Raw genomic sequence first — 72,089 nt, forward strand, 5'->3', positions numbered from 1 at the left:
TGATACAATTACATAGGTAAGAATGCAACCAGGTGAGATCAGTCCCAGCCAGCTGGATGACAGTGGAGAGGCATTGGAATAGAATGCTGTGATAAATCATGTCAAAGGCTGCAGGTAACTCAAGAAGAATGAGGAGGGAAAGTTTATCTTTGTTGCAGTAACATAGGACGCAATTTGTGACTTTGATAAAGGTGGTTTGGTAGCGTGGCAGGGGCAGAAACCTGATTAAAGGGACTCAGGCATGCAGTTCCAGGGAAGATGAGCATGGATTTGAGAGGAATTCAAGGACATTGGAGAGGAAATTGGGAGGTTTTTTAAAAATTATTTTATGTGATGTGAGCCTTGCTGGTAGTCTCTTGCCAACGCAGGATGGCCTCCATCAGCAGTCTGTGCATGAGAATTGTTCCATATGTCACTGAACTGTACCCAGTCTATTGCGCATGTGATAAACATGTACAAGCGTTCTGATATCACTTAATTCTAGCGCAGTGAAAGCCAGTGCATGTGCGATTAAGGTCCACCACGTAGTGATGTCAGTCGGATCGCGAATGCACGAATTTCAAAACTCATGGTCCTTCAGCTGTAGAGAAAGAGAGACTGAAAACAGAGACTTTTTTTACTGTGTGAAGATTTTTTGTCTGCTGTTCCAGGAGAAAGTTACCTTTTTTTTGCACTGCTATTTCTCGGAAGGCTAGTAGAATTATGTAATTTGTTGCTCAACAATTTCATTATTTGTTTCAAGAGAGAGAAACTTTTGTTAGTCTGTGTATTGAGAAGGTTGCTTTTGCTCATCCCCCAATTGTGTGCTGCTCCATTACCAGCTTTACTTGCCTACAATTTACTCAAGGGCAAGAACGTTATCCTGAGCTATAATCCATTTTATCTCCTTCCAATTTTAAGAAAAACCTTTTGTGTGCCCGTCACTTCATGTTTGCTGTATGTGTGATCCATTTGCAGCTTTCGTGAGTTGCTAGCATCTGATGGCTACTTCAATGGACACAACCGAGGGTTGCTGTCAACGCTGCAGCCAACGTTGGGCATACACAGTTGATTCTGTGGCTCCTTTACGTTTATAGAGAGCAATGGAGTCGGCTGTGGCCTGGACCAAAAATGGCGCCACTCAAATAATCACAGCTGTGTTTTCTCCCATTGATCCGATAGCTTTGAATTATTGGGCACATCCGTTACTTTCACCCCTACATCTGCACTTGGTATTTAAAAACAACATTCCCATTCATTATTCTTTGTCCATGTCAACTTAATTTGTTACAGTTACATAAGTAAACAGTAATGCACAAACAACTCGCACATTTTACTATAATGAGTTTGTTTTAGCATTTGCAAATTAATGATAAACATCTATTAGTCAAACATATTTGCTCTTGAATAAGTTTCACACTTAATTTAGAAGTTTAAGCCGAGTCCACCTTTTCCACTTCTCAGGCAGTATACTTTGCAAAATAGGAAAGATCCAAGACATTAAGTGTCACTGATCAACATTTTTTAAACAATGAAAATGTAATACAAATGAGTTTTAAGGTTTTAAGTTTGGGACTTGTTCCTGTCAGTCTTTGCAGAATTATCAGATACTTCCTTGTAATCAATTCAAAGACAATGAGAGAAAATACCATAACAAAAAGGGTACAGAGTCCAGATAATTGTTGTATAAACCTGCATCCTATGGAATATTAAAATATTGTTGTTTATTAAAATATTTGTAATTTATGGAAAATCATCTTGCATTTCTCTGAAGAACCTGTTCAAAGCTTCAGCCAAATATTGTTTTTGCAATCAAGGCTTGAAATAATAGTTGGATTCATCACATTTGCTAGAGAAGTACGCAGAGGCATTCCTGAAATTCAAACTCAACATGACCTGTTTACTGGGCAGGTACTTCAGTCCACGAAGCCATGGTGCCTAGCTGAGGCACAGTTTAGTAATACAAAGTTTTGAATTGTATCTCATTATTTTGCTGCAAGCATCATTGAGAATTATTCATCTATTATGGAGCTGCATAATAATGTGAATTGGGAACTTTAATTTAAAACATTGTCTGAGCACTGACATGAATCCTGAAAAAATAAGCACAGGGATAAGGTAGATAGAAGTCACATTTGCTGATCTTATAGATTATTGCAGTAGGAACGGGAAATTAAATAACTGCAAATGTCATGCCATCTCCAAAGATTGCAAGAAAGCCGCTGTTTCTTAACAACTGATGTCTCATCTTTTGCGTCTGACAGGATTTCACTGTATGTTATCTAGATGTTATTTCCCCTCTTTATTTGTGAGTAGGGAACAGCAATAGCCTTTAGAGCTTTTAATGAATAATTCTATTTTTAAAAGTATTCTAAGCTCTTGGGTTGACCCATGCATGTTTCTAGTATACTTTTTGTTGTAAAGAACTGCATTAAGTAATGCATTTCTGGAGTTTATTTATTAACAGTCTCTTACAAGAACTTTGGAACTATTCACACAAGCGCAGAGGTGTACTGGCAGGCGGGGGCAATGGAATGATGGTCATTGGTGTTCCACGCATGCAGCCTTAATGCGCATGGCCACTGCGTTGGCAGTTCCTCGCTACCTTTGCAACCCTGGAGTTTGAGAGCTATGATGATTTCAGCAATAAATTGGAGATATTCCAGTATGTAACATGGTTTCCAGGTAAATGCTGTAATGTGCCTTTCCTTGTCTCACTGTTAATTATGCTATTCAAATGTGAGTTACTATTGTGGTTACAGGTAACGGGCAGCCTATTCCATAAATTAAGCATCCACCCACTTGAAAGGGAGAACAAGAGACCATAAATTCGTCCAAATTCCCAGCTACTGTAAGCATTCCTCAGCGAGGTTACACTGTGACCAATATGGGCAGCCATATATCTGTTCCACAGGTAGTTCTACTGTTGCTGTACATTGAATTAAGGTAAGCTTTGCAGCACTGATGCAGCTCTACATTGAGATGCAGTATCCGCATGTAGCATACAATCTGTGTTGCCTCAAGGATGCTGCAGTGGATGGTGCCCTATGTCCACTGGTGGTAGCTGGCAGTTGCATGGACACTTTACCACCTCATGACAGGTTCAGATAGCATCTGAAGTACTGGAACAACTGAAATCAGAGTCTTTAGTGTGTTGAGCCAGGCATACAGGAATTCATTGCTTTAGGTTGCCCCATTAGTGTTGTTTCATTGTAAATTCAGTTTCTCTTTAGGGCCTGTCTCTGCAATTTATGCTGTGGTTTCCATTTTTAGATCTTCATTGTGTGCTGTGCTGCGTGCCGTCACTTCCATTGGCAGAACAATGGAACAGTGCTGTCAAGTGGATTGTCTGAAATCTTAGGAGTTGGCTTCAGCAATGCTCTGATCATTCCTGCTTCCATGATGCTCAACAGCCTTGCTCCAGCCCTGCTTGCTGCCTTGCTGCTGTTCCACTTGTTGCCTCACCTTGGCCTTGTTTCATGTCTCACTCTTGCCCTGCTCACTGCACCGCTTGCTGGCTTGCTCACAGCCTGCGCTTCCCTATCTCTGTCCTTATCTATCCAGTCGTAGCTGAAGCATCACCTGCACAGGTGCAGTCCTGCACCACTAGTTCTGCTCTCCTGCTCCCACCACATATCTGATAGAAATTTGGCCCTGCATTGATGGAAGCATAGCATCCGTTTTGATGTGTGAGCTGATAACTCTTTCTGTACTTCATTATCAAATCTTGCTTAGCAGTTAGCTCAGAGATATCCCTTGGCACATCTTCCTAAGTTAAGGGTGCCATGCAACCACAAGTGTTATAAAAGTATAATAATTTTCAGAATATTTTTCTGGTTTGTTGTAAAGTAGGTTTATGGGTGAGTGTAGATGATTCTGTCTGTGTGGTTTAATTACATTTGCAGTCAGGTAGACTGCAAACTTGAAATTATCAAGAGAAGCTAGGTGTAGAAATGTACTTGAAATGCTAATGAGTAAACATGGATGCTCACTTAGCATGTAAGGTGTGAAGGGAATTTGCATTTTCAGATAAGTGAAAGGATTGTTTGGATTTCAAAGGGATGTTAGTATGGTTACAACTAGCCAGGTGAGCAAGGCTAAGAAGTTTGTTTATTTTTCCCAAAGGTTACTAACAATATTGGCAACATGAAAGTTTTTATATTATGGGAAATATACAGTTTCAAAGATATATGGAACAATGGAATTTACATATTAAAAAGAAAGAAACATATATAAAGGAGAATGAAAGGCTATGTTGGAACCATGTGTGAAACAGCCTTGAAGAAGCCTCCAGCCATTTGTGCATAAGTCTGTTGTGTCCAGTAACTAAAGTTGGAGAAAGCTATTTGGAACTTCACTGTCAAGTGGTTACTGTGTTAACTTGCTGGGTTTTAAAAAAATCTAATATCTATTTTTGGACTGTTGCCTTAAAGGGGATATGTAACTGGGAGTCAGGTTAATTAGGAATTTTAGGAGTTGTTAAGGTATTAAGTAATTGTAGTCTTATGTAAGTGCTTGAAATCTTTTAGTTTAATTTAATTTTTAAAATCTCTAAAGGCCTTAGTGAACTCATTACTTCTGAATTCAGTGCATGCATCTTCTCGAAATAAATACAAATTGCAAACCCATTGTGATCACGTGACCAAGTTTCCCTTGTGGATTTGGTCTGCCTGGCACACATCATCTGCTACATCATAACACAAGCATATGGCTGTTGTTTGCCTGACCCGTTGTTCCACCTGATCCTACATCACATAGAGGAGCCCCTCATTCCCCAACATATTTCTTAGCACACTGAGGATTATTTAGCAAATGCTGTCCAATCACAGAATCATATCTAATGTTGGCCACTGTGTCTTGAGTTTTGCAAGCATGGGCTGGTTGAGTATGATCTGTACTCTGCCCATCGCGGAAAGCAGCTGGGACATGCTGTCAGATACGATCCCACCAGTCTTTAGGACGTACGGTCTACATACCTAGCATCACATTGGCACTAAATTCATATACCACATTATTCATTTGTGTGATAGGCAGAACGTCTTGCTGACAGCATCCTGTTAGTGGCAAATACCACGTATGATGCTACTGCACTGTAGCAGCGTGAAACAGCAAACTTCACCTGTTGCTCAAGTTTTTGAGAGACCTTGCCCTTCCAGGGTAATCTGAGGTAGACTTGGCACTTTTCAGGGCCAACGGTGATGGCCTTAGGCCTGTTCATGAGTTTGCGTGGTATACAGCATGAAATCATCTGATCAGGGTATTTATTGTCAAGCCAAAAAAGATGTTCTGCCGTACATCCCAAAGACCGGTGGATCATATCAAGCAGCATGCCCCAGCCACTGTTCACAATGGACAAGGTGGAGGCTGTATCCAACCAGCCCATACTCGCAAAACACAAAACACACTGTTCAACATTAAATGTGATTCCATGATTAGACAACATTTGTTAAATAATCCTCAGTGTACTAAGAATTATGCTGACAACCAAATTAAGATTGCCAGTCAGGCTTACAGTGTGGTGCATTTGTGTGTACTGGAAGCTACATATATTAATACACAGGGCCCTGTTCTTTATAGACAGAAAGAACAGATATACACATTGCATCTCTTTCAGCTAAACAAAATAAGTGAAAGCCATTTGCTGACACATTCCTCAGGGCAAAGCCCTGTGCAATCAGGGTCAAGCTGCCTGATTTAGATTTCCAACAATGCTCGGCTGCTAACTGTCAGTCACCATCACTGGTACATTCTCCGTGGCAACTCCTCTATCAATCAGAGTCCTCTTGCCAACCAATCAGCACTATCTTCTCATACAGTATAAATTGTTGTTTGCTCCTACATTGGTATTCTTGCAAAGTGTCCTGATGAGTACAAGTCTCTTTTTTCAGCAAAACTTCTGTAATTAGTTTTGCTGAGATCCTGGAGTGGGGTGGGGGTAAGGGAGGATGTTGGGGTTTTGGCTCTGGAGCAATGTTATCCGAAATTTCCCTTTGCTGAGTGTTCAGCTCCCAATAAAATTAGTAAAACTTGGTAGCCCTGTGTGGTGTGATTTAGTCTGAGAGGATCTGCGAACAGTCTGATGATTGTGGATCATCCTGAGATCTTGCACCATCTTAGGACCAGGGGCACACTGGGACAGCTTCAGTGTAACCAGATGGGAACATAGCAACAGGAGGGGAGATAATAACACCCCGAAAGCCTTTCACAATATTCAATGAGTGGAGGGTTAATCTGTGACCTGACTCCATATGCCAGCCTGTTCCATGTGGCAGTCTGTTCCCAATATTCCACAAAGTCTTATTTCAATTAACAATGGGCCAAGCGCCACTTTCCATTTGTAGGTGAAAATTGCAAACCTCTGACACACTGCAGGTGTAGCGTTGTATCTTGTGGTTCACAAGAATCAAGCATTCCTATGTCAGAAGACACCCTGAGACTCTGCTGGAAGATCCCCTCCTGCCCCAGCTGTTGACAGCTTAATTGTCCAATCGGCAGGAGATCAAATGTGCTGGTGACACACACGGGGTGGTGAGGCTGTTGAAATCATCACAAATCACAACCTGCCAGTTCTGTTAGATGGCAAGATGGGACATGGAGAGGGTGAGATGATTGAATAGAAGAGTGGGAGTATCAAACGTGAGGCAGAAAGGGGAATTAGACTGGGTGGGTCATTAGATCATATGGGGGGAAGAGAGGGATTATACTGGACGGATGTTAAAAACTATGGGAAGTGAGCAGGTGCCAGGAAATTGGGCTGGATTGGCGACTTTAGGTCAGGGAAAGTAGCGTGTACAGCAGGCATTCAAAGGCATTGTTGATTCCCAATTCCCTCAGCAATAGCTATGGGCATGCACAAGGGATTAGCCACATCTGTGGTTGATACCAAAGGTCTACCCCACCTGTGTACCTCTCTCTTTCCCCTTTGCCTATGGTCTCCCCCACTCCACCCCACCCTTCACCACACACACCCTGCCAAAGACACCGGCACTCCAGTGCACCCAGAAGTACGCAGTACCAGGCAGACATATCATGTCACCATAAGGGCATTTGCAGAGTCAGCAAGGGCATTCTTCAATGGCAGAACAAAGAAATAGGAGCTGGAGTGGACCATGCGGTCCATTGAGTCAGCTCCACCATGACCGCCTGCTCCCCATATCCCTTAATTCTCTGAGACCAAAAAACCTGTCTATCCCAGTCTTAGGTATATTCAATGGTAGAGCAGCCACAACTCTCTTGGGTAGAGAATTCCAAAGATTCACAATCCTTTGAATGAAGTTATTTCTCCTCATCTCAGTCCTAAATGATCAGCCCTGATCCTGAGACTGTGCTCCCGTGTTTTAGAGACCCTAGCCTCTAGCGAAACAATCTCTCAGCATCTACCCTATCAAACCCCCTCAGAATTTTACAGGTTTTAATGAGATTGCTTCCCGACAGAGGCAGGGGCTTCTACTTGCTCAATGTCTAGGTTGCTATGGATGACTGGAAGCAAAAATTGCAGCTACATGAGCGATATCAGTTAGCAGCCACAATGCTTTGGTTATGCCACTTGCAGGAGTCAAAACTGGTTGTCCCAGGGCCACAGGTTTATAGATGGATCAAGTGGTGACAGGGGCTTCCTTCTGTAGACCGGACTGATGAAACTGCTCAGTGAGGCAGAAGAGAGGTTTACTAATAGCCATGGCGCAGGGAGGCCCATTATAGAAACGTGGCAGGCTGCACTGTGGCGGTGGGGGGCAGGGGGGGTGTCGGTGTTGGGGGGCAGCACACAGAGAGGTGATGGGAGGAGGGTGAGACAGGAAAGGGAGAGAGGGCTGAGAAAGAAGGGGACCTCGGGAGGGCAAACAATGGTACGAATGACAAAACAAATAGTGGAAAACTGAGAAGTTTAGGAGAGTAGAGGGAAAGTAGAGTGCCTGTGAGGCAGGTAGGTAAAATGGTTTAGAAGGTAGATGGGATACTTGCCTTACTTAGTCAATGCACAAAATATGAGCAGGGAGGTGATACTATAGTTGTATAAAATATTAGATGGGCAATGTATGTAGTCTGGGCACAGCATTACAGGAAGGATATGGTTGAACTAGTGAGGGTGCAATTCTTCCCACATGGGTGTGTGAGGAATGTGTCAATTATCCACGGGGGCTTCCTGTGGTGTGTGTCAGTATTTATGGGATGTCCATGGGGAGCATGCCAATATTTATGGGCATCCACGGGGATGGTGTCAGTATTTATAGGATGCCCATGGGGAGTGTATCAGTATTTAGGAGGCTGTCCCCATCCAGTCCTCCTCACCCCTATCCCGGTCCTCCTCCTCACCCCATACCCTCCTCCTCATCCCCATCAAGATAGTATGTACGAATGTGAAGTCTACGCTTTGCATCTCAGATCCAACCAGCGAGTGGAAATGTGAGCAGGTTGTGAGATCAACACTCCAACACACACACAATTTGAGGCAGCACGTTGGGAGCTAGATCATAAAAGGGAAAGAAAAGGGAAAGACTGCCACAGACTCCTGCATCTGGATTCAGCAATAATGAAACAATCAGATCTGAAATTCTTCATTTAACTTGAACCAAAGTATCCTGAAATATCCAGTTATATTTAAAATGCTTTGATACTGCTTCAGTGGTTTATAGTGCCGAGCATATTTAGTAATATGTTCATGTGCTTAGCGCTCATTGAATATAGTAAATGTGTCAACTGTGAATATGAAGAATGATTGTGATCACAGATTTTTATACTTCCGATATATATTTGTGTTTGGTGTGGTTGTGGTACCTGAGCAAAACTTTACTGCTTACTTATGTGACTATAACAAATTAAACTGACTTGGACAAAGAATTGTGAATGGGAATGTTGTCTTTAAATGCAAAGTGCAGTAGATGAAAGTAACGGATGTGCTCAATAAATCAAATTGGATCAAGTGATGATTTGAGTAGCACCATCTCTGGTCCTGGCCACTGCTCCGTCACTTGCAATGATAGAGTAACACACTTGAACTGTGCATGAACAGCAAGCACAGCTGACGGTGGTGAGCTGCCTCCTTGAACCCATACAATCCATCTGGTGTAAGTACACCTATAGTGTTATTTAGAAGGGAGTTCCAGGATTTTGACCCAGTGACAGTGAAGGGGCGGTGATATAGCTCCAAGTCAGGATGGTGTGTGACTTGGAGGGAACTTGCAGATGGCGATGTTTCCAGGTATCTGCTGCCTTTGTCCTTTGAGGTGATAGAGGTTGTGGATTTGTAGAAGGAGCCTTGGTAAGTAGCTGCAGTGCATCTTGTACATGGTACACACTGCTGTCACTGTGCGTCGGTGGCGGAGGGAGTGAATGTTTAATGTGGTAGATGGGTTGCTGATCAAGTGGGCTGCTTTGTCCTGGATGGAGATGGTTTGATAGTTTGCAAAGATGGTGGGACCCAGGGTTGGGTTATTGAGAAGGGTGATGACAGCAGGTTTGCAAGCCACTCTTGATCTCTTCAATTCTGCATACAAGAAACTTTGCCTGTCTTTGAATGTTGCCAAAACAAACTCATATCAATCCACACCTAGTCAGCCAAATATTCCACCTCTCATATATGTTGAAGGCAAGACTCTGTGATATGTTGAGCACTTACCATACCTAGGAAGGCACCTCTCTCAAAGGCCACCATTGGAAAGGAGATTCAACATCAAATCAACTGTGCCAACTCAGCCTTCTACAAAGGCTGTTGTTAGGGAATAGAGTCAGTTTAAGTAACTTATATTGGTGTTAGTGGGTGTTAGGAATGAGTTTTAGCTTTAATGTTTAAGTCTGATTTGTATTTCTGTATCTGTGCGTTAAGAGGTCGTTGAGTTTTAGTTTCACTTTAAAAGGGGCCTGCATATCAAATGAGTTTTGCCACTGCAGCTAAGTTAAACAAACAAGAGTAGAGAAACTGGGCTGTTGCCTAGCAACAGGGGTCCAGAAAGGCAGGTCCCTCCCACAGACACACAGAAGAAACTAGAAAAAGCAGTTTGATTTGGAAGCTGATTGAGTTCAGTTAGTTTTGAAGATAGCTGCCAGGAGAGACTGAAGCAAAGGGGACAGATAGCCAGTCCCAAGAAAAATAAAAAACAGAATATTTTTGGAATGGCAAGAGACTTGGAGAAGTGTGCATTCAGAGGTACCCAAGTGTCCTTGTACATGAATCACAGGAAGTTAACATATACTACAGTGAGCAAATGATGTGTTAGCTTTCGTTACAAAGGGATTAGAGTACAAGAGTAAAGAAGTCTTACTACAATTACAGTGCATTGGTGAGGCCACATCTAGACTATTGTGCGCAGTTTGTTCTCAATTACCTAAAGAAGGATTCTTGTGCTCTGGAGCGAGTGCAACAAAGGTTCACTGGACTGGATCCTGGGATGAGGGAATTGTCCTATGAGGAGAGACTGGGGAGACTGGACCTTTCTTCCTTAGAGTTTAGAAGAATGACGGGTGATCTCATTGAAACATATAAAATACTCAAAAGGGCTTGTCAGGGTAGTAGCTGAGAAAATATTTCCCCTGGATGGGAAATCTAGAACACAGGCTCGCAGTCTCAGTGGTTGGCCATTTAGGGCTAAGATAAGGAGAAATTTCTTCACTCAAAGGGTTGCAAATCTTTGGAATTCTCTATCATTAAAGCACCATGAATGCTCAGCTATTGAGTAGAGTCAGGACAGTGGGTGATAGATTTTTGGGTATTAAGGGATATCGGGAAAGTGTGACGAGGTTGAGGTGAGGTAGAAAATCGGCCATGATCTTACTAAATAGCAGGGCAGGCTTAATGGCCTACTCCAGCTCCTTTTTCTTATGTATCTCAACTCCTACTGTTCACTTTTTGCTGCAGGTTTGAAGAGGGTTTTTGAAACACATCAGGGGACTCTCTAGAATATTCTTACAAGATTCCATCAAGATTCTACCTATGATTATGCTGGAAATTCCCTTAGGGCTTCGCCTAAAGTGAGTAAGTGCTGTGCCACTCTATCTTATTGGGCACCTTATAGGAACCACTGGAAGAAAAGAAGTGCCTGATCATCAGCATCTTGCTAGGAGACCCTTTTGGCTGGAGAAGAAATAGGAGGAGGAGATGAGGCTGGGCAGAGCAGCGCCAGCTGCTGCAGGAGAGAGGGACTCGAGGGGAAGGCACTCTTGTGGGTACAAAACAACTCCCCTCCACCAGGCTCTTTCTCAGTCCCTGAGTCATTCTGAAATGTTCACTTGCCTGCCAGCCAGTACATTCCACATCTTCAGAAAAAATGCGTGAGTGGTGCCCATTCCACAATAATTGAGTCTAATCAGTGCTTAAGTGGTAGACCTTCAGGTCTATTTAGCTCCTTCAGACAATTTTAAATTTTGGCAATCACCAATTAGGGCCAAAATTTTATGCTAAAACCAGATTTCCAAACAGGCTAGTTTTATTTGCACGATACCCATTTAGCACTAGTTTTCACTCTGTCACCAAAATGACTGCCTAAAGCAAGAGCCAAGAGATATAAAAAACTTATGATCAGACTGATTTGCATCTTTTCTTCTTTACTAGTACAGTATTAAGTGTTACAGAAATATTCTACTTAAATTAAATATGTTTCATTTCAGGACTTTTATTCAGAACCACCTCCAAACTGAAATAATGACCGTGCTACAATTTTTGCTGCTTATCTATTAATTATTTTGTTTTTAGTTTTAGAGTTCTGACATAAACATAAATAACAAGAATGTAGCTGATGTAATCAATTGGCATATATTACAAATTACAGAGATTAAACAATGTTAAATTTAAAATGAAATGTTTCATTTATCACACATGTAACATACTATAAATAATTGTTTTCAGAAAATTACCTCAGAACGAGTTGAAGGACTCTCTTTACTTTGTTCTAACATATTTTATGAGGAAAAAACAAGTTCTGCTTATTTGCATTGTGTTCCCAAAAATATTTTTCTCTTTTCTTAGATCTGTCAATGCTTCTCCATCACTGGACCAGAGATCAGAGGAAAGTGGCAAGTCTTCAAAGGAGTAAGTCTTGTACGCAGGGTGAATTGGTCAGTCTTGCTGTCAGTCAAATATGTTCTGGGAGCTGGAGACACAGAGAGCTGCTCGAAAATAAAGTACCATTTTCTTGAGTCTCTTTAGCTCAAGAAATGTTGTTCTCGGAAACCAACAGATTAATTCAAAACTAGACTTCCCAGATAGATAAACTTCTGATGGAGAACATTAAAACATTTTGCACACAATACAGGTAAGCCTAATAATTTTCTTGTGAATTTTGAATGTTTTATTCTGTTACAAGCTTTATTTTGACTACTATATTTCTCAGCGAGTGAAAGTTCAAGATGGCAACTGAAAGGAATTTTAAAATATTTGAAACAATTTCATTGGTTCACCATCTGCTTGTTGCTATTGGTTTTTGACTGCTAATTCTAAGGGAACTTTGTCAAACTTACTGACCTCCCATTTACTACATGTTATAACTTTTTTTCCATATTTGTTCAGAATATTATAGTAAATTAAATTGTGGGGCTCAAACTATTCACATGGGAAAAAAGTGCACTAGATGCAACTGTGTCAAAATTCTTGTCCAACTGGCATACTTCCACTTCAGTGCAACTGCAGCAGAACATTTGGAACTTAGACCACGGCCCAAATACACCAGATCTCAGCATTGCATTCAAGTTTCTTGATAGCTTAGTTGCAGTAGTATTTCCATGTACCCCAAAGAATGTCATTATTATGAGGGGGGGGGGGGTGCAAAAGGCAATGATTCCCTATGTGAAGGACATGCTGTGACTTCAGCCCTTAAAGGAACTCAGCGTGTCCATTTGGCAATGATGAAAGCAATTGTATTGGCTGAAGAGTGACCGGACAGAAAGCAAGATGCTGGGTTAAACCCTCACTCTCTCTCGAAGTATCTTTCAGCTGCTCTGGTTGCACTATCCAACTTTCTGGTTGGGGGAAGTGCCCAGAAGTATCCTGAAGTCATACAAATCATGGGACCTCTCTCTCTGATCCCATGAACTATGCATTGTAGTCAATTTTCATTTTATTAGCAATCTGCTTTTGCATTGCTCACATTGAGTCAGGGGATAGCCTGCTTTATTCTATGTAACATATAATATACCCTAAGAGCCACTTATTAATGGTGATTAGTTAACAAAAATCAAATTTTTATTCCAAAGTATCAAGGGATTATCAGTTGTATTTTCAGTTCAAATAATGCGATGATATCCATACTTTTGCGGATATTATAAACGAGTGACCTTGATTATCAAATCCATTAATTGTTAAGGATATAGAAAAAAAATTAACCAGAATATTACATTAAATTGTGGCAGTAAAGCTACTAATATTCATCATAGTTTTTATCTTTCCATGTACAATTTAACCTAATCTTCTTCACTTTCTATGCATATGCACTCATACGCTTTAAAGAAAAAAAAACCCCACTGTTTCGACACAATAACAAGAAGGTTTAGGACTGATATCAGGAAAGTCTTTAATCAATTTCCAGAATAGTGGCAGCAAGAACACTGGAACAATTCAAGAAACAATTGCGGTGATGGGGGTAGAGAGGGAGGGGAGGGCAGAATGTTAAAATCTCTCTGAATCAAGATAGGCCACGTAGCCTTCCTTATCCTTAATCTTCTTGTGAATCATGCTCCTTCTTTACCGCAGGAATGGCTGGTCCTGTTAAAGGAATGTCTATTTTATGCAGGCATTCAAAGCATTAATTGTATTTGTTGTGGGAATGATGGAAAATCTAATGAGGTCCATCATTCCTTTATGAAATGCTGCTTTACATGCTCCTGGCAACTAAATGGACATCTAAACGATACCCTAGCATGCAAACACAGACCTGCTATATGATCCTACTGCACAATTCATCCTTGCCTGCCTGAAAGCTGCTGAGGAAGATGCAGATTTTTGAGATCATTATCTTGTAGTTTGTAAATCTCTTTCTCAATCCCTCTCATCAATCATTGGTAATTTTTTTCAGAGATATGTGGATAAAAATGAAAGCACTGTACAAGATCACACATGCATGGTAAATAAGGCTGAAGGCACATATTCACAATTAGACCTAACTGTAAGGAAGACAAAAATGTACCAAAGCACAGAAACAAGTTTGCAGACAAGGAGAGAAAATGATTCCTCGGCCCTCATAAGCAGACCGTTGGAAACAACTGTCAGACAGGAACACAAATACAAAATCAGGAATTATTTGGTTACGTTTAAAGGCCCATGGTCTACTGATTATAGTTTTAGGCCGTTTCTTTGGTGTTTCTGTCAGCCTCCTGCTGGAGGTGTCCTTTGAAAACTCAGTGTTTCAGGATCAATGACTTAGAAGCAATTAATTCATTTTTTTCCTATGTTGTTATATTATAAATGCTAATTATATGGTTACATATTCAGCCAGGTCAGAAATAAAAATGGGAAGCACTTTGAAAACATAAGTACAGTGATGTGACTGGTTGAAAGTGCAGCCTTTCAAGAGTTCTTTTGTTAGCTTATATTGCATCTTTTCTGATAGAAATTTCAGCAAAAACAGAATGGCTAAGTTGTTGTAGCAAACCAGGACAGTTAATTTTTCTGCAAACAGGCAGATTCAATGTGTAACACATTATTTGCAAGAATTTTAATTAGACATTTTCTTGGATTTTGCTGAGCTTCATAAAATGATGATGGATGCAGTGGAGACCAACAGATTTGGCTCTACTGGTTTTGCCAAACATAGTGCATGCTAACAAAAATGGGTACTGTCTCTTAATGTAGCTTTAATCTTTAGGTTCCTGGCAAAATAGGCATGTTGGTTCTTGATCTGAATACTGTTCCACTTGAATTGTGATAGAATGAACAGTGAAAGTGTCAAAAATTATCTTTGTAATTTGCTTAAGTACTTGTTGAGGATTCACTTCGTCAGCTGTGGATTAACATGAAAAATAATTATTGTTAAGCAAGTACGATCAATTCATTAAGCATATGCAAATAGATGGTTCTAAGCATGCTAGCTGATAAATAAACAGGATGGATCAGTGTCTTAATCACACTCTTATTAGATTGACAACTCTAAGGTCTCATTCCAATAATTCGCTGTGAACTTCAGGCTTATTGTTTTATACTGTTTAGGAAAATTAAATGCCCTGTAAGCTGCATATGATTCTAATGCATATGGCCACAGGAAAGACCAGTAACTGTGAAGACACCAAAAAGTCTTTTAAAGGGTGGAAAGAAGAAAGTCCATGATACTAGGACAGAAGTGAAGATTCAGGATTTAATTAAGTAGCACAGAATTAGGAAAAGAGGTGTAGGGTTAAGGGAAATCAGAAGAAGGGCAGAAGAATCAGACATTATGGCTGAGAGCAGCAGCCTACCAGGTAGGCCCCTGTCCAACATATATACAAGCTGCACGGGTACTACCTGTGAGGAACTGTATATCTTCAAGCTGTGCCTCTCTCAGGATACCTATCATTGGGCATCTGTGCCAACTTCATCACAAAGATTGGTAGACTTGCTCCACCGCCAAAACTGCACTGTCCACTACAACAGCCCTCAAGTTTTATAGCCCTGGATCATGCAGGTGACAGATGCCTGCTTTCGTAGAGAAATTGAATTTGGTCACTTTGGCATCACAGCTAGACTGCAGAGACACAAAGTCAAGGACTTCTACAGAATAGTTGGATTCCCCAGGTTTCAGGCATCCACTATAGCATACACGTGGCCCCGAAGACCGGAGCCAAGCTGCTACTGAGGTATGTCAATAGGAAAGGGTTCCTTTCTCAGGACATCCAGCTTGTCTGTGATACAAAGCAGGGGGTAATTTTATTCATTGCTGTAGGAAGCATCAGAGGGCACATTCTACAATATATCTTTATCAACTGATCAACTGTAGCAGTTGCAACTCAGTCATTCCTTCTACCCACCCTACCAGATGACACCAAAACAGATCTCTTTGGACAACAAGATCTTATCAGGATTCCATCCCTGTATGAAGACATCTGAACCAACTGAATGGTCTATTTACTGACTTACTGTAATGTTCATAAATAACAAATTATGAGACAAGTGCCAGTGTATTTTGAAACAAAGTATTTTATTGCAAGTTGAGGGATTAAAGGTTGTGGTTGTCAGGATAAAGTTGTCAGTTAAGTCTGAGTGAGAACTGTACTGGAAAAAGTTAAGTGAACGGTGTGAGGACATTAATTAAAGTGGAGGCAAGGGGGTTGGGATTGTGCAAAACATTTAGTGTTTGTTAGGGGAGTAATGTGTGCCTTTATCCAGAGTATAGTGTGAAGGGTAAAATATTATGAGAGGCTTTAAAATATATATAGATACGCTCATTGCCATTTCTAAAATTTTAAAACTGAACAAAGACTTTTAAAATGGCTGAACCTTCATCTGTCTGTGACCCCTGAACAAAAGAAGCTATCTGGCAGTTTCGGGAAAACTCGCACCTCATTATCTTTGAGAAGCCACTAACCTGTGGACTGTACAGTCCAACTTCAAAGAGAGCTATACAAAGGCCAACTGCATCTAATAACCCAGGCTGGCCAGAAGGCGATGGATCGTCTGCTAAGACATAGGCCAAGCAACCTTCCTTTCAATTCCTAATGGCCAAGACATTTAACAGTCTTAGGAATCCAGGCGATGGATGCACATCCTTTATCAATGATGATAGAGAGGTTGGAGTCATTTGACATGGGCCTCTGGCTTGTGGAACAAGTAAGATTGCCTTGCTGAATTGAAAAGCTCAGTCTGCTGTTTACCATCTAACTAGCAGCCTCAGAGACAAGGAGCTCTGCCCAGGTGGAATACCTGGCCTCCATCTACACTGCTTCCACTGGAAATTCTGTACCATCACCTACAAGACAGATTCATCTCTGCATGTCTATCTCATCGTGTGAAGTCAACACCACCGGAAAAGTGAATTATCCGGCATCATTTTCCAGCCTGTTGACCACTGTGAAGGAATAGATCATTGGGCTTTGATTCTGGATGCTGGAATACATATGGAACACTATTTATTTTCTCAGTGGTCTATGTAGCGTAAAATGCTTTTTTCTCTACTCCTCTCTTTACTGTCTGAGTGAGGAGGTGACGTTGTGACCCTTCTTTTGTGTTTTGAATGTGTGCAATAAACTGACCCTTTTTTTAGTTCACCCTATCTCGAGTTCACAGTGGGTTATTAATAAAAATTTGTATCACACGAAAACCGAGGGGTTGGGAAATGTGCCACTTACAAAGAGGAAACAAATCAAAACACTTTTCTGTTTAAGGATGGGTGGTGAGAGGAGAAATTAGTGCTGTTTAAATTAAGCGCCCTTCTGTCCGTAACAGTGTTGTGATTTGCTTTAACAGGGTGAAGTGTGTGGTATTCGGGATGAGTAAGAGGGAATGGGAGAGTATGACCTGCTACCCCTGTCTGCTGTCTGCACTGTTGATCAGTCCTCGGTTTCAGGGAATCAGTGCCAGCGCCTATTCCCTGCTGATTGAATAAATGGAAAAAAACCAGTAGTGTGACACTCATCTCTTGCAGCTCTTGGAAGATGGTTTGGCAGTGTTCATCAGAGAAGAGCGTTGTGCTTCTTCTGCCTGCTGTTCCGGCATGGTGGTCACTTTGCACAGCTAGAAATTAAATGGGCATGACTGTACCAATCTGGACAGATGCTGTAGCTGATAGATGACATCAAATGATTTTCTGGAAATTACCATCAAAACCACTTCTTGACTCTTTACCTTGCTGTTGACTACTATAAAGTGTTTTGTACACCCTTGTACAATGGAAGTTTCCAGGGAATGAGATGTGGAGGTTGTGTGGCAGCAACTTACACAGTTTCTAAACTCAGGATACATTAGCAAAAATATTTAAACTAACTTACCCCAGGATATCTATGTGTCGCTCCCTATGCTTGTGAATGGTGTAACTATGTGGCACAAAAAAAGCATTAACTGGCACTGAGGAAATTCAGAGCCCATATTTGCTACTATTACACAAGAAGTCAGGTATAGCTAATATAACCGTATTGCTGACTGAATGAAGCCAAGAAATTGCATTTGAAAATGTTTCTTTACTGACCTGTGGCAACATGAGCTGAAAGGATGACCTGGTTCGTGGTAAGAGCCCAAAGATGAAGGCTGTGTACTGATTTTACTCCTTTAACGGCCAGAATCTTTTCCTTCACAGCATTGTAATTCAGTCCAATTGGCGCACCTTGATGAGAACGAAAACACCAGAGAAATAAAATTAAATACTATTTACATTTTATATATTTTATATTACATTCATGTTTACACATGCATTTATACACATTTGGATATATATTCTAGGCATTTTCATAGTGTTTCTAAGATATGGAACGTCTACCTGCCCCAAGCAACAAAAATGCTCAATTGCTGCTATTATCATGTTTCATCACAAGACAGAATCCTTGAACTGTGCACATAGCTTCTGATGGTTTGTGATGTGTGATTTGATTATGAAAAAAGTACTGAAATTTACAAAGCAATAGTATGCTCTTTGTTGTCTCATTTGACGTTCTCAAAATCATTGATTATCTATCATTGTCAGATCTATGCTTTTCACTCAGCCACAGATCTTCTCTTTTGTTCTTTCTTTCCCTAAAACTTTTCCTGGCAATGTACTTGCTTAAAACTGTTACATCTCTACTTTCTTCCAGTTTTGATGAAGGTGGGTCAGGAAGGGGCAGTGACAGTGACAAAGGTAAATAGTTGTCATCGTCGTCGATTCGAAAACCATGTCTACTCAGGGTCACAAGTTTCTGTCATGGGTCCCCAAGATGCCTGGACATGAAACTACATATATTCATACGCAGGGCCCTGTCCTCTGCAAGCAAAAAGAACATGCCCAAGCATCGAGCCTGTTTTGAATTAAACAAATACATGGGGGTCAATATTTCCCTGGAACATTCTCCATGGCAACACCTCAGCTAATCAGAGTCAACTTGCGAACCAATCAGCACCCTTTTCTCTTGCAGTTGTTGTTCCCTTTGAAATTTTGTATTCTTGCCTCTATCCTGATGAGTGCAAGACGAAAATATGTCTCTGGCATTATGTCTCTTTTTTTCAGCAATACTCAAGGGTAATACAGTAATCAAGGGGAATTAATCTTCATATAGACTGGGCAAACCAAATGTGCAGTAATAACTGGAGGGCGAGTTCATGTAATGTATACAAAGTAGATTTCTAGATCAGTATCAGTGTGAGGGACCAACTAGGAACAGGCTCTTTTGGATCTAGTATTGTGTAATAAGAAAGAGTTAATTAAAGCCTTATTGTAAAGGGACCTGTAGGGAAGAGTGAACATATGATAGAATTTTATATTGAGCTTGAGTGTGATTCAGTTAAGTATGGAACTAACGTCTTAATTCTAAACAAACCAAATTATATGGGTATGAAGGGAAACTTGGTTAAGGTAGGTTGAGAAACTACATTAGGGGATGTTGCATACAAGCATTGGCTGGCATTTAAATAATTAATACATAATTTGCAACAAATATACGTTACTTTAAGGCACAAAAACTTCACAGAAAAAGTGGTTCCACCATGGCCAAAAAGAGGAGTTAAAGACAGCATTAGATCAAAGGAAGATGAATGTCATGTTGCCATAAACAGTAATAAGCCTGAAGATTAGGAAGATTTTATAATTCATTCATCAAAGGAGAACCAAGAAACTAATGGGGATAGAGAAGAGAGAATGAGAGTAGACTAACAAGAGACAAAAACAGATTGTAAGCATTTCTATATGTATGCAAAAAGGAAGAGACTAGTGAAAGTAAACATGGGCCTATACGAAGCAGAGGCAGGTGAAATTATAAAGGGGAACAAAGCAATGTCTTTACCATGACACAAATACTTTGTATCTATCTTCACGATAGGAGACACAAAAAGATTCTGGAAATAATGGGGAACCAAGGATCTAACAATAATGAGGAACCTAAAGAAAATAATATAGGTAAAGAAATAGTACTGGAAAAATTAGTGGGACTAAAATATGACAAATGCCCTGGATCTGATGAACTGCATCTTAGAGTTTTAAAAGTGCAGAGATAGCGGTGCATTAGTTTTGGTCTTCTAGAATTTCTTAGATTCTAAAACAGTTCCCAAGATTAGAAGGTAGCAAACATAACCTCACTATTTAAGAAAGAAAGAAAAAAGAAAATGGGGAACTCCAGGTCATTTAGCCTAACATACGAATTAGCAGCAGGAGTAGGCCTTTCGGCATCTCGAGCCTGCTCTGCCATTTAATAAGCTGATCTGGTTGTGGCCTTAACTCCACATTCCTTCCTACCCCCTCCGCTTTGATTCTTCTCAATCAAGAATCTATCTAATATAGTGGTGGGAAATCTGCTAGAATCTATTATTAAGGGCATGGTATCAGGACACTCCAGAATCACAGAATTGTTATGACCCAGGAGACCGCCATTTGGCCCATCGTGTCTGCACCAGCTCTCTGAATGTGCAACTCACCTAGTGCCATTCCTCCATTTATTCCCTGTAATCCTGCACATTCTTCCTTTTCAGATAACAGTCTAATTCCTTTTTGAATGCTCCAATTGAACTTGCCTCCACCACATACTCAGGTAGTATATTACAGACTCTAACCGCTCGCTGCAAGAAAAATCTTTTCCTCGTATCACTTCTGCTTCTTTTATTCATTATTTTAAATCTGTGCCGTCTTGTTCTTGATCCTTTCACAAGTGTGAACAATTTCTCCCTATCAACTCTGTCCAGGCCCCTCATGATTTTGAATACCTCTATCAAATCTCCTCTCAGCCTTCTTTTCTCTGAGGAAAACAATCCTAACTTCTCCAGTCTGTCATCATCTGAAGTTCCTCATCCCTGGAACCATTGTCATGAATCTTTTCTACACCCTCTCTAATGCCTTTATATCATTCCTAAAGTATTGAGTCCAGAACTGAACACAATATTCTAGCTGAGGCTGAGCTAGGGAATTATACAAGTTCAACACAACTTAGAAAATCGTAATATAATTAGGATGAGTCAACATGGATTTATGATATGGAAATTGTGTTTAACAAACCATTCAAAGTCTTTGAGGATGTAACTAGTAGGATGGACATGGTGGAATAAGTGGAGGCAGTGTATTTGGATTTTCACTTCAAAAGGGTGCCATGTAAAGGGTTATTACTCAAAATTGGAACTCATGGAATTGGCAAGCTGTAACTAGCAGGGTACTACAAGGATCAGTACTTGGATCTTGGCTATTTACAAGCTACATTAATATTTAGATGAGGAGACTGAGTGAAACATGTGGCTAATGATACAAGGGTACATGGGAAAGTAATGGTTAGCAAATATATTGCAGAGGAATATTGACCAGTTGAATGAGTAGGCAAGAACATGGCATTTGGAATATAATGTGGCAAAGTTTGAAGTCACCACTTTGGTAGAATAAAGAAAAAAAAACAAATACTTTTTTGAATGGTGGAAAATGTTTGCATTTCAGAGGGACCTTAATGTCTTTCTACATAAATCACAGAAAGCTAACATGTAGGTGCAGCAAGAAATTAGGAAGGCAAATGGTATGCTGGCTTTGGTTCCAAAGAGATTACGTATCAGAGTAAAAAAATCTTACGATAATTATCCAGGGAATTGGTGGACCACCCCTGGGCGACTGTGTGCAGTTTTGGCCTCTGTAGCCAAGGAAGTATAAACTTGCATTTGAGGCAGAGCAATGTAAGCTCACTAGACTGGCTGTTGGAATGAGAGAATTGTTTTATGAGGTGATATTTAATAGACTAGGCCTATAATCCTTTGAATTTGGAAGAATGAGAGATGGTCTCACTGAAACATATAAATTCTTAAGGAGCTTGACAGATGCTGAGAAAAAGAGCTTGGAGTCAGTCTCAAATTAAGGGGTTGGCCATTTAGAACTGAGATGACAAGAAATTTCTTCTCCCAAAGGGTTGTGGATCTTTGGAATTCTCTATCCCAGAAAGCTCCAGATGCTCAGTTGTTGAGTATATTCAAGACAGATGTTGATGGATTGTTGTATGATAAGGGAATTAAGGGATTATAGGGGATAGCGTATGAAGATAGAATTGAGGTAGGAGGTCAACCCTGATCTTATTGAATGGCAGAGCAGGCTCGAAGAGTCAAATGGCCTACACCAACTCCTTATTCTTAAACCAGGCAGTGTGGAGCTTTAAATAAAACAGTAAAGGATCAGACACCTGGCATACAACTCACTCAATAGTAAAGAACCAGCTGCCTGCCTTAAGCCCCAGACATTTGACATTTAAGGATCAGCTGACTGATATACATCCCATCCAAATTTCCTTTGCATTGAATGTGTGTAATGGGCCGCCGACCCAATACCATCAGTCGTCTGTCCACCAATCAGTTCAAGGATATCCCTCATCATGTTGATTATTTCTATCTGTATTTCTATCTGCACTTCCCTGAATTCCAAATGCTAATTGGGTACTTGTTTTGTCCTTTTGTGAAAGTGTTAATTGACTCAACATTAAATGGTTTATCTGGGAATTTATGCCTCATTTTCACCATTCTTCAGGGTAAATATTTCCAATATCCAAAGTTCCAACTGCTTGTAAAACAGAAACACAAGCAATAGGCCAATAGGCGTAAAAGATCAGTGCCTTTTGATTGATGCAATCTTTCTCCATCTTTGTATAACATTCTTCAATCCTTTCTCTCCCCAGGTACGCATCCACTTGCTTCTTGAGCCCATTTATAAATTTTTCTTGTACCATCTCCTCTTGTGACTTCATCCACAAGTCCATTATTCTTTGTGTGAAATAATTCCCTTACTCGATATGAAAAGTGCTAGGAGGACATCATGAAGCCAATGGTTACATACTTGATGAAACCTCAAACTGTCTCTAATCAGAACATATTCTTAAGTCACTAGAATTGAAATGACAATAGAACTAAAATGAGAATAGTAGAGATAAGAATTACCTTCCATCAGCACCAACAAAATATCCCGCAGAACTGTGATTGTTGTTCCCAACACAAACACAGAGAAAATAAATGTGCAGATCGGATCAGCTATTTTGAATTCAGGCTGAAAGAGACAAGAATAATAATGCCAATTCTAAACGTTTATCAGATATCTCCATGAAGCATATAATTAGTTGCTGCTTACTCCATTTTAAGTTTAATGTGTTTTATTTCCTTTCTCTCTCTTTAGGTCTCCTTGACACTTGTACCTCTGCCCATGCTTTGTACCAACATGGCACAATGTGTTGCTGCTGGATCATCTTATTACTAATGTCTATATGGTTATTAACTTCCTGTAATGGAGATTTCACTATTTTACTCTTTGCATTTAGAAAATAGTTCGCATTTTAGACAATGTGGAAAATTCCCCAGTTATGTCCTGTCTAGAAAAAGCAGGACAAATCTAATCTGATCAATTATGTTCCCATCAGTCTACCTTCAAATATCAGCAAAGTGATGGAAGGTAGCGTGACAATGCTACCAAGCGGCACTTACTCAGCAATAACCTGCTCACCAATGCTCAGTTTACATTCCGTCAGGGCCACTCAGTCCTGGATCTCATTACAGCCTTGGTTAAAACATGGACAAAAGGGCTGAATTCCAGAAACAAAGTGCTTCTGAGTGCCTCTGACATCAAAACAGCATTTGCCCGAGTGCAACATCATGGAGCCCTAGCAAAATTGAAGTCAATGGGAATTGAGGAAATCTCACCACTGGTTGGAGTCATACCTAGCACAAAGAAAGATGGTTGTGGTTGTTGAAGGCCAAGTATCTCAGCCCAGGACATCACTGCAGGAGTTCCTCAGGGTGATGTCCTAGGCCCAACCATCTACAGCTGCTTCATCAATGACTTTCTCTCCATTAGAGGTCAGAAGTAGGGATGTTTGCTGACAATTGCAGTGTTCAGCACCATTTACAACTCCACAGATAATGAAGCAGTCCATACCTACATGCAGCAAGACCTGGACAACATTCACATTTGGGCTGATAACTGGCAAGTAAAAGTTGCACCACACAAGCGCCAGGCAATAACCATGTTTAATAAGAGAGAGTCTAACCACCTTCAATGGCGGTGCCATCACTGAAGCCCACACTATCAACAGCCTTGGGACTTAACATTGACCAGAAACTTAACTGGACCAGACACATAAATACTGTGGTTACAAGAGCAATTCAGAGGCTGGGAATTCTGCGATGAGTAACTCACCTCCTGACTCCCTGAAAAGCCTGTCCACTATCTACATGGCACAAGTCAGGATCATGACTCCATACTTGCCTGAATGAGTGCAGCTCCAAACACACTCAAGAAGCTCAACACCATCCAGCCAAAGCAAGCTACTTGATTACCACCGCATCAACACTGTAAACATTCACTCTCTCCAGCTGGTAGCAGTGTATACCATCTGTAAAATGCACTGCAGCAACTCATCAAGGCTCCTTTGACAACCCCTGTGAAAGTTGAAAGAACGTGCAGTATAACTTCCAACCCATTACATGACCCATTGCTGTCATGATATGCTGCCTGAGAAGGCCCAGTTCTGAGGACTGTGCTAGCCCTGCCTTTCTCTGCTCTCCCTTGCAAGTGGCTGCATTCTGCCAATGTGAACATGAAACAGGTCAAGCCCAGCGCTACAAGCATGCACAGCAGCCCAGCTCAGGGGCTGCATCCCACACTTGGGCCTGAACTCTACAGCCCCTCACATTCCCTGTCAGCAACTAGCCTTATTTTATCCCAAGGCATGTGTTCTCCTCAAAGAGCCCTGGCTTTGCTACACTGGCACTCGAATAGCAGTCATGAGACCAACAAGCCTGTACATGGTGAACCTGACACTGATATTTAATACTGGAAGTATAATCCCCTCACTATCATGGCATTGTGCCAAGTACTGATGCACCAGGCACATGCACAGCACTAATCCACTGCTAATCCACGTACTTCATCTACTCCAAAGAATGTTGGAGCCAGAGAGCGGCCAGGAGAGCCGGGATCTGCCAATTCCGCAGTGAACATGACTTGAACATCCTGGTGCAGATGGTCAGTGACAGGACGGACATTCTCTACCCAGCAGGCCGCAAGACAACCCCAATCATGACCAAGAGGGATGTATACAGATGGTGCAGGTGGTGAGCATTGGCGAACCTGGGTTCAGTGCCACAAGAAGTTCAATGATCTGCTACATTCTAGAAAGATGAGCAAGACTTCCAGATAATTGATTGCAGCATGCAATATGCAAACCATCTCCGAGTCCCTGGGCACGTACTGTTCCACAACCTTTGCAGAGTGTTCCCAGGTTACTGACGCAGCGCCCGGGGCTTTTGGGGAAGGCTGTCAAAGAGCAGATGTTGTTCCAAATCATGTGGAGGAGATTCCCTTCATCATGCAGCAGTGCACTACCTCATCTCCCTCTCCCTATTGCCCTCGTAGCAGAAACGTGTGCACAACATCCATGAAAGGCTATGGACTGGGGATGGGAACTCAATGCTGAGGTCTGTAAGGACCATGGAGATTGCTAGGGCCACATCACAAGAAAACGTTGGTGACAACGAATCCCCCATTCCGGGACACACGGCAGTGGAATGGGTATTTGCAAAAACAGTGTGGTGGTGGTTGTCATGGATCTTGGGAATAATAAAAAACAAAAACAGAATTACCTGGAAAAACTCAGCAGGTCCGGCAGCATCGGCGGAGAAGAAAAGAGTTGACGTTTCGAGTCCTCATGACCCTTCGACAGAACTTGAGTTCGAGTCCAGGAAAGAGCTGAAATATGAGCTGGTTTAAGGTGTGTGTGTGGGGGGTGGAGAGATAGAGAGACAGAGAGGTGGAGGTGGGGGGGGGGGTGTGGTTGTAGGGACAAACAAGCAGTGATAGAAGCAGATCATCAAAAGATGTCAACGACAATAGTACAATAGAACACATAGGTGTTAAAGTTAAAGTTGGTGATATTATCTAAACGAATGTGCTAATTAAGAATGGATGGTAGAGCACTCAAGGTATAGCTCTAGTGGGGTTTTTTTTATAATGGAAATAGGTGGGAAAAGGAAAATCTTTATAATTTATTGGAAAAAAAAAGGAAGGGGGAAACAGAAAGGGGGTGGGGATGGGGGAGGGAGCTCACGACCTAAAGTTGTTGAATTCAATATTCAGTCCGGAAGGCTGTAAAGTCCCTAGTCGGAAGATGAGGTGTTGTTCCTCCAGTTTGCGTTGGGCTTCACTGGAACAATGCAGCAAGCCAAGGACAGACGTGGGCAAGAGAGCAGGGTGGAGTGTTAAAATGGCAAGCGACAGGGAGGTTTGGGTCATTCTTGCGGACAGACCGCAGGTGTTCTGCAAAGCGGTCGCCCAGTTTACGTTTGGTCTCTCCAATGTAGAGGAGACCACATTGGGAGCAACGAATGCAGTAGACTAAGTTGGGGGAAATGCAAGTGAAATGCTGCTTCACTTGAAAGGAGTGTTTGGGTCCTTGGACGGTGAGGAGAGAGGAAGTGAAGGGGCAGGTGTTGCATCTTTTGCGTGGGCATGGGGTTGTGCCATAGGAGGGGTTGAGGAGTAGGGGGTGATGGAGGAGTGGACCAGGGTGTCCCGGAGGGAGCGATCCCTCCAGAATGCCGATAAGGGGGGTGAAGGGAAGATGTGTTTGGTGGTGGCATCATGCTGGAGTTGGCGGAAATGGCGGATGATGATCCTTTGAATGCGGAGGCTGGTGGGGTGATAAGTGAGGACAAGGGGGACCCTATCATGTTTCTGGGAGGGAGGAGAAGGCATGAGGGCGGATGCGCGGGAGATGGGCCGGACACGGTTGAGGGCCCTGTCAACAACCGTGGGTGGAAAACCTCGGTTAAGGAAGAAGGAGGACATGTCAGAGGAACTGTTTTTGAATGTAGCATCATCGGAACAGATGCGACGGAGGCGAAGGAACTGAGAGAATGGGATGGAGTCCTTACAGGAAGCGGGGTGTGAGGAGCTGTAGTCGAGATAGCTGTGGGAGTCGGTGGGTTTGTAATGGATATTGGTGGACAGTCTATCACCAGAGATTGAGACAGAGAGGTCAAGGAAGGGAAGGGAAGTGTCAGAGATGGACCACGTGAAAATGATGGAGGGGTGGAGATTGGAAGCAAAATTAATAAATTTTTCCAAGTCCCGACGAGAGCATGAAGCGGCACCGAAGTAATCATCGATGTACCGGAGAAAGAGTTGTGGAAGGGGGCCGGCGTAGGACTGCAACAAGGAATGTTCCACATACCCCATAAAGAGACAGGCATAGCTGGGGCCCATGCGGGTACCCATAGCCACACCTTTTATTTGGAGGAAGTGAGAGGAGTTGAAGGAGAAATTGTTCAGCGTGAGAACAAGTTCAGCCAGACGGAGGAGAGTAGTGGTGGATGGGGATTGTTCGGGCCTCTGTTCGAGGAAGAAGCTAAGGGCCCTCAGACCATCCTGGTGGGGGATGGAGGTGTAGAGGGATTGGACGTCCATGGTGAAGAGGAAGCGGTAGGGGCCAGGGAACTGGAAATTGTTGATGTGACGTAAGGTGTCAGAGGAATCACGGATGTAGGTGGGAAGGGACTGGACAAGGGGAGAGAGAAGGGAGTCAAGATAACGAGAAATGAGTTCTGTGGGGCAGGAGCAAGCTGAGACGATCGGTCTACCGGGGCAGTTCTGTTTGTGGATTTTGGGTAGGAGATAGAAGCGGGCTGTCCGAGGTTGGGCGACTATCAGGTTGGAAGCTGTGGGAGGGAGATCCCCAGAGGAGATGAGGTCAGTGACAGTCCTGGAAACAGTGGCTTGATGTTCAGTGGTGGGGTCATGGTCCAGGGAGAGGTAGGAGGAAGTGTCTGCGAGTTGACGCTCAGCCTCCGCGAGGTAGATGTCAGTGCACCAGACAACAACAGCACCACCCTTGTCAGCGGGTTTGATGACAATGTCAGGGTTGGACCTGAGAGAATGGAGTGCAGTAAGTTCAGAGAGAGACAGGTTAGAATGGGTGAGAGGAGCAGAGAAATTGAGACGACTAATGTCGCGCCGACAATTCTCAATGAAAAGATCGAGAGAAGGTAAGAATCCAGAGGGAGGGGTCCAGGTGGAGGGAGAATATTGGAGATGGGTAAAAGGATCCGTTGAACTGGGAGAGGACTCCTGCCCAAAGAAGTGAGCCCGGAGATGAAGACGGCGGAAGAAGAGTTCAGTATCATGCCAAGCCCGAAATTCATTGAGGTGAGGGCGTAAGGGTATGAAACTAAATCCTTTGCTGAGCACTGAACGTTCAGCATCGGAGAGGGGAAGGTCAGGGGGTATAGTGAATACACGGCTGGGGTTGGGACTGGAAGAAAGGGTGGGGACGGAGGGACAGGCAGGGGTGGAGGGTCCTAGATGGGTGTTGGTGTCGATGAGTTGTTGGAGCTTGCGTTCCTTAGCACTTGAGAGAAAGAGAAAAAGTTTCTTGTTGAGGCGTCGGATGAGCCGAAGGATAAAATGAAACTGGGGGCATGCGCAGCTTTGAAAAAGGGTACAGCGGTGCTGCTGGAGGGAGAGGTCGAGTGTGTTCATATGGCGAATAATATGAATAATGTTGTTTTGGAAAACTTCACATCCACCTTCATCTAAGAGAATGAGGATGAAGGTATCAAACTTGGGGAGAGAGACTGCGAGGTTCTTGAGCAAATTGATATAGGGAGTGACAAGGTATTGGAGGTGTTGGCAGGCTTAAAAGTGGACAAATCTCCAGGTCCAAATGATTTGTGTCCTAGTCTGCTGAGGGAGGCAAGAGGGGAGATCACATGGGCTCCGACCCAAATTTTTAATTCCTCTCTGGCCACGGGGGAGGTGCCAGAGGTCTGGAGAACAGCTAATGTGGTTCCGCTATTTAAGAAAGGTTGTAGAGATAAGCCAGGGAACTACAGGCCAATGAGTCTCACGTCAGTGGTATAGGGAAACTATTGGAGAAAATTCTGAAGGAGAGAATCTATCTCCACTTGGAGAGGCAAGGTTTGATCAGGGATAGTCAGCATGGCTTTGTCAGGGGGAGGTCATGCCTAACAAATGTGATTGAATTTTTTGAGGAGGTGACTAGGTATGTTGATGAGGCTAGTGCAGTTGATGTAGTTTATATGGATTTCAGCAAAGCCTTTGACAAGGTCCCACATGGGAGACTTATAAAGAAGGCAAATGCACATGGGATGCATGGTAATTTGATAAGGTGGATTCAAAATTGGCTTAGTTGTAGGTGACATAGGGTGATGACAGAAGGATGCTTTAGTGACTGGAAACCAGTGTCCAGTGATGTACCACGGATCTGTGCTGGCTCCCCTATTATTCGTCATTTATATAAACGACATAGATGACTATGTAGGGGTTGGATTAGTAAGCTTGCAGATGACACAAAGATTGGATGGGTGGTTAACAGTGAGGTTGAGTGTCTTGGGCTATAGGAGGATATAAACGGGATGGCCAAATGGGCAGATGGAATTTAACCCTGAAAAGTGTGAGGTGATACACTTTGGAAGGAGTAATTTGACAAGGAAGTATTCAATGAACGGCATGACACTAAGAAGTTCTGAGGAACAAAGGGACCTTGGCAAGTGTGTTCATAGATCTCTGAAGGCGGAGGGGCATGTTAGTGGGGTGGTGTAAAAAGCATAAGGGACACTTGCTTTTATCAATCGAGGCATAGATTACAAAAGTAGGGAGATCATGTTAGAGTTGTATAGAACGTTGGTGAGGCCGCAGCTGGAGTAGTGTGTGCAGTTCTGGTCACCACATTATAGGGAGGATGTGATTGCACTGGAGGGGGTGCAGAGGAGATTCACCAGGATGTTGCCTGGGATGAAACATTTAAGTTATGAAGAGATGTTGGATAGACTTGGGTTGTTTTCATTGGAGCAGGGAAGACTGAGGGGTGACCTGATCAAGGTGTACAAGATTATGAGGGTGAATAGGGAGCAGCTGTTCCCCTTAGTTGAAGGGTCAATCACGAGGGGACATAAGTTCAAGGTGAGGGGTAGGAGGTTTAGGGGGAAAGTGAGGAAAAACTTTTTTACCGAGAGGGTGGTGACAGTCTGGAATGTGCTGCCTGGGAGCGCGGTGGAGGAGGGTTGCCTCACATCCTTTAAAAAGTACCTGGATTAGCAATTGGCACGTCATAACATTCAAGGCTATGGGGCGAGTGCTGGTAAATGGGATTAGGTAGGTAGGTCAGGTGTTTCTCACGTGTCGGCACAGACTCGATGGGCCAAAGGGCCTCTTCTGCACCGTGTGATTCTGGAGTGGGTGGGGGGTCGAGGGTTTGGAAGGTGGAGAGTGGCACTGAATCTGTGAGGAATGCCTAGTCTGACAGCATGCTGAGCAATGGGTTTTGTGGAATGACCCATCGATGAGTAATGTTGAGGACCTCCAGGCCTACTTCTCATTAGCTTCTCTTGTGTCTCACACAGGTTCTAGCATTGTGATCCCGCTGCAGGTAGCGCCTCCAACACCAGGAGGAAGAAAACTTGTCCGAAAAAGCAACGTCACACCAGCGCAGACACCAGAAAAGATACAATCACCCCAGTGGGTCCATGCATGGTTTTAAAGTCGAGTGCACTGGGTGAGGAGCACATCACTATTGTGCAGGAGGAGGTGTCTGAGGCATAGGTATCTGTGGGCAGTCCCATTCAGAATGGAGGGCAGTCGCAGTGATGTTCCGAAGGACATTGAGGGAGGGCCTCAGGAGTCATTGTTTGGGGATCATTATTTGGACCTGCAGCAGATGAGTGAGTGACTGGCAGAGTTCCCTGAGGCACTGTGAGCTCATGTGCTGCGAATTGAGGAGTCCATGGTACAGATGAGCTCGGGGATTCTTCCGCAGGAGTTCTACCCATGAGAGGGTTGCCAACCTCACAGAGAGCCACATGCAGCAGCAACTGCAGCGCATGTAGGAGCAGCATAATGTCCTGCACAAGGTACATGGCACTCTCCTTGGCCTGGACCAGTTAGTTAAGAGCCTGGACCAGTCAGTTCAGGGCCTGAGTGCTAAAGACCGTGAAGAATGTGAGGAGCAGTGAGGACTGTGGAGGAGAGGACCAGGTTGATAGCTAGGGTCACATTGTGAGAATATGTTGGTGTCAGCAAATCCCCCATTCCAGGGGCACATGGCATTGGAAGAGGCTCCAATAGGGCCTCCGGACTTGCCTGCCATCTTTAATTTTTGGGGCTTCCTGAGGCAGCCACTTAATTGGCTACCTCTTTGGAAATCACCCTCTGGGTCCTGGCATGAGCATATGTGAGTTCCTGACCTGCAATTCCTCCCAATGGTGGCATCAGGACTCTCAAATGAAATTCCAGCCCAGGGTGTTTTGCAGCAATATATTAATAAAGAACTAAGTCTGTGAGCAAGTATGTTATTGAGTGAGTAGAAGGGAATAACAAGAAAAGGATGATATTCACAAAGAGCTTTGAGAGACTTGCAGCTTCATGTGGCCTATTCCCTCTAACATAAGAGCATAAGAAATAGGAGCAGGAGTAGGTCATTTGGCTCCTCAAGCCTACCCCGTCATTCAATAAGATCATGGCTGATCTGCCCCAGGCCTCAACTCCACTTTCGCGTCAGCGCCTTTATGCTCACAGACTTCAAGAATTTAAACATGGTTTATTCAAATTGACTGGTCAATGCAAATTAGTGTACTTGTTCCTGTCTGGGCCAGCTGTATTCTGTTATTAAATATCATCTTTTGCAGCAAGGAGAGAGATTTGAGACGCTGGGATTTTAAAAAAAAGTATATAGAAAGACAGCCAATGTCATTCCATAATGGAGCTTGTATATGAGTCAGTGAAAATGGGTCCAGTTGGTATGCTGTGTTGTAAACGTAAAAGCATAATACTGTGGATGCTGGAAATCTGGAATAAAAACTGAAAGTGCTGAAAATCCAGCTCTGAAGAGTCATATTCAAGTTGAAACGTGAACTTTGTTTTTCTCACTACAGATGTTGCCAGACCTGCTGAGTTTTACCAACACTTTGTTCTTATTTGTGTTGTAAACTTGATTTGCAAATTCACCTTTTTAAATAAGCATTCGACAATATTTCCAGATTGAAGCATCAGAAATACAGTGTTCCCTCCTTCAATATGGGTGTGAATGTATAGATTGGAAAGAGTTATTTTTGGCAGTTTAGCTTGCAGCCTCGGTCAAGGGTAGCAAGCATAATTTGTCCATCTACTTGGTACAGTAAAATAGCAAAATGAAATGGAATTTGAAAAGTTTCGTTGACCCAGAATTATTAACAAATTATGGTAACTGACCTTGAAGAAAATTATAAGGGCACTAATTAGCACACTGAGGCTTTGTAAGAAATCTCCCACAACATGGATGAAAGCGGCCCGAATGCTGGCATTTGGCTGATGGCTATGAACAGATTCCACTGAACGTTCGATATAAGTTGCACTGTGGTTGTGACTATGACCACCCTGATGAAGTGCCAATCCCATTCTGGAAAAGATAAGATTAGATGAGTTTTGCTTTTAAGCTTCATTAGGAAGCTGTAATGTATAGCTATTAAATAGAATATTTATATACATGGAATATTATGATTTGAGTTTTCATTTCTTTCTCATCATAGAAATTGTAATAAGTGGTTCGGGTTCGCTTCTGCACAGTTCGTTGAATAAAAATCATTTTATTTTTTCTTTTCTATTAAGAGTTAAAAGATTTTATTCTCTCCTTAATTAGGAAATGTGGGACCTTGATTCAGTGGCAGCACTCTTAACACTGAATTTAAAGCTTGGGAGTTCACCTTGCACCCTACTACTGAGACTCGCTGCTATTTGTGTCCAAATTTCCTACATTATAATTACTATAATAGTCACCTAAACTGCAAAAGTATTTCTTTGGCTTTAGGACATCCTGAGGTTGTGAAAAGAAATTCATAAATGCAATTTTAAAAAAAATGTTTTATTTACACACATATATGACAGAAACATAATGGTGAATGTCAAACTAGCATGGAAATGATATATTACCTTTTAGAGGTAAACAAGAAATTAGTGTTTTGCTTTTTGATTATGCTGCAATAATACTGTAGAAGTCAGGTTTATAATATAGTTGAGAATCAAGCAGAATACAGAAAATGCAGAAGAGAACTGAAAAAGGAAACAAGAGGGACAAAGAGAATGCATGAGTAAAGATTAGAAGGTAACATAACAGGGAATACTGAAGTCTTTTACAAACGTATAAAACCATAGTCAAAGTAAGTGTGGGCCAATTAGTGGCTATAAAGGTAATCTTCTTGTGGAGGCAGATGACATGCTCACCAAAATGAGGATTCTCACAATGTCATAGTAAAGGAAAATGGAGTAGAGAAATTGAATAAGATAAATTTAGATAAACAGGAGGTTGTTTTAAAAGGTTGTCAGAACTCAAAATAGAAAAGTCACCAGTCCAGAAGGGATGCACCCTTGGTTGCTGAAGGGAGTAAGGGTGGAAATATCAAAGGCTTTGACTACAACCTTTTAATCCTCATTGGATATGGGAGTGATGCCAAATAACTGAAAACATGAAAATGTTATGTCCCTGTTCAAAAAATGGGAGTGGATAAATCTGGTAACAATAGGCCAGTCGGCCTAATGTCAGTGGTGGAGAAACATCTTAGGACCATAATCCTGGGCAAAATTAATTGTCACTTGGATAAATGACACCCCTAAAAATTTATTGAAGGTACATCATGTCTGACAAACTTGAATTATTTGGAAGAACATCAGTTAATAAATGACACCCCTAAAAATTTATTGAAGGTACATCATGTCTGACAAACTTGAATTATTTGATGCAATAATAGAGAGGGTTAATGAAGGTACTACAGGTGATGTTGCGTTTAAGAACTTTCAAAGGCATTTGATAAGGTGACACATAATAGACTTATCAGCAAAATTGAAACCCAAGAATTAAAGGGGAACTGGCAACTTAGATAGAAAATTGGCTGAGACACAGGAGGTAGAGAGTAGTGATGAAAGTTTTTTTGAGGCTTGCGGGGGCGGAAATTATGCCTCCCAGCTATCTGTTTTAGGGCCATAGCTCTTCTTGATATAATAATGATGTCTGTGGAATTGGATATAGCAGGCATAATTTCAAAGATTGCAGATCATACAAAATTTTGAAATGTAGCAAACTGTTGGGAGCATAGTAGCAAACTTCAGGAGGTCATAAGACAGACTGGTGAAAAGGACCGATACAAGGCAGATGAAATTTAATGCAGGGAAGTCAGAAGTGCTACATTTAGAAGGATGCATAAGGAGACAACCTAAACTAAATGGTACAATTTTAAAGGTGGTGCAAGAACAGGCAGCCCTAAGGGCTTCACATATACAAACGTTTGAAGGTGGTAGGGCAAGTTAATAAAGCTTTTTAAAAAGCCTACAGGTTCATTGGTTTTATAAACAGAGACACAGGGCGAGATTTGCACAAAGTATAGTAGCAAGTGGGAAAAAAGTCGTTTTATCTGCCGATCTCAATGGCGGGTTTTCACGCTGTATCATCCCATTCCTGCCTCATTAATTACGCAGCCACAGGAAACACAGCATCTTGCTGGCGGGTGGCCTCCGATTTGCCCATCATGCCGTTACCATGCTGCTTCCTCACGCAGGGCACCATATTTAAATTGCAGCTGCGTGCACACTTTTCAATGCTTGTAGCCCAGGAGGGCACCAATGAAGACATGGCCACAAAAGCCAAGAAGAGTGCAGTTCCTGATTCAGTGACACATCCCTGAAAAGCCTTCTGGACACCGTGGAGGGCGGCCGCGATGTCCTATCCCCACAGTCTCACCACCACAGCTTGGGTGGTGGCGGCAGAGGTAGTCAGTGCCAATGCTGCACACAAGAGGTCGGCCATCCAGTGCAGAAAAGGATGAATGATCTCATCTGTGATGCCAGGGTAAAGCAGCCATCCCATCAATCTAAACTCACACTCACGAGGCCATCACACATTCACTGGCATTTCACTCACTGCCAGCACAAGGGACATCACCACTCTCTCTCACACACACCCTCACATCACCATCTGACTTCATCTCCTTTGAAGACCACCTCCTCAGCCCTCACCATCTTGAGGCCGCTTGCATAAGTCAACATGTGTCCCCATACACACTCTGGGATACACCCCTGCCCCAGTACATCCCTCACCCTGCAGCATTTTCCCTTGCCTGAGGCCACTTCTCCCCCTTCCCTAAGGAAGCCCTAGCCCTGCAACTGTTGAAAATCCATCTCCGCCTTATCTGATCTGGTAGGTAGACACCTGACCGTGAACCCCCTTAAAAGTGATGTAGTGCTGCCTGCGAGTGCTGCCTGAAGCAAGATGGACAAATAAACCTCAGTCCTGAGCGAAGTGTAGCTCTCCAGATGCATGTCGCTTATGCACATTTGTGAAACACGCCCGGATGATCCAGCTCCAGCTTGGGGCGGATCATTCCGGTGAGCAGGGCTTATAATGAGATGCTAAAGTGTTGAAATTAGGTTCCCAACATGCGGCAGTGGGAAAAGTGGCCCGCTATTGCTGTGTGGAGCAGACGATCGCAAACTGGTTTCACAGCAGCATGAAACTGATTTTTGGCCTTCTCTCCATATGGCACTACGCCCCCCCCCCCCCCCCCCCCCCCCCCCCCCCACCCCCACGACGCCTGATGCCAATGGGGCCAGAAAATTCCAGCCATAGAGTACAAAAACAAGGACCATTTTTTTAAAAAGTCAGAACTTTATAAATCACTGGTAAGGCCTCAGCTGGACACTTGTGTCCGGTTGTAGCCATCAGATTTCAGGAAGCATGTCAAGATAATTGAGAAGTTATAGACATGCATTACTAACATTATACCAGGCATGAGGGATATCAGATACTTGAAGAGATTTCAGAAGTTTGGATTGTTCTCCTTAAAGCAAAGAGGATTACTGGGACTTAATGGTGGTGTTCAAAATTGGGAAGGGTTTTGATGGAGTAAATAAGAAGAAACTGTTTCCATTGGTTGGAGGGTCAATAACCAGACACAGATTAAGATAATTGGCAAAGTAATTGGAGGGGATATAGCATTTTATTTTTTAATAACAAGTTACAAATGTAATGTCTGAAAGGGTGGTATAAGCAAATTCAGTGGCAACTTTCAAAAGGGAATTGTACACATACTTAAAATGGAAATATTTTCAAGACCATGAGAAAAGAGCAGGGGAATGAGACCAATTAGATAATTCTTTCAAAGAGCCAACAGAGGCACAATGGCCTCCTTCTGCATTGTATGATTCTATGAAATCTGAATAATTTAAAAACAACATCCTTGAAATTACATGGTCAGAAAATAGATATAAATGCTTAACATGCTCATTTAAATATCCTCTCTCTATGATTTTAGTGAAGGCGTTAATCCATTTAAAGGAATTGCATTTAAAGTCTCTCTACACTAGCAGAGGAATTTATCCTTTACTGGAATTTCAAACTGACTGTTTTTTATTTAGGAAAATAATATCTTCCAGTTTACACACAGGTTAGAATGGAGGCATGCTTGCTGTGTGAGGCATCTTAATTTTGAGTCAATTAACACCTTTACAAAGGGACAGAACAAATACCCGATCAGTACTTGGAATTCAGGGAAGGGCAAGTACAGATAGAAATAATCAAACGCTATGTGTAACATGATGGGGGATACCTTTGAACTGGTTCATGGGCAGAAAACTGATGCTATTGGATTGCCCATTACACACCCTGCCTGATTTTCCTTTCCATTGACTTCAATGCAAATGAAATTTGGATGGGATGTATATCAAGAAATTGATCCTTTAGTGACAATTGGACTGGGACTTATGGCAGACAGCTGGTTCTTTACTAACTATTGGGTGAGTTGTATGCCAGGCAACTGATCCTCCATTGCTTCATTTAAACTTCCACACTACCTGGTTTAAGAACAAGGAGCTGGTATAGGCCATTTGGTTCTTCCAGCCTGCCCTGCCATTCAATGAGATCATGGTTGACCTTCTACCTCAATTCTACCTTCCTACGCTATCGTCCATAATCCCTAATTCTCTTAGTATATAACAGTCCATCAACCTCTGCCTTGAATACACTCAACGACTGAGTATCTGGTGTTTTCTGGAATTGAGAATTCACAACCCTTTGAGTGCAGAAATTTCTCCTCATCTCAGCCCTAAATGGCTGATGCCTTCAGGAGACTGTGACCCCATGTTCTCAATTCCCTGGTCAGGGAAACCACTTTCTCAGCATCTGCACTGTCAAGCCCCTTAAAAATTTATGTTACATGAGATCATCTCTCATTCTTCTAAATTCCAGGGAACATAGGCCTAGTCTACTCAATCTCGCTTCATTAAAACAATTCTCTCATCCTAAGAGCCAGTCTATGGAGCTTCTTGAGGGCAAGTTTGTACTTCCTTGGTTGCAGAGATCAAAACTGCACACAATTGTCCAGGTGCGGCCTCACCAATTCCCTGGATAATTATAGTAAGATTTCTTTACTCTTATCCGGCATTCCCTTGGAACCAAAGCTAGCATACCATTTGCCTTCCTAATTGCTTGCTGCACCTGCATGTTAACTTTCTATGATTTATGTAGAAAGACATTAAGGTCCCTGTGAAATGTAAACATTTCCCACCATTCAAAAAGTATTTGGCTTTTTTATTTTCCTTACCAAAGTGGATAACTTCAAACTTTGCCACATTATATTCCATTTGCCATGCTTTTGCCCACTCATCCAACTGTTCAGTATTCCTTTGCAACATCTTTGCTAATCACTACTTCCCCACCTAACACTGTATTCTTAGCCAACTAAGAAATGTTACACTCAATCTCCTCATCTAAATCATTAATGTAGCTCGTAAACAACTGGAGGTCCAAGAACTGATCCTTGCAGTACCCTGCTAGTTACAGCTTGCCAATTTCCCCTTACATAGCACTATATCGAAGGCCTTTTGAAAATCCAGATATGCTACATCCACTTGTTCCCCCTTATCCATCTTAATAGTTACATCCTCAAAAAACTGACAGATTTGTTAAACATAATTTCCTTATCATAAATCCATGTTGACTCATCTTAATTATATTATGATTTTCTAAGTGTTCTGAAACCACATCCCTCATAATAGATTCTAGCAAATTGCCCACTACTGATGGTCGATAGACTCTTGATTGACAAGGCAGTCAAAGTGTATGGGGGTAGGAAGGAAAGTGGAATGGAGGCCACAATCAGATCAACCATGATCTAATTAAATGGCGGAGTAGGCTTGAGGGGTCGAATGACCTGCTCCTAATTTGTATGTTAGAATATTAAAAAGGAATTGTCATCATGAAAAAGTGCTTAGCAGATTTTTATTTGTAAACCAAACATAAAGAAACAATGGGATGGCATTACTACCACAAAGTCATTGATGAAAATCATTTTCAACAAACATAAAAAATTGCAAAACAGTTATTTGAGGATATGATGTTCATTTACAGCAAGAATTTCAAACAGAAAAGGCATCATTGCTATTGGGAAGTAGACACCTCCATAACGTTTGCTATACCATGCAGACAAAGTGCCAGTTGGAGCCTGGGTGGAAATCAGACATAACTCTTGATGGGTGAGCAAAAAAATGGAATGGAACCTAATATCACTTGGTTAAACGGCTCCTGAAAATTTTCAGACAGTAGGGAGACCCTGCAGCATCCACCTGCCATGTCACTGGAGTATGGCTAGTGAAGCTTCCAGGCTGCTCCAGAAATTTAGTCCAGTTTGTCCTTGGAAGGCCTCAGTAAAATTCTTGCCAACTGTGAACCAGTCCTCCTGAGACCTAGGAACAGCCCCAAAACTCCTGCAGCCAAAGAGGGAGAGGTGATTAATTAACTTTAGTGGTCCAGCACTATCATAGGAATATTGACATTTTTTGCCTTCTAAGCCTCAGCCTTGTGCTACACTGATTCATCAGGCTCCTGGTAGAGTGGGTGCCACTGAAGCATTCCACAGACATGGACTGCCCACCCAATCCATGCAAATGACCCCTTTCCCACACTTTGGGGCAGGGTTCCGGCTTCTGAGCATGGACAGATTTAGGGCTTGCTGTCTCACATTTTCTCCAGCAGAATGACCCTATTAAAAATTTGTGCCCTATATGTTCATCTTCTCCTTTCTCTCAAGCATGCATACATCAATTTTCCTACAACATTTGGCTGGGATTTCCAGACAGTGAGAAATCTTTTCTAGACTTGGAGCTCGCAGGTTTAATAATGCATTTGACCAAATGTTCCCAAATACCCAGACACTTGACTGGGACCTTCCTCATCATGGACGTGACCTTCCTTCTAAAAAAAATTAGTTTACCGAACCTTTTTCTTTGCAAAAGGACAGTTGAATTCCAGTTTCTGCAGTTTGGTATTAAATTTCTTTTACCAGATGAGAAGCAAAAGACAAAGTTGCTGGACATAAAACTCCGGAGAGTATGCCAGAAAAGGGGGGCTTTGCAGGCTGTCTCTCCTACTTTTTTGTTCATGATTCACTCCCCAACTTGTTTTTATAAATATCCAAAGTTTGTTTGTATCTTCTCTCCCTTTGCAGAATAGTGGGTAAATGTTGGAAGGATTAGCAAGCTGAGTATCATGAGCTCTCTTCCATGGCCAGCAAGTTCTCTAGTGGGACCTGAACCCAAAGCTTATTCTGGCTCAAAGGGAGAGACGCTACCTATTGAGCCACAAGACCTTCTGAAGTCCAAAGTGCCCCTGGGAGTTGGGAGATCAGCATTTTGGAGGCTAGTTATCTCAAATGTCATTTCATCTTGATTGTTATGTGATAAGATTAGTTTTAGCTGAGATATGATATTATCTCATCCCAGATTATGGTACTGAGCACACTTACTGTTTACAGTAGTAGTCTGGTCATGAACGAATGAAATCGACCCAATGAAAACAAGAAAAAGTAAGTAGTAGGCAGGCATAGAATTTGAGTTGGTGATCATCTGCTTGACATGCAAAGATACATGCTCATGATTGCTAAGAAAGGTATGATGCAATCTTCTGACTTTGCACTCCGTGGGGAGCCTTGCCTGCATACTGGAAATCTGGGCCACATAGCAGATGATCTTCTGGTGATCTAAATTAATGATTGGGAAATCATACAGGCACTTTGCGCTTCTGACATAGAACCTTTCTCACTCATTGTTAGAATATTATCCAAACCATATCTTCATGAAATTTCAAGACATTTTTTTCTTTCTGCACTTAAGCAAATTTTTGCAGTTTTCTCCCCTTATTCCCTCCTTCCCTGAAGACGATGCCATGTGATGGTCACAGCATCATAAACAACAACACTGAAGTGACCCTGATCAGTGGAGGACCCAATCATACATAATCATAGGAATCATCACACACACCCGTGCGCATGCGCACGCACACTGCTCTGATTGAGATTGGTTGGCTGCCACTTGGGGTGGGTGGGGGGGGAGATGGAAAGGCAAAATTATACCATTTACAAACGTACATTTAAAATAAAAATTAATGTAAGGACTGTTCTATTTTAAAAAGCGGCATATGTAAGGGAACAGCAAAAGAATTACAGAAAGTTAACTTACATTACGTTTGCTACCACTGCACAGGTAGATGTTATAAGCATGACCATTCCATCAATTTTGTAATCTGCACCGATCAATCTTACACAAGCAAGGTAGACCAACACTCCTGTTACAAGCCAAACTGTGATCACTGAGAACAGTGCACCAAGAATTTCTAGTAAAAATAAAATAGGACAAGAATCTATTTAGGAATTAGTAAGACTTGTTCACATATAAACACCAGTGGGTAGCAAGCAACAACAATTTGTGTTTAGTTAGTATCTTTACCACAGCAAAACATCCCAAGGCATTTTATCGGAGTATTACCAAACAAAATTTTTTGTTCTGAGCCACATCAGGAAACATTAGGCCAGTTGACCTAAAGCTTGATTTTAAGGGATGTCTTAAAGGAGTTAAAAGAGGCACAGAGGTTCAGGGAGGGAATTCTAGAGCTTAAGATTTTTATATTTGAAGCCATAGCCACCAACGGTGGAGCAATTAAAATCAGGGATGCTCACGATGGCAGAATTGGTGGAGTGCAGATAACTTGGGAGGGTTGTAGGGCTGCAGATGATTATAGAGGTAGGGAAGGATGGGCCATGCAGGGATTTGAAAACAAGGCAGAGAATTCAAGCCAACGTAGGTCAATGTGCTTATCAAGTATGGAGTTAAAGTGCTTGTTCACTGGGAAAGAGGCGTCCATCTGAACTGTCATCTCAATCAGCAGATGGTGAACAGCACAATACCTAAACAAGTGAATGAATAACTAAAAATTGAAGAATGAAAAATGAATAAATATAGGTCTTCACACCTCATGACAAACAAAATCAATTGCCAAAGATCAGTAATACAGTTATTTCCACTGATCTAGATGCACATAAATAATCTTTACCAGGGAGGCTGTATAACAGGGGGCTAATCTGATACTAGCTGCTAACCACATAGAATTTTACAGCGAAGCAGGAGGCCATTTGCATTGTCAGTCTCCACATGATATTTAGGATATGGAATGCTCCAAACCAAAATATTGCTGAAATTTAGTTTACACTTGTTAGACTTCAGAAAAGCAACTATTTTTTCAGTATTCCTGATGCTTCCCTTTAAGTAAACAGAAAACTTCAAGTACTTTTCTGAAATTTTCACCTGCTCTGTACCATCCAAAGTTTAACTTCTTTGTGGCCGGTCTTGATGTTAGCCATAATGAGCACAAGCTAATCAGAAAACTTGTAACATCTGCGAGAAGATGTGCTGCATCGGTCATAATAGCCAAGCTCCCTGCTAGATAACCACCTGAGAGAAAAAATAGAAAGGTAAGTCATGGCAAACAATGTATGTACCCAGTAAAGATCATTTAATAATTATTAAACTTAATTCAATTAATTTTTATTTTAATCCTTTGCTTATACAGTCATACGTTACATTATATTCATAGCATACAACAACTTGCATTTATCTAATTCCTTTCCTGTAGTAAAATATTCCAAGTTGCTTCACAAGACTATAATCAAACAAGGTATGACACTGAGTTGGAAACATATGACAGTGATTCACCTAAGGAAATATTAGGATAAGCGACCAAATGCTTAGTCAAAGAGGTAGGTTTTAAGAAGCAAAGAAAGCTAGAGAGGCAGAGAGACGAAGGCACGACTGCCAATGGTGGATTATTAAAATCAGTGTAGTGCAAGAGGCCAGAAACGAAGGGGTGTAGAGATCTTAGAGGGCTGTAGGGCTATAGTAGATTGCTGTGATAAGGAGGGGCAAAGCCATGCTGTCCTTTGGTGACATCATCTGAAAACACAACATCAGGTTCCACCTGTACGCTGACAACACCCAGCTCTACTTGACCACCACCTTGCTCGATCCCTCCACTACCTAGGTCTGTCATGCTGCTTGTCCAATATCCAGCACTGGATGAGCTGATATTTCCTGGGTAGCCTGAAGTCATTGGCTGGGATTTTCTGGTCCCACCTGTGGCAGGAATCCTCACGGGTGGGACGGAAAATTTTACAGACCAGCCAAAGGTCCATTGACTTCGGGCGGGAATTTTCAGTCTCATCTACTGCAGGACCAGAAAATCCTGGCCATTGTCTTCAGTCCTCCATAAACTCAGTTCCCTAGCCACCGATACTATCCTCATCCTGGCCACTGCCTGAGGCTGAACCAGGTTGTTCGCAATCTCACTGTCCTATTTCACCCCAAGGTGATTTCCAATTCCATATCTGCTCCGTCACCAAGACCATCTACTTCCACATTTGTAACATTGCCCATCACTGTGTCTGAGCCTGAGCTCATTGCCACTGAAACCCTCATTCATGCCTTTCTTACCTTTGGACTTGAGTATTCTAAAGCTGTGCTGTGCTGACCTCCCATTTTCTGACCTCCATAAACTTGAACTCATCCAAAACTCTGCTATCTGTATCTTAACTCATACCAAGTTCCACTCAACCATCACTCCTGTGCTCGCTGACTTACGTTGACTTTTAATTTGGCAACACCCCAATTTTAAAATTCACATCCTTATTTTAAAATCCTTCCATAGCCTCACCCCTCCCTATAGAATACAATATGGGGAAGGTACATATGCAAGATACAGTGTGACAGTTAGTAATACGGTAAAGCTTGACTTGTGAATGATGCTGAAGTTGTTAGTTAGCATGTACTGCTATATTTGCTCTCCAGATCATATACAGTGGATTTTGGTTGTCTCACTAAAGCTACTTAGGTGAAGTGAGGTCAGTTCCTCCTATATGTAGCTAGCTTCTTTCCTCTAACAAACTGACATCACTGAAGTTGTTCAATGAACTAACAATTACATAGTAAAAACATACTTACTGTAAAATATACATGAGCAGAATACAACCAAAAAAAATCAACAGTTCTGAGTTTGCTTCAAATGATGTGACTGTACTGGTGCAAAATTATTTATTGAAGAAGGAGTCTCATCATCAAATTACTTATCAAAACCAATTGGTTACATGGATTTTTGTGGCTACAAAATTACAAAACTCCATTTCCAAAGCAGTTGGGTTTGATAGGAGTACATATTGCAGAATCAGCCACGGAGGAGGTGAATGTTCTGATATCCATTACTGCCAAGTAGGGTTGTGTGCCATGAGCAGAGTCTCAAAGTTTAAGATTAACTGAATTCTTTGGGAAGATTTTCTGTATGCTGTTGTCATAAATTAATTCTTTATGTTTACAAATTTGCTACATGGACAACTTTTCCCTGCTCTTTGATTTTCCTATCTTTGTTTACTTTTAATTTAATTATTTAAACAGTGTAGTTCTGTTGATAGCGAGTCAGACTATGCTGTTCAAATTACAGTGAGATTATGGAATCGTTGTTATTTATGTATAAATGATACAGCAACTTCAGGTGAGGAGCAGATGTGCAGTTAAATATCCAAACGTTGCTGTCCAAGTAGTGCCACTCCATTGTTAGCTTCACAAAAACAGCACTTCACTGTCTGCCTTACCGTTGGCATGCATTGAACATCATGAAGTCGTTCTATTTGCGTGCTGGACATGAACTAAACTCATCACGAAAAGTTAACCCTTGTCATTTAAGTACAAGTACCTCTTTAACAATGTAAGAATTATTAACTACTTCCACTCAACCTCTCTGGCAATTAAAATTAACTAACACAAATGTGAAGTCTTGTTTCTTTAAGTGTTAATTGTTAGAGATTTTTAAGATGTCAATTTTGATTTTTAAAAACTTTTCCTTTCTGGCTCATGTTTGCTCGCTCTCTCTCTTTCTCAATCCAAAGTTTCTTCATTTCTCTTTCTGTACCTGATTTGTCATTTATTCTAATTTACACTTCCTTCTCAGGCCTTCTGCTGTTTATTACTCAATCCTTCAATATGATTGGTTGCTTATTCACATATGTCACAGATTCCAGTTCCCCTCACCAGGTGGTTATCAATTTGCACTTTCAGCAACTTTATGGGCAAAAATATTTTGAGCTGAAAGATGCAGGGAAAAGTCCAACAGCAGGCACCGTTTGATGTCCTGCTACAGAAAATTCAACTTGAGTCTTCCAATGGTCTCCTGACCAGCTTCCCACCTTCCACCCTCCATGAGCTTCAGCGCACCCAAATCTCTGCTATCCTAACTTGCACAAAGAGCTGTTCACCTTTCATTCTGTGCCCATTAACCTACATTAACCCCCAATCCAGAACACCTCAATTTTAAAATTCCCATCCTTGTCTTCAAATCCCTCCATGGCCTCACACCTCCTATCTCTGTAACCTCTTCCATCTCTAAAACCAGTTGGGATCTGAATTCCTCCAATTCTGCCTCTTAGGTATCCCTGATTTTAATCACTCCACCCCCATTTGTGGCCATACTTTCAGCTGCCTAGGCCCCAAATTCTAGAATTTCCTCCCTAAAGTTTTCTGAATCTCTCTCCTTTAAAATGCTTTTAAACCCTACCTCTTCTTTTGGTTATTTGCCCTCATATCTCTTTATGTGTCAATTATGTATTAAATTTTATTTGATAACACTTCTGTGATATGCCTTGGGAGATTTTATTACATTAAAGGCACTATAAAAATTGAAGTTTTTATTGAATTTCTGCCTTGATTGTGACAGGTGAAAGAGGTGAAATATTATCAATAATAACTATTGATCCCCTATATTTCAATTTTAGTTGTACCTGTTAATTTTGTTATCACATTGCTTAACTCAGTAACTCCTCCAAACTATTCTTTCCCAATTCTGTCAGCATTATTCAATGTTTAAAGACATTTTGTCCTGGTTTTATCTCTTCAGGACACCCCTCTCCTGGAGGTGCTGCCTTCTGCTAGAATATAAAGGTGTAGGTTGTGGCAGCATTTTGGTACCTTGCCTGGGTTATGGAGGAAAATTGGGAGGGTGTCTTCAGAACTTCTGGTCCATTGAGACTAAAATCACAAGCTAGCATCATCCAACACAATACGAATAGAAGTTTGGAAAAGAAAATTTCCATTAAGGTTACTCCACAGACCTGCCATAACTTTGATGGAAAAATTTCTGTGACAATGAAAAATTAGTAAACATGGAAATTCAACTCCTAATTTGGAATCTTTTCAGTCTCCCTGGCTCAGTCAGGCTACATAAGTGTCAGGCAACGACCATCTCTAACAAGAGAGAATCTAGCCACTGCCCCTTTACAATCAATGGCATTACCATTACTGAATTTTCCACTATCAACAACCTGGGAGTTACCATTGACCAGGACCAGTACTCATGCGGAGCCATAGAAATACTGTGACTACAAGAGCAGGTCAGAAGCTAGGAATCCTGCGGCGAGTAACTCACCTCCTGACCCCCTGAAAGCCTGTCCACCACCTACAAGGCACAAGTCTGGATGAGTGCAGCATCAACAACACAAAAGAAGCTTGACACCATCCAGGACCCACTTGATTGGCAACCCATCCACAAACATTCACTTCCTCCACCACTGATGCACAGTGGCAGCAGTGTATACCATCTACAACATGCACTGCAGGAACACATCATGAGTCCTCAAACCGCACAATCCTAACCCATGACTGCTACCATCTGGAAGGACAAGGGCAGCAGATACATGGGAACACCACCACCTAGAAGCTCCGCTCCAAACCACTCCACCATCCTGACTTGGAAATATAACGCCATTCCTTCACTGTTGCTGAGTCAAAATCCTGGAAATACCTACAGCCCATGGACTACAGCAGTTCAAGAAGGCAGTTCACCACCACCTTCTTAAGGGCATTTAGGGATGGGCAACAACTGCTGGCCTAGCCAGCGACACCCACATCCCATGAACTAATATAAAAAAAAGTATCAGACTGGACAGCACTTTACCCACTGATCAACTGGAATTGTTTAATTGTCAAAAGATCTTTCTAATTCTTTTTAGTTGGCTGATTCTTTAAAATGATGAGGATGGAGAATAGTCCACACCTGTGGATTTAACGTACAAGTAAACTTTAGAAGACTGTGGTTTTTGCTCATTCGTTTTAAATGGTATAATTGTAAAATATTTTCAAGGTTTGAGTCTATCAAAATTTTTCAGTCAGTAGTGATTGAGGCCATTTTTGTGTTTTATTTTTAATGACTTCACTTACCTTTTAATGGATAATTTGCCTAATTCTAAAAGACTAGAGGAGGAGAATGCCTCAGTAAAGGTTGAGAGATTGCTTCTATAAAAGAGAGAGTGAACATTCAGGTATTTATAGAAAATGATAGGCTGGTAGATCAATTGAATATGGAAAACACAAAGGTAGGAAATAAGTGGAGCCTCAACTTACACTAGGTATTCTCACATCTCTGGACCATGAAGGACCTGGCATGGGATTAAAGTGTAGGAACATAGGCAGGACAGGCTGGTGTCACCAGAATGGAATAAGCAAGATCCAGTGGGATCCATCCAGATCAAGAAAAGTGACTTAGGCCTCTGAAAATTAGGACATTTCTTTCCCCAAAACTTTTTTCAAATACACCCCAATATCGGAAGGAGGAAGTACATGGAGTCTCAGATTCAAGGCAATCCTTCCCCACTCCCAAGAATTTCTGACAACAATGGGGAAGGCAGATGCTCCTGTACCCTTCTGAAGGCTCTGCAAACTGTGACAGGATTAATACAAGGATGCACTGGCAAGTGTGGTCCTGGAATAACTATCAGGTTAGTGGTCCATTGATTTTTTGACTTCCACTTTTTTCGAATACGTTAAATGTTCACATTTATATTAATGATTTATTACTCAACTTCACATGTAGCAGTAGGTACTGACAAATTATTGTTTCAGCTAAATCTGGTAAAATTCATACACTAGGTTTAGTTGAAGGTTACCATTGAGATAAGCTAGTTTGTTTTTAAAAAAAAAGTGTTGGTTAAAATAAAACTGCCGACAATAGAGCCTCCACCCTCCAATGTGCCCTAAGAGAAGTGGATCATTCTTTAGGCAGAGGAGGGCTGAATGTCTGTGGGCGTTTGATCCTGGTATAACCGTTGTGATCAACCTGTCTGGAAACTCTGCAATTATCTGATCTGGGCACCTGAAATGTTAATTCTGGCCTTGGTTTTCATAGGGTGACTGGAAGGCTGTGTGGAAGTAGTGGGTGGCCCATCCGACAAGATCAGGGACATGGAGACCCAGTTGGTCTTAACAGCAGAGCCTCAATTAAATAAAACTTTGCACTGTTCTACCCAACATTCAGGCAATTGACTACCTGGCCAGTGGGCGCAAGTATAAACTTAGCATCAGATGACCTGTGGGAACAGTCCCTGGCAGTCAGTAGAGAAATTTTGTGGGAATAGTGAACACTGTCTGAGCCTGCTAACCTGTGCAGAACTAGGGCCAGAATTTTCGGGTCGGTGTGCGGGGGTGGGCCTTGCTCGGCAACGCATAAAATTACATGCGGTGACATCGGGCATGCGTCCCGATATCACCACTCGTTATTCAGACCTTCAGTTCGGCGGGCATGCACCGTAGTTGGCTGCGTGCCCGCCGAACTGTCAAAGGCCTATTAAGGCCATTTAAAAACCAATTAAAATAATTAAAGGAGCTGCCCAGACAACCTTACGGTTGGCGGGCAGGCGAAGAGCCCAGACAACCTTCATGTTTATCATGAAACCTCATCCATGGGTGGGATGAGATTGCATGAAGGATTTAGTAACAGACAAAGCATTAACACTTATCAGGACTTCTTCTGACCAGTCAGCTCCATCCGCCATGTTGCTGCTACTGGGCGGCAGAGAGCATTGGACTGCACCTGTTTTGAAGAAATCATTCCAAATCTTAAGTAGGTCCCCACTTGGTTTTAGCAGGATTCCTATCTAGCACCTGAAATGAAATATGTTTTTACTACAGGTATTATAATGGGTTCCAACAGAATTAAGGAGGTCTCACATTGACAATTTTGACAATTAAATGCCTATAAGCTTTGATGGGCTGAATATCTTTGTCTCAGTCCTGATTATTTTAGGTTCTTGTGTTCTACACAAAACAATTTTTCCAAACGTGACAAATCAGTTGAATAATAGGGAGTTTTAATGTTAAAACAGTACAACAGTACTATCAGCAGCAAACATGGGAGAGAAACAGGCAGTGATTGGAGGAGCAACGAACACCAAGGGAACTGCGAGTATGTGAAGATGGAGAGACTCTGGAGTGGGCAGGGCCTCCGTTCAACATGCTTTCCCATGGCTCTGGCTGCTTTTCTGCAGCTTCCTGTGCTCTGGCCCAGCATCAGCCACTTGATCCCAGGCCTGGGCCTTTCCCCCGGCTCTGGCCGTGCACCTCCTGGCGGGCACCCACATTCAGGTGCCGCTAGGCCTCAGGCCTCGCTCCAGATCTGTCCTCCACTCTCAGTGCATCAACCCACCATCACCAGTGATTTAGTGCATGGGTTTGTGTAAGTGAGTGTGTATGAACATTGTGTGAGGGTGAGCGTATGGGTGGGTGAGTATGTGTTCAAGAAGATGGCTGAGTGAGTGAGAGAGGATGGCTGAATACATGTGAGGCTGGGTGAGTGAGTGTGTGCGCGAGGCTGGGTGGGTGAGTGAGCGTGTCTCCACGGTGGGTGGGTGAGTGAGTGTGTCTCCACGGTGGGTGGGTGAGTGAGCGCGTCTCCACGGTGGGTGGGTGAGTGAGCGCGTCTCCACGGTGGGTGGGTGAGTGAGCGCGTCTCCACGGTGGGTGGGTGAGTGAGCGCGTCTCCACGGTGGGTGGGTGAGTGAGCGCGTCTCCACGGTGGGTGGGTGAGTGAGCGCGTCTCCACGGTGGGTGGGTGAGTGAGCGCGTCTCCACGGTGGGTGGGTGAGTGAGCGCGTCTCCACGGTGGGTGGGTGAGTGAGCGCGTCTCCACGGTGGGTGGGTGAGTGAGCGCGTCTCCACGGTGGGTGGGTGAGTGAGCGCGTCTCCACGGTGGGTGGGTGAGTGAGCGCGTCTCCACGGTGGGTGGGTGAGTGAGCGCGTCTCCACGGTCGGTGGGTGAGTGAGCGCGTCTCCACGGTCGGTGGGTGAGTGAGCGCGTCTCCACGGTCGGTGGGTGAGTGAGCGCGTCTCCACGGTCGGTGGGTGAGTGAGCGCGTCTCCACGGTCGGTGGGTGAGTGAGCGCGTCTCCACGGTCGGTGGGTGAGTGAGCGCGTCTCCACGGTCGGTGGATGAGTGAGCGCGTCTCCACGGTGGGTGGATGAGTGAGCGCGTCTCCACGGTCGGTGGATGAGTGAGCGCGTCTCCACGGTGGGTGGATGAGTGAGCGCGTCTCCACGGTCGGTGGGTGAGTGAGCGCGTCTCCACGGTGGGTGGGTGAGTGAGCGCGTCTCCACGGTGGGTGGGTGAGTGAGCGCGTCTCCACGGTGGGTGGGTGAGTGAACGCGTCTCCTCGGTGGGTGGGTGAGTGAGCGCGTCTCCACGGTGGGTGGGTGAGTGAGCGCGTCTCCACGGTGGGTGAGTGAGTGAGCGCATCTCCACGGTCGGTGGATGAGTGAGCGCGTCTCCACGGTGGGTGGATGAGTGAGCGCGTCTCCACGGTCGGTGGATGAGCGAGCGCGTCTCCACGGTGGGTGGATGAGCGAGCGCGTCTCCACGGTGGGTGGATGAGTGAGCGCGTCTCCACGGTCGGTGGATGAGTGAGCGCGTCTCCACGGTGGGTGGGTGAGTGAGCGCGTCTCCACGGTGGGTGGGTGAGTGAGCGCGTCTCCACGGTCGGTGGATGCGTGAGCGCGTCTCCACGGTGGGTGGATGAGTGAGCGCGTCTCCACGGTTGGTGGATGAGTGAGCGCGTCTCCACGGTGGGTGGATGAGTGAGCGCGTCTCCACGGTGGGTGGATGAGTGAGCGCGTCTCCACGGTCGGTGGATGAGTGAGCGCGTCTCCACGGTCGGTGGATGAGTGAGCGCGTCTCCACGGTCGGTGGATGAGTGAGCGCGTCTCCACGGTCGGTGGATGAGTGAGCGCGTCTCCACGGTGGATGAATGAGCGCGTCTCCACGGTGGATGAGTGAGCGCGTCTCCACGGTGGATGAGTGAGCGCACGAGAGTGGATCAGTGAGCGCGCGAGGGTGGATGAGTGAGCGCGCGAGGGTGGATGAGTGAGCGCGCGAGGGTGGATGAGTGAGCGCGCGAGGGTGGATGAGTGAGCGCGCGAGGGTGGATGAGTGAGCGCGCGAGGGTGGATGAGTGAGCGCGCGAGGGTGGATGAGTGAGCGCGCGAGGGTGGATGAGTGAGCGCGCGAGGGTGGATGAGTGAGCGCGCGAGGGTGGATGAGTGAGCGTGCAAGGGTGGATGAGTGATTGAGTGTAAGTGTAGTGGGTGAGGATGGATGAGTGAGTGAATGTGTTTTAAGGTGGGTGAGTGAACGTGTGCGAGGGTGAATGAGTGTGTTTTCAGGATGGATGAGTGAGCGTGTGAGGATGGGTGAGTGAGCGTGTGAGGATGGGTGAGTTAGCGTGTGAAGATGGGTGAGTGAGCGTGTGAGGATGGGTGAGTGAGCGTGTGAGGATGGGTGAGTGAGCGTGTGAGGATGGGTGAGTAAGCGTGTGAGGATGGGTGAGTGAGCGTGTGAGGATGGGTGAGTGAGCGTGTGAGGATGGGTGAGGGAGCGTGTGAGGATGGGTGAGTGAGCGTGTGAGGATGGGTGAGTGAGCGTGTGAGGATGGGTGAGTGCGTGAATGTAAGTGTAGTGAGTGAGTGTGAGTGAGTATGAAATGGATGATTGAGTGAGTGAGTTTTAAGGTGAGTGAGTAAATGTGCGAGGACAAGTGAGTGCGTCTTCAGGATGGATGAGTACGCGTGTTAGGCAGGATGCGCCAGTGAGTCTAAGGGTGAGAGTGAATGAGTGAGAGGGTGGGTGAGTGAGTGAGTGTGAGAGGGAGGTGTGTGAGGCCGGGTGAGTGTATGAGGCCGGGTGAGTGTATGAGGCCGGGTGAGTGTATGAGGCCGGGTGAGTGTATGAGGCTGGGTGATTGAGTGTGTGTGTGTGTGTGTGAGAGAATGGATGAGTGAGTGAGGGAGGGTGGATGAGTGAGTGAAAGAGGGTGAGTGAGTACATGTGAGAGAGGATGGCTGAATGAGTGAGTGTGTGTGAGGATAGGTGAGTGTGCGCACATGTGAGGATAGCTGAGTGAGTGCGTTTGTGAGGATGGGTGATTGCACGCGCGTGTGAGGACGGGTGAGTGAGTGTGCCAGGACAGATGAGTGATTGTGTGAGGATGGAAGAGTGAGTGAGTGTGTGAGGGGGTGGGTCAGTGAGTGTGTGTGAGAGGGAGGTGTTTGAGTGTGGGTGAGTAAATGTGTGTGAGGGTGAGTGAGTGTGTCTTGAGGATGGATGCGTGTGTGTGAGGATTGATGAGTGAGTGTCTGAGGATGGATGAGTTTGTGTGTGAAGATGCATGTTTGAGTGTCTGAGGATGGATGAGTTTGTGTGTGAAGATGTATGTTTGAGTGTCTGAGGATGGATGAGTTTGTGTGTGAAGATGCATGTTTGAGTGTGTGAGGATGGGTGAGTGAGTGAGTGTGACGATGGATGATTGTCTGAGAGGATGGGCGTGTGTGTGTGAGGATGGATGGGTGAGTGTATGAGTGAGGATAGATGAATGAGTGAGGGAGAGTGAGTGCGCGCGCGAGGACGGGTGGGCGAGTGCGCGCGCGAGGACGGGTGGGCGAGTGCGCGCGCGAGGACGGGTGGGCGAGTGCGCGCGCGAGGACGGGTGGGCGAGTGCGCGCGCGAGGACGGGTGGGCGAGTGCGCGCGCGAGGACGGGTGGGCGAGTGCGCGCGCGAGGACGGGTGGGCGAGTGCGCGCGCGAGGACGGGTGGGCGAGTGCGCGCGCGAGGACGGGTGGGCGAGTGCGCGCGCGAGGACGGGTGGGCGAGTGCGCGTGTGTGGGAGGATGGGTGAGTGAATGTGTGAGGCTCGATGAGTAAGTGAGTGAGTGTGAGGATGGATGAGAGAGTGAATGTGTTTGAGGGTTGGCGAGTGAATGTGTGTGAGGGTGAGTACGTCGTCAGGATTGATGAGTGTGTGTGAAGATGGATGAGTGAGTCTGTGAGGATGGATGAGTCAGTGTGTGAAAGGGTGAGAGTGAGTGTGAGTAAGTTTGAGGATGGATGAATGTGTGTGAGGGTGAGTGAGTGTGTGTAAGAGGGAGGTGTTTGAGGATGGTTGAGTATGTGAGGCTGGGTGTGCGAATGTGTGTGAGGGTGCCTGAGTGAGGGTGAATGCCTCTGTGAGTGATGGGTGAGTGAGTGCGTGCGTGTAAAGATGGGTGAGTGAGTGTGTGAGGCTGGATGAATGAGTGTGCAAGGGTGGATGATTGAGTATTAGTGTAGTGAACTTAAGTGTGAGGATGGATGAGTGAGTGAGTGTGTGAGAGGGAGGTGTTTGAGGGTGGGTGAGTAAATGTGTGTGAGGGTGAGTGAGTGCATCTTGAGAATGGATGAGTGAGTGAGAGTAAGTGTGATGATTGATGAATGTGTGTGAGGGTGGGTGAGTGAGTGTGAGATGGAGGTGTTTGAAGGTGGGTAAGTGTGTGAGGCTGGGTGAGTGTGTGAGGCTGGGTGAGTGTGTGTGTGAGGCTGGGTGAATGAGTGAGGGAGTGTGTGAGTGGTGGGTGAGTGAGTGTGCATGAGAGGGAGGTGTTTGGGGGTGGGTGAGTGTGTGAGGCTGGGTGAGTGTGTGAAGATGAGTGAGTGAGGGTGAGTGAGTGAGGGAGGATGAGTGAGTGTCTGTCAGGATGGGGGTGTGTGTTTGAGAGGGTGGATGAGTGAGTGAGGGAGGGTGTGTGAGTGAGTGAGTCAGTTAATGAGTGAGGGAGGGTGGGTGAGCAAGTGAGGAAGGGTGGGTAAGTGAGTGAGAGAGGGTGAGTGAGTGTCTGAGAGTGGATGGCTGAATGAGAGAATGTGTGTCAGGCTGGGTGAGTGTGTGTGAGGACAGGTGGGTGGGCGAGAGAGTGTGTGAGAGGATGGCTGAGTGAGTGAGTGAATGTGTGTGAGGGTAAGTAAGTGTGCAAGGGTGGGGATGGGTGAGTGAGTGTGATTGAGTGAATGTGAGGGAGGGTTACTGAGTGTGTGTAAAAGAGAGAGGGGGGCATGTGTGAGAATAGGTGCGTGTCTGTGAGTATGAGTAAGTGAGTGCCTGTAAGGATGGGTGAGTGTGTGTGAGGTTGGATGGGTGTGTGCTTATTGACTCCTTATTAACTATACATTCCCTAGGACTAGATTTTTACTATAAAAGCTAAATTCTAAGAACAGTAATCCACTGATTCTGGTCTAGATACCCTCTACTTATTAATTAAGTGATTAATTTATTTATTTGGTTTAATTAGTATAACAATATTTTAGTTTCAAATTCAGTGTAGATTCTCTACCAGCCAATCAGGTCACAGATTTACCATAACGCCACTTTTAATTTTTTTTTATATAACATTATAACATTTAGCCAGGTCTGAGCCCACAACTGATTCAGGCCTCTTGTCAGGTACAAATTGGTGTGAGGCAAGCAGAACAACTAGGTGTCAGATTGTGCACCCTGTTTAAGTGGCAGAACTCAAATTTCTGACCCTTCATTCATTCCAGGGTTATTATGTGTTAATATGGCAATCATCTTGTTAAAACCAATTGGTAGTTAAATAGATGATGGGCATTAATTATCCCAACTGAACAGAATAAAAAGGTACAGCTGGAATCTGTGTAGAAGTTACTAGCACTGAGAAGTTGTCTGGGAAATAAACCAATTTTAACCTGCCTGGATTAATTCTTCCACCACAACCTCTTATTGTGAGTAACATTATGTGCCTGATATAACCTAATATAATGGATTCATAGAGCAATCTCAATTGGAGTTTAGAAGAATAAGGTGATCTTATTAAAACACAAGATTCTGAGGGGGCTTGACGGGGTAGTTGTTGATAGGATATTTCCTCTTGGTAGTGGGGGGGCAATCTACAAGGGGAGCACAGTTTTAAAAATAAGGGGCCTCCCATTTAAAACTGAGATGAGGAAGGATTTCTTCTCCTAGCATTTCTGATATATGAGAGGTTGAGGGTTGTGGGAAGTGGCAGGTAGGAAAGTGGAGTTAAGGGCACAATCAGATCAGCCGTGATCTTATTGAATGGTGAGCAGGCTTGAGGGACCAATTGGCCTGTTCCTGCTCCCATTTCTTTTGTCCTTATATACAAAGTGCTTTAGAGCCAAAAATGTACATTTGGAACGTAGTTGCTGTTGTAAAGTACTCACCAACCAGTTCTCCAATCATAAATATTACACAAATGACCAAAGCTATCCACAATCTCCTCTTAGCCTGATATTGCTCTATTTGCTTCTGTTCATGAGCCTTTTTATTACTGTGGCAATGGAAGACCACACTGGATTCGCAGAGAGTCTCAGATGGGAGGTTTATGTCCAGTTCCAGAATTGGATGTTGGTTGGTTGAGCTGTGGGATAACACAGGCTGATTAGTGAATTAGGTCCGAGTCCGAGTGCTCATCTGTCAGTTTATGTCTTACACGCGACTTCTGAGGGTCAACACAAGGATCAGAAACCAACCGCCAGGACTCGCCGGCGCTGCTGGGGCCGATTGTGGCCGGGGCTGTGCTAATCGAGCGGCCGGCCAGGCCTCCGGGCAACAGGGCCTCATCAGCACTCGGTCGGCAGCCGCAGACAGCTCAGCCCAGACTCGGAGCCGAGCCGAGCCTAGCCCACCCCGTGGGGGAGGGGGCGGGGTCAGGGGTCCAATCAGGGAGGGGCCAATGGGGAGGAGCTGGTGAGGGAGGGGCCAATGGGGAGGAACTGGTGAGGGAGGGGCCAATGGGGACAAGGGAGCTGGTGAGGGAGGGGCCAATGGGGACAAGGGAGCTGGTGAGGGAGGGGCCAATGGGGACAAGGCAGCTGGTGAGGGAGGGGCCAATGGGGACAAGGGAGCTGGTGAGGGAGGGGCCAATGGCCTGCCATCGCGTTTTCAACATAAATGTGGCGGTAGTCACGATAAAACGCTATTTGATATTATGGCGGGTGAGAAAGTACTGAACTTTTGTAGTTGTAGCTGGCGTTGCCATGCTGACGAGGGTTTCAGGTTTCATAATTTTTTTTTCGCTTTTCCACCATCTGTCTCAAAATCTATGTATACATCTTGCTGCAGATCTGCAGACCCCAAAAGGGCATCCTGCTGCAGCTCACCAGCTTCTGTCTTGCACATTGTCGGACAGTTCGGCCATTGCTCCCACCTGCAGGTGGGTCTTGTCAGGGACAAATGAATGCCCATTAATGAACCAAGGCTAGCAGCCACCTGCCGTATTTTTATGAAGCTAGTCAGTGGATTTCTGCTGGCTCCGCAAAAATATGACCCAGGCATCTATCTGAACTAGCTTAAGAGCAGTCTTTGTAATGGTGTTTCGGCTGCCCGTGGACCGTTTTAAAAATGCAGGCAGCTCATGTGTCAGCATGAATGGTGGTGTATATGTGTACTCTCTGAGCCTTAGAAATAATCATCCAGGAAAAATACATAGAGGAAGACTTAGTGATTCACATACATAACAGAGATAAAAACAAAAAAACTGCGGATGCTGGAAATCCAAAACAAAAACAGAAACAGAATTACCTGGAAAAACTCAGCAGGTCTGGCAGCATCGACGGAGAAGAAAAGAATTGACGTTTCGAGTCCTCATGACCCTTCGACAGAACTTGATTTCGAGTCCAAGAAAAAGTTGAAATATAAGCTGGTTTAAGATGTGTGTGTGGGGGCCGGAGAAAGAGAGAGAGGTGGAGTTTGATTGATTCATTGATTTATATTAGAATGAATTCATTACAGCCATTTTTGCCCGATTTTTTCCCAATGGGTTTTGCCAAGATAAATATTTAATGCCAAAGTACAAAGGAGGAAAATTTCCTCTTAAATCTCTTGAAATAATACTGAGGCAATATTGTACAGCCATTCTATGAACTGTCATCTTCAATGATATGTTAGATTGCATAATAACCACCACCTGCAAGTTCCCATTCCAAGCCACTCACCTACCTGACTTGGAAATATATTGCTGTTCCTTCACTGGCACAGCATCAAAATCCAGGAACTCCCTCTCTAACAGCACTGTGGGTGTACCTACACCACATGGCCTGCAGTGGTTACTGAAGGCAGCTCACCACCACCTTCTCAAGGGCAATTAGGAATGGGTAATAAATGCTGGCCTAGCCAGCAATGCCCACATCCTGTGAAAGAATAAAAAATAAGCAACAGTATCAGATCCAGGCATTTCTCAACTTATTGTCTTGATGTTATGTTGTTGCACGTTCATGTAAACATTTGATCAAGATGTTGAATAGAGTACACAATGGTTAGTTGAGTTGTGGGTGTCCCTAAGTGCAAAATTATGACTGAACATTTTGTGTTATTGACTGAAGGTACAAGGAGGATATCACCCTATTATTGATTCTTAGTAGTACCTGGGGTACATGGATGCCAATGTCGCCTTGGCAACTCTTAACATAAGTAGGAGCAGGAGTAGACAATACGGCTGCTCAAACCTGCGCCATCATTCAATTAGATTATGGTTGAACATTTACATCAACACTACTTTCTTGTAACCTCAGCCCTCTGGGGTAGAGAATTCCAAAATAAACAACTTACTCAATGAAGAAATTTCTCCTGAAATCAGTCCTAAGTGGTTAACACCTTACCCTGAGACTATGGGCCTTAGTTTTAGATTCTCCAGTTAGGGGAAGCAGCCTTTCAGCATTTTCCCTGTCAAGCTCTCTAAGAACCTTATATTTTTCCATGGGATTATTTCTCATTCTCCTAAACTTCAGAGTAAAGGCCCAATTCAAACTCTTGTTATAAAGAAGTGTTATACAAAATATTAATGTATAAATGTGCTATAAAAGTCAAACCTGCCTTAACGTTGAGAGCAGGTTGGAAACTTCAATTCCCGACTGCCCTTGGAGCGTTCTGCATATGTTCAGACTGGGAATGGGCTGCACATATGCAGTTCGGTAGTGTAAGCTCTTTGGGCCAAGAATGGGCCCAATGTGCCCATGCAAGAAGAAAAACAGCATCAAAGCCTGGAGTCAGGTGACTGGGAGTGGAGTGCCATTGAGAAGAGGAGTCTCTGACAGGAAGTGGTCTCAAAGGGAGAAGGGACAAGCAGAGGTCCAAAAACAAGAGTCCCAGGGAGGGGACAGGGAAAGGTTTCAGCTCAGTTAAAAAGGGAGGAATATTGAAATAGGCCCCAAATAAGAAAAGGGCTGTAGGTATTTTGAAGAGAGCTCAAGGAAAGCTTTGGTAATTGATGAGGGCTCCAAAGAAGCCCTGAAGATCCAGAAGGTAGCTAAAAGTTGGTGACTCTGGGCTGCTGGGCCAAGGGTACCCCTTTTGGAGCAGTAGTGTCCTGCTTGGTGAGCCAAAGATCTGAAGTTGTGCTTAAGTGCAGACTTAGGAATCCAGGGGAACAGAAACATGAGACAAGATTGAAATCCTGTGAGCTGGGCCATTGTTGATGCCATCCAAGTTAGAGTGACTTTTGGATAGAATTCGCAGGTTAGATCTCCAATCTGACTGGTATCCCTCGTGAGAGGACAGTTTCTGTGAGATTGGATGACTCAGTGTTTACTGTCATCTGGGTGGGTTGTTGAGAAATCCATAGACTCTGTCTTGTTGCATCTGCCAGCACAGAGCAGAGAGGCCCTTCAGATGATTCCAACAGGGAGGTGGAAATGTGATGCAGTAGAGGAACCAGCAGCTGTGCATATTGCTTCCTGGGAATCCTTAATGTGAGGTTTCACCATGCCACCCATCTAACAACCACACGCTAAAGTCACTTCCCAGCAAATGACACTAACGCTGCCCTGCAAACAATTAAGCATCCCTTTCACAGCCACTGGCTTTCATCAGAGTCAATCTTACCAAATAACACTTAGTTACTTTTCTAAACGTCTATTTCATTATTTAAATAAATGCACAACAGTTCGCCAAACCATTAGTCTCATGGACAAATTTAACAGATGGACTTTTTACAGACTCAAAAAAAGACGCGGTCTTTTCTGCTTTGCTGCCTTTTTTTCAGTCAAGCACCAGAGGAAACAAAGATTTTTATTGTTTATTGTAATATTTCAATATCTGAATTTTACTGTTGTCTAGTTTTGTGTTCCTAGTTGAAGTGAGTAGTTAGATGCGTGTCTATTGTACAGAAGTTTAGCTCGGAAAAGGTTCTGTATTAAAATGGGGCAAGGGATTTCACGCTCATGCTAAAACATTGTGAAATCCGTCCATCTATTTCTAACCTTCGATATAAAAAGGATAAAAGGCATTTATAAATCGATGCACACAGAATAAACCTTGCATATTTATGACCGGAACTAAAATTGTTTGGGATCAGGGTTACAGTGGAATCTCGCATTCAGTTATGAACTTCCCTTTCGTGCTTTTTCCCGTTTCCCACGTGGTTACAATTAAAATTTAAAGTACCGGCGGTGTGCACAGGACATGCAATTCTGCGGCGGGGGTCGGGTGCTTTTCGCTGGTGAGACTTGCTGACAGTATTGCAGCTACAGCATCAGGGCCAAACTTTCCTGTCCAACCCCATGGGCATTAACACCCTGTACGCCACATTTCCTGCTCTTGTGGGCTCCAGATAACACCCCGCTCCCATGTGTCCTTATCCCTCCAAGTATTTAGAATACTCACGAAGCAAGTGGCGAGGCAGCAGAAGCACAACCGGGGTGGCCTACTGTTATGAAATGAGGGACACATTGACCATGGACCAGGTGGGTGCTGGTGACCGTGAAGGGTGTGGGGGAAGGTTGCTGGGGATTGTGGAGTTGGGGCCGTGAAAGCAGTGAAGATGGGGGCAGTCCTTGCGACGATAATAGCAAAAGCGGGTGGGTAAAATCAACTAAAACTTAAATTATCTTAACAAGTCTAACAGCATCTGTAGAGAGAAAGAGTTAACGTTTCGAGTCCGCATGACTCTTCAGCTGAGTTTTCCCACCATTTTCTGTTTTTATTTCAGATTTCCAGCATCCTCAGTATTTTGCTTTTACAAATTATCATGTTCAGTTACAACATTATCATCTCTCTGCTGGCCGACTCACTCGCAGTCCTGCTCTAAACACAAACTCACCCTGGAGACTCCCAGGATCGGTCTCCCACAGGTTGTGTCGACAAACAATTAAAATTCAGGATAGTTGGGCACCCTGAGTACAACTGAAAGTCGGATTGTACTCTTGTCCCGTTTTGGACACTGTGCCGTGTGTGGGGCCGTTGTTACTGTCAATGTACGCGTCACAAGGCTGACCAGATCCTGAAAACAAGCGGTGTGCTTTATCCAAATCCAGGACCTTAGGGGAACTAGTGTTGGATGCAGTGTAACTGCAGCGCTGGTGGGTGGACATAACAAGGTTGCAGCGTCCAGCACTTGCCCCAGAAGGTTTAATCGTTGGTTTTTTACAGAACCGTCAGCCAATCTGTCCACGTTTTTGACTCTGTCGTCTTATTTCATCAAACCTTAACAGCTGAGATAATGAAAAGCATTTAGTAATGTACATCTTCCAGTGAAGGTACGCGCAGTTTGTTGTACCTTTGCCCAAGAAATGGTCATACTGCAGGGAAGATCCGTTAAAATACTACAGACCCCATCAGATGTCACTTGTGGCAGTGGTATTGACGGACTATAAGTGGTATTTTTAGAAAGATCCCGATGAATACAGTGAAACTCACCCACCGTTCACAGTGACGACAGAAACTCGTCCCGCCACCAAGTCACTATCAGTGATGGTGCTGCGTTAAAATTATAAATCTTACCTTTCCTGTTGCAAGGAATTCACCTTGCTCGTTTTAGGCACCACCAGGCGAGTTTTTTCCATGTTGTTATTTTTGAATATAAATTTTGAACATATCTGAGTGAGGCGATCCATCTCCAGCTCACCAATCCAGAACCTGAACCAACCCCGAATTAACGCACTGTCCTCACCTGAAAGTTTTCCTTTCAACTTTTACCTTGCTATGAACTTCCCTTTGGTTCTTGTTTTTTACTCAAATTATGAAATAATTATTTTCCTTTCATCGATATTTATCTTGTGATTGATGGATCTGGTTGATTTTCTTTTTAAGATGTAGTTTGCTTGACACGTTCTGCCGAACCTTTGGCATTGACTTCTTTCTCTGGGTTTAAATGGGCACAGACAGCTGTGCTGAAAGAAACATGCAAAGTTGGCGGTGCGTGAGCAAAATAAGCTGAAGTCCGGATCTTGGATGGCTGTTTCACAATACGATGATCAAATGACAGTTGGCTTATGGTTGATGTCCTTCCCTCCGTCCTTCTCTTTCTCTTTGCACCTCCAGCTTCAACACCACCAGCTCTCACTTGTCAGGGATCTGACGGCTCGTGAACCCCTCTCACCACTCACTTAATTGCCAAAATTATATTTAATCCCATTCCCCAGCATGGAAATTGTCCTTTAAAGTTTTGTTAACTACCTCAATCGGTTTTCCACTACATTGATGCGGGTTCTCCTTCGCCTCATCGCTGCCTACCCATCGGCTATTTAATCCAGTCATTTCCCAACATGGGAATCTGTTTCCCCCCTGCCCATTTGTAACAGCAAGATGATCTAGCTGGAGAAGTGTCCTAATGTTACCAATGAACTGTGTTGCAATGTTTTCTTTGAAGTTCGATAAACTGATATGTCCGTGTACACAAGGGGTAATTTTGAGTCCACTCTCCCATCGGGTAATCCCGATCACTGAGAGAACACATCAATTCAGGCACATTGATCAGAATGTTTGCAACATCCTGGATAACATATGTCCTATTATCTGACACATGACCCTGCATGTGAAGCACCCTCATAGGAGGGCATGCAAAACTCACTTGGCAATGTCAGGAAAAAAAACTCAAATATGGGCGGAATTTTACTACGGGTGAGTGCATAGATTTTGGTGCACGGAGCGGATTAATCCATGGAAAATGTAGTACTTCGGGAACCTGCTTTCAATCACTGACATATGCGCTTAACTCCAATGCGTCAGGTTGCGTGCAGAGGTGGGTTCTCAATTTCAATATCTTTAATATTTCAATATTAACATTAATTTTCGAATGTATTGTGGGTCCACAGGTTTGCTAGGCTTTCTGGAACTCATCAGTCATATCAAAGTGAAAATACAGTAGGAAATGAGGGGCTGAAGTGTCATGAAGGTATAATAATTTTCATAATTTCTGGTTTATTGTGAAGTAGGTTTATGGGGGTTATGTTTTTCTGTGTGATTTAATTACATTTCCTAGCCAAGCAGACTGCAAGTTGAAGTTATCAAAAGAAGTAAGGTGTAGAAGTATCTTTAATATGCTAATGAGTAAACACTGTTGGGGTCTTAGCATATAAGGTTAAAGGGAATTTGGATTTTTAAATAAAGGGGGATTTGAATTTCAAAGAGGTTAATGAAAATAGTAGCAACATGAGAAGATTTATATTATAAGAAAGGTAAAGTTCCAAAGACCTGTGGGAACAATGGAATTTACATATTTAAAAATGGTGAAACATGAGAATGAGGCTATGTCAGTAGAATGCATCATAAGATCTAACAGAAGGGTGTGAAGCCTCCAAAAGTTGTGCATTAAGCCTATTGTTTAGAGAAACCGAAGCTGGAGAGAACCATTTTGATTTCACTGTCTAGGTTATTGTTAATTTGCTGGTTCCGTTTAAAATCTAAAAATCCATTTTTGGACCATTGCCTTAAAGGGGGTACAACTGGGAGTCAGGTTAATTAGAGATTTTAGGAGTTATTGTAGTAGTTTGTGGACCTATGTGTGTGCTTGAAATCTTTTGTTAATAAATATTTTAATTTAGTTTTTTAATAAATCTCAAGTTTTGGTGGACTTATTACTTCCGAATTCAGGGTACATATGGGCAAGTGAATCCATGTTCAGGCTTGAATTATCTATTTCAAAACCTTGATTCACTGGAACCAACTCCTGGGCCCCGAGCCATTTTGAAATTTCTGGCAGCTTTCTCTGCTTATCCTCCCGGCTCCGCGCTTTGGTCAGTTTCAGTGGCAACAGATGACACAGCTGGCTCTGGGTAAGAGTAGCAATAGTGTGAGATGGCTGGCCAAGGCAGCCTTAGGCTGTCAGTTTTGTCCATAAATGGAATTCAAGGCTGCCTTCAGGGTCCATCCAGTTAGTGGAGCAAAGGTGGTAAATTGAGATCTGGAAGCCTGTTCACCATTGAGAGATTTTCCTACTTGGATGTAGGGTCTTTGTGTGCTGGCTGTGTCAGCAAGTCCTTCTGCCAGGTGTCTAATGACAATTTAATTTGGCACAGAATCTGTTGCAAGTATGTGTCATGCAAGAAAATGGCCTGAAAGCCCAAGGCTGTATATATAAAGCTGAGTTGAATTTCAATACTATACAAAACAGTCCAGCAGTATTTTGGAGCAAATGTGCAGGCCTGGGCACAAAGACAGCTGTTAAAGTCCATTAACTGTTAATGCAAGATTGCCATCAAAGAAGATGGTTGTTCTCCAAGATTGAAATGGGAAAGAACATGTCAAGAGCAGTGCAAAGCCTGTGATTTGGTAAGAGGTAAAATGCCTAGTGCCTCACCTCTCCTGCCCTTTCCAACCCTCCCTTGATGGTATGTGGGCCCTGGTCTCTGTGCCAGGTCCTTTCCAACCCCTTCCAGCCACTACTCTTAATGTTAATATGGAGTTCTACCATATTATCATATCCCATGAACAGTTCTTTCAGCTCCATCTCATCAATATAATGAGGCTTTTATGTTGGCCCTTAGTACTTGGTGTGATGTCCAACACCATTTTTGTTTTGCTTTATGAATTTACTTTGCTCAATAAATGTTGACATGTTGCCATGCCTCGGTGATTCCTTACTTCTGCATGTGTACGGGAAGCCATGATGTTATGAGTGAGTTGTTTGACATTGAGCTTTATTGACAAGGGCCTTAGTTAATGTTACTATCCAGGCTGATTTAGCACTCAGGTATCGAGTGTGGGGCCAACAGCCCTGGTGTGTGTTGAAGGTTCATGTATGGTGGACTAGCTGAAGGCCCTTTTGAATTAAAGCCTCCCAGGTGTCTCTGCCTCCCTGGAGTATGCCCAGGTCAGCATCTACTTCCTCAGCATTCTCCTGTGCGTGCTCATCCTCGGACTCATTGCTAGACTCATGGTGTGCATCCTGAGCAACTGTGTCCACGTCTTCTTTGTCTACTGTGTCACCCCTTTCCAGTGCCAGATTGTGGAGAGCGCAGCATGCACAAGCGTAAACGTAAAGCACCTTAGGCACAACATGGGCTTATCATTAGTGTTTTTCTTCTGCCGCACTTTTAAGTTACTGTTAAGTTGGTGTGATGTTCAATACCTGTTCATTTAGTTTGATTTCTTTATGTAGAGCTGCCAGTCATTAAATGTGTTGGTTTTCAATGAGCCTCTAGGTGCTTTATTGGTTCTACGTGTGAAGGGGAACCCATGATGTTATGAGTGACTTGTTTGTCATTGAGCTTTATTGAAATGGCACATATTCCATGTTGTTGACCAAGCAAATGTTGCTCTCAGGTATCAAGTATGGAGCCTGCAGCCCTGACATGTGGTGGTGGTTCATCTTTGGCAGGCTAGCTGAAGGAGCATGCAACCATTGTCAGTGACACATGATCTGGGGGGTTCTTGGAGTGCACCCCCGACGGTCCGGGCATTGGAAGTGCATCTTGAGAAGACCAATGTTTGTCTCTGCCACCACCCTTGTGGAGGTATGGCTCTGATTGTAACGTTGCCTCTGTTCTTGGATGGCGGAGGAGCATCATGAGCCACCTTTTGAGAGGATAGCCCTTGTCGCCCAGCAGCCATCCATCCAGCCAGGCTGGAGCACTATAGAGCCTCAGCATCTGGGAGTGTCTCAGGATATATGTGTCATGGGAGCTGCCTGGGTACTTGCAGATTATGCATCCTATGGGCACACTATCTAGATGTTCATGGAGTGGAAGCCCTTCCTGTTAATGAAGGCTCCTGGCTCACCCACTGGTGCCTTGATGACCACATGGATGCAGGGGGACCCAGCAATTGTGGAAAAGCCTCTGGCTCGCTCTTCCTGGCTGGCCTCGTCCATGTGGTTGTGAAGGAAAGTCAATGAATGCCTGAACCGAGCTTCTGCCACCAGCTTGACATGACTGTGGACAGCTGATTGGGAGACTCCACAAAGGGCCGGAGGCATAAAAGTTGAGGGCCAACGTGACCTTCAACGCCACTGGCATGGGGTGCCCACCCACACAGTCAGTGCTGATCTCAGGGCCGATCATCTGACAGATGGGAGTCACAGTCTCCCTTGAGACACGGAGTCTCCTTCGGCATTGCATCTCCGAGGTATTGAGGTAGCTGCATTACCGCCAGTAAACCCTGGCAGCAGGATAGTGGCATCTTCTGTGGCCCCTTTTGCCTTGGCCTTCCTGTTGGCCCTGCGCCCCTTGTGCCTGTGCCTGTCCTCCCACAGGTGGCTCCCCTGGAGGATGAATATAGACTCCTGGCCTCCTCCCCCTTCTGGTCCTCTCTTCCTCAGAGAAGGAGGTGCCTCCAGCGGAGAGCACAATCCCCATTCCTAGGGTAAGGGAAGGCTGTCTGATACCTGGAAGGCCGAAAGTGTTTTGACGTTTCCGGAGTCCTGAACTGAAGCCTCTTATTTCTGTCAAATCAGCTCTGAGCCGAAATGAAGTTGTCTTGTTCACACAAACAAGTAGCAGTAAGTAATAAACTGAAGTTCTAACAACTTGCATTAATGAGCCCACTCACCCCTCTTATCCCACCTGTGGATGAGTTTTTTAAAAATGTGGCCTGCCCGTTGCGCCCGTGCAATGCCCTGAAAATCGCACGGGCTGCACAAAATCATCTTCAATTGCTGCCTCAAGGGCCTTAACTGGCCTGTTAATTAATAGCGGGCGCATGTCCAAGCTCATCGCATCTGCCTTCCGAAATATTGCGGTGATGTCAGGACGCTTGCCCAATGTCATCGCGTATCATTTTACGGGCATGTGTCTCAGACCCGCCCCGCACACCAACTTTGAAATTCTGCCCCATGTGTCTGTATCCCTCCAAATATTTAGAATACTCTTGAAGCGAGTGGTGAGGCAGCAGCACAACAGGGTGACCAACTCACGAAATAAAACGAGGGACACTTTGACTATGGGACTGGGTGGATGCCGCTGACCAAGGCCATGGAGGAGACTGGTTGGTGGTGATTGTGAGTGGGGGGGTGTGGGTACAGGAGGGGAGTTGGGGGTGTTAAGCATTAGAGTCGTGGTTGGTTGGTGGGTGGGTGGGTTGGTGGGGGTGTGGATGAGTAGTTTCTTGAGAGAGTAAAAGCAAGGGGGTGGGTTAAAATCAATTAAACATTACAGCTCTGTATGATTCTTCTTCAGAGATGAGTAGTGCCTCTGAGGAAGTCATACTGACTCGAAGCGTAAACTCTGTTTCTCTCTCCACAGATGCTGTCAGACCTGCTTGAGTTTTTCCAGCATTTTCTGTTTTTATTCCAGCTTTCCGGCGTCTTTGCTTTTATGTAAACATTACAATTTGTTGAATCACAACATTATCATCTCTCTGGCCGACTCACTTGCAGTCCTGCTCTAAACACACAAACTCATCCTGGAGACTCCCCGGACCAGCCTCCCACAGGCTGTGTCGACAAACAATTAAAATAAGGGAAAATCCCTTAAAATACAGGGCAGTTGGGCACCCTGAGTGCAACTGGAAGGCGGATCGTATTCATCCATTTCTTGTACCCTGTGCCGTGCGTGGGGCTGCTGCTGTTTTCATATTTTCTGTCACATCATTGGACTGCATTTGGGTTAAGGAGAAATGTGTTCCGTCTCAAAGCTGACAGCCTTGGACCAGATCCTGAAAACAAGCGGTGTGCTTTATCCAAATCCAGGACCTTAGGGGAACTAGTGTTGGATGCAGTGTAACTGCAGCGCTGGTGGGTGGACATAGCAAGGTTGCAGCGTCCAACACTTGCCCCAGAAGGTTTAATCGTTGGTTTTTTACAGAACCGTCAGCCAATCTGTCCACGTTTTTGACTCTGTCATCTTATTTCATCAAACCTTAACAGCTGAGATAATGAAAAGCATTTAGTAATGTACATCTTCCAGTGAAGGTACGCGCAGTTTGTTGTACCTTTGCCCAAGAAATGGTCATACTGCAGGGAAGATCCGTTAAAATACTACAGACCCCATCAGATGTCACTTGTGGCAGTGGTATTGACGGACTATAAGTGGTATTTTTAGAAAGATCCCGATGAATACAGTGAAACTCACCCACCGTTCACAGTGACGACAGAAACCCGTCCCGCCACCAAGTCACTATCAGTGATGGTGCTGCGTTAAAATTATAAATCTTACCTTTCCTGTTGCAAGGAATTCACCTTGCTCGTTTTAGGCACCACCAGGCGAGTTTTTTCCATGTTGTTATTTTGAACATATCTGAGTGAGGCGATCCATCTCCAGCTCACCAATCCTGAACCTGGACTGACCCCGAGTTAACGCACTAACTGTCCACACCTGAAAGTTTTCCTTTCATCTTTTACCTTGCTATGAACTTCCCTTTGGTTCTTGTTTTTTACTCAAATTATGAAATAATTATTTTCCTTTCATCGATATTTATCTTTTGCGATTGATGGATCTGGTTGATTGTTTTGAAGATGTGGTTTGCTTGACACGTTCTGCCGAACCTTTGGCCTTAATTTTTTCCTCTGGGTTTAAATGGGCACATACAGAGCCGTGCTGAAAGAAACATGCAAAGTTAGAGGTTTCATCAGTTTGCCCCGTTTTAAAAAAAAGCTTTCATGAGATGTCAGCATCACTGGTATGGCATTTATTGCTCATCTGGTGTAGGTACACCCACTATACTTTTAGAAAGGGAGTTCCAGAATTTTGCTCCAGCGACGTGAAGGAACGGTGCTATAGTTCCAAGTCAGGATGGTTTAGAAATAAAAACAGAAAGTGCTGGAAATGCTCAGCAGGTCTGGCAGCATCTGTGGAGAGAACAGCAGTGTTAATAGCCTGAATTTTCCTGACCCCGTAGAGGTAAGATTGGGTTTGGTAAAATAGGAAGCTGCATCCAGACAGAAGTCAGCAAATTAGGACAATTAAGGCCTCAATTAGAGGTATTTTCCCATTATGTGGGCTGCTAGCTCAATGGAGGTGGCCACCCAGTGGTAAGCCTGGGGGTTACTGGATCTGGAGACTCCATGCTTCACTGACAGGGCTGTGTGGAAGACAGGCTGCAATCACTTCCGTAAAACATCTTGTGGGGCATTTTCCCCTAAGTAGGGCTATGATAAACTTCAAGAGGACATAGATAAGCTGGTGGAATGGGTGGACACATGGTTGATGAAATTTAATTCAGAGATGTGTGGAGTGGTACATCTTGATAGGAAAAGCAGGGAGGGACAATATAGAATAAAAGAGGGAGCAGGAACAGGGAGCCCTGGTGCTATATCTACACAGATTATTGAAGATGGCAGGACAAGTTGAGAAAGTGGTTAAAAGACATACAGGATCTTGGCTTTATAAACAGAGGCATACAGTACCAAAGCAAGGGAGTTATAATAAACTATATAAAACTCTGGTTCAGCCTCAACTGGAGAACTGTGTCCAATTTGTGAAGGCTTTAGAGAGGGTGCATAAAAGATGTACAAGAATGGTTCCAGTGATGAGGGATGTGAATAGATTGAAGAATTAAATAAGATGACCAAAAGTTTGGTCAAAGAGGTAGGTTTTAAGGAGTATCTTAAAGGAGGGAACTGGAGTAGAGAGACAGAGAGGTGTAGGGAGGGAATTTCAGAATTTAGGGCCTAGTTAACTGAAACCGTGGTCACTAAAGGTGGAATGACTAAAATAAAATTGGAGATGCTCAAAAGGCCAGAATTAGATATCTCAGAAGGTTGTGGGGCTGGAGGAGATTACATAAAAGGCAGTGTGGGAGGAGTCCATGGAGAGATTTGAAAATAAGGATGAGAATTATAAACATTGAGACATTGTTTGAGCCAATGTAGGTCATCGAGCAAAGGTGTGTGAGTTAAGACATCAGCAACAAAGTTTTGGATAACCTCAAGTTTACGGAGAGTAGAATGTGGGAAGCCAGCCAAGAGTGCATTGGAAATCAAGTCTGGGGCACAAAGGCATGAATGAAGGTTTCAGCAGCAGATGAGCTGAGTCCGGGATGAAGTCCGGCAATGCCACAGAGTTGGAATTAAGTAGTTAGTGATGCTGTGAATATGAGGTAGGAAGCTCATTCCAGGGTCAAATATGACACCAAGGTTGTGAGCAGACTGGTTCAACCTCAGGCTTGCATGGAGTTGGAGTGCACAGTCCAGAGTGGGAAATGAAAACAATGGGCAGAATTGTCCTAGATTTGCACTAAGTGTGGTAGTGGGATAAAAATTATGTTTTTCAGGCGGCTGCAATGGTTGTTTTTGGGCCATATTGTCCCATTCCCACCTCATTAATTATGCATTCCTGGGAAATACGCCGGGTCGCTGGTGGGGCAGCCTCTGATTTGCCTGCACCACCATCACCTCAGGCCTTCAGTAAGCCAGGCACCATATTTAAAGGCTGCCCCTGCACAGAGGTAACATTCTTCAAGGGATAGGAAGTTGCTGGGAACTGTTAGCTGCCAAAGGGAGGAAACATGCTATCCCCAAATTTAGCGACCTCGAGCACCTAGTGGACACTGTGCAGGCCCGCTGTGATGCCCACTACCTTTGCTTTGTGTGAAGAGCAGCAAGCAAGGTCACCAATGCAACATGGGAGGCATGCAACATGGTGGTCAGCACCAACACCCTGCAAAGAGGACAGCCATCCAATGCCAGAAGAGGATGAATGATCTCCATTTTGCCAGGGTAAGTCACTCCTCTCATCACTCAATTTACACAGTCATAAACCCATCACACATCCGCAGGGATCTCAGTCACTGTCAGTTCAAGGTACATAACAATTCACTCTCTCACACACCTTCAGCTGCCCAGCAGATTGTGTCCTCATCCTGTCCATGGCACCACTCACCACCCACGCACATGCCAGGCATCCTTGTTACCTGACCTAGCAGACGTCCTGTTTATACTCTCTCCTGTATTCATGCAGGACAAGCTGACACACAACAACAGGGAGAGGTCACAGATTGTGGAGGAATGCCTGACATCAAGATCCTTGCAGACTTTAGAAATAGTCATCTAGCTGGCTGGCGACAATTTGGACCATTCCTGTGCTGATGGTGAGGCCGACGCTGCTCAACCAAGTGAGGATCCAGCAGTGCAACATCCATCAGACAAGCATGCTGTGAGTCACTTCCCCTGTTCTGCAGTCCCCTCCATGCACTAATCATCTCTCCTTGCTTTTGCAGGCACATCTAGGAAGCAGCCAAGGGGGTCCATGACCCAGCCCTTTGACTCAAGCCACCAAGAAATCTCAGAAGAATCTGATGACACCCTAATTGAAGACCTGTCACAGCACTCACGCACACCCTTCACCAATGCAGAGACACACCTCGGTGGGACCTAGCTCTAGAATAGCCTTGGTGCCACAATCTGAGCACATTGCATTGTCTGATCCACAGCAGGCACTCTGAGGATTTCTTGAGGCCAGAAATTTGCTGAGTCTGAGTCAGATGAGGAGCCTCTGGACTTGGTCATACCTCAATTGCTGGAGCTGAAAAGACAAGCTTGGGAACACCAGGAAGGGATGTTTGCTGCACTCCTCAGATTGCAAGTGAAGGAGTCTGTCTGCTGTCAGGCTGAGGTGATAGCACTGGCATGCCAATGCACTGAGGTCAACACTGGTAGGATGGCAGCCACCATGGAGACCTTAGTCCAGGACGTCATCCTACACTGCTGCGTGAGCTGAACTCAATCGCTGAAGCCATAGTTGGCCTCCAACAGCGTCAATGCAAGAGGGTGCAGGGTAGCTTGATCTCACTCCAGCTTTCCCTTCTCAAGGAGTCAGCCAGGGGCCCTCAGGCACCCATAGGAAGAAGGATCAACAGGATCAACCATCCACCCAGGTGACCCTGGGAGTGTCTGGTTCATCCAAATCCCCTCTTCCTATGACCTCTAGCTTCACAGACTGAGGAGGGTGCCACTGCTACAGAGCAGGACCCCAAAAGCAGGCCAGGGCTCTCCAGGTCTTGACCCTCCAGATGACTCCCATCAAGGTCATCACAGACAAGGTGGAGCAGTCAGCAGGCTGCCTCCAGCTCCACTGTGGATGTCGGGGAGAACAAAGACGTAGCAGCAGGGTTAGGAAGATCTAATTGTGAAGCCTGGCATGGGTGTTAATAACTTGTACATAATGTTCATGAATATTGTAAATAAGCTACCTAGAATTTCTCCTTGCCTATGAATCCTTGGTCTGATGAGCAGTAGTTGTGTCACTCAGATGTGAAATTTTGGTCTGTGCACAAGATAAAGGCAGGTGTCTCAGTCCAGAGCCTGTGCTTTGTGCAACCTTCCCAGCACATTGATGATGCACCTTCACTGTCACTGGTCACAGTCATGCTTGCACCTCAGTGGGGCTTATCATTGCTGCCAGAATGTCCTGGGCCAGCAGCACAGAGTTCCATCATTCTCTCTATGTGCTCTCAGCACCTTTGAGGTGCAGCTGGCCCCTTCTTGTCAGCATCTGTGTCTGGTGACAGTGTGGCCCTGAATGGGTCAGGTCATGAAGGACGCCATAGGATCTGGAAAAGATAAAGTTTCCCCACTCCATTTCCAAGATACGACCCTGTTCACAGAGTGCAAGCGAGGTGCTATCAGCCAGACAGGAGTCAGATATTCACATAAGCTATATGAGGATCTATGGAGTGTCCCCACTGCATGTTGTCATCATCATCCTCCTGGAATGTAGAGACTATGGGCATCCGCTGTGTCTCCATGACAGGAGCCTTATCACAGAGGGTATATGCACTGCCATCAGCCATACTGAATTGGTGAAAGTTTGACTTCTATGTGAGGATCTATGGTGTCTCCGCAGTGCATGTCCTCATCATCCTCCATGAATCTAGCAGAAAAGAGGGCCTCCTGAGCACCCCTGCCTCATCTGGCCAGTGCGATGGCCTCATTGCCGTCATTCTCACCATCGAGGACCTCCTCACCCTCGTCCCCATTGACATCCTGCTCAATGGAGGAGAGGTGCAGCTCCTCCATCATCTTCTCAGCCAATTCCTCTCCCCATTGCAGCAACAAGTTGTGAAGGACACAGCAGGCGACGATAATGTGTGACACACTCTGTGGACTGCATTGCAGGGCTCCACCAGACAGGCCCAGGCACTAGAACCTCTTTTTCAACATCTCAATGATTTGTTCCACTAAGGTGCGAGTTGCAGAATGAGCTTCATTGTATCTTCTCTCTGCTGCAGTCTGAAGCCGCCGCACAGGCACCATCAGCCACATCCTCTGCAGGTAGCCCTTGCCCCCAAAGAGCCAATCCAGCAGTCTCTGTGGATCTTGGAAGATGTCAGGGATCTGAGACCTAATGAGAATGTTGGAGTTGTGGACACTCCCTGGGAATCGTGCTCAGACCCACAGAATGCATTTGCGGTGGCCGCACACCAGCTGAACATTCA

The 72,089-nt window shown here is 44.1% G+C and overlaps 1 protein-coding gene across 3 annotated transcripts; it reads right to left on the reverse strand.

Annotated features, from left to right (window-relative positions):
- Positions 1-13,419: 13,419 nt before the first annotated feature.
- On the reverse strand, positions 13,420-55,173 carry LOC121279342 (zinc transporter 8-like). Of its 3 annotated transcripts, XM_041190509.1 has the most exons (8): positions 55,037-55,173; positions 54,728-54,924; positions 41,664-41,810; positions 40,542-40,695; positions 32,256-32,442; positions 22,943-23,048; positions 18,057-18,191; positions 13,422-14,903 (listed from the first exon to the last, which is right to left on the reverse strand). In XM_041190509.1, the coding sequence occupies exons 2-8, from the start codon at positions 54,744-54,746 to the stop codon at positions 14,758-14,760; spliced, it is 894 nt and encodes a 297-aa protein (XP_041046443.1). In that variant the 5' UTR covers positions 54,747-54,924; positions 55,037-55,173; the 3' UTR covers positions 13,422-14,757. The 3 variants fall into 3 exon arrangements, with proteins under 3 accessions (XP_041046444.1, XP_041046443.1, XP_041046442.1); XM_041190510.1 differs by lacking the exons at positions 54,728-54,924; positions 55,037-55,173 and adding an exon at positions 46,614-46,684 and having other exon boundaries at positions 13,420-14,903; XM_041190508.1 differs by having other exon boundaries at positions 54,728-55,166.
- Positions 55,174-72,089: the final 16,916 nt, after the last annotated feature.

Source organism: Carcharodon carcharias, chromosome 6, assembly GCF_017639515.1.
Source record: "Carcharodon carcharias isolate sCarCar2 chromosome 6, sCarCar2.pri, whole genome shotgun sequence".
Lineage (NCBI taxonomy): Eukaryota > Metazoa > Chordata > Chondrichthyes > Lamniformes > Lamnidae > Carcharodon > Carcharodon carcharias.

Excerpts from the sequence above, each read along its gene's own strand:
- LOC121279342 (XM_041190509.1), bottom strand. Across the intron at positions 40,696-41,663 it reads CTTTGGATGGTACAGAGCAG|AAATTCTTGGTGCACTGTTC; the intron begins GTGAAAATTTCA and ends TATTTTTACTAG. Across the intron at positions 32,443-40,541 it reads GCAGTGGTAGCAAACGTAAT|AATGGGATTGGCACTTCATC; the intron begins GTAAGTTAACTT and ends TATCTTTTCCAG.